Source organism: Citrus sinensis, chromosome 3 (assembly GCF_022201045.2).
Source record: "Citrus sinensis cultivar Valencia sweet orange chromosome 3, DVS_A1.0, whole genome shotgun sequence".
Classification (NCBI taxonomy): Eukaryota; Viridiplantae; Streptophyta; class Magnoliopsida; order Sapindales; family Rutaceae; genus Citrus; species Citrus sinensis.
The window spans coordinates 20,117,942-20,190,030 of record NC_068558.1 but is presented as its reverse complement, the minus strand read 5'-3'; the positions used below and the strand labels follow the sequence as shown (position 1 = coordinate 20,190,030).

Here is a 72,089-nt window from a genome sequence, read left to right as displayed (position 1 = left end):
GTCAATTTGCTTCCTTACTCGACAACTCAATGTTGGTGAATTCAAAACAACCCCTACCACTCATTTACTTGCCGATAAGTTGATTAAGATACCAAAAAGAATAATTGAAGATGTACTAGCCTGAGTTGATAAATTCACATATCCAATTGTTTTTATTGTTTTGGAAACAAAACTAATTGCTGGTGAATGCAAGTAAATTCTTGTTATTTAGGTCGACCATTTATAGCTATTGCTAATGCTTTGATTAATTGTAGAAATAGAGTAATGAATTGATCTTTTAGTAACATAGCGTTGAAATTTAATGTGTTCAACATATGCAAAAGAGCTCACATAAAGAAGATGATGATAGTGAGAATGAGGAGATTGAGCTCATTAAACCAATCATTGGACATATTTAGAATGCGATATTGCTAACATATGCTCTATGCTTGATTCTATATAGGTATCCAAAGGTAACAATGACCAATTAAACTTTGAAGATTTAATACAACTTGAAGAGCCAAAGGATGAGGAAGCACCACAACTTGAATTAAACCTTTTATCGGAAGAATTAAAGTATGCCTGTCCAAGAGAGTAGCAAACCTATCCAGTAGTAATTTCTTCCTAACTCACAAGTGACCAAGAAAGTAAGTTAATGGCTATGCTAAAAAGGTATAAAACTATATTTGGTTAGACCTTGAAAGACATAAAAGGCATTAATCCTTTAATTTGCATTCATTGAATACACTTAGAGAAAAATGCCTAAACAACCCATCAACCACAAAAAAGACTAAACCCTCATATGAACGAATTGAGAAAGAATTGGTAAAAAATGAGGTCCTTAAACTACTAGATGTAGGAATTATCTATCCTATCTTTGGTAGTAAATGGGTAAGTCCAACACAAATAGTAACAAAGAAATCTAGAATAATTGTTGTGAAAAATGAAAAGGATTAACTATTCCCAACATAAATCCCATCTAGTTGGCACATGTGCATTGATTATAGAAAATTAATTAATGCCACTAGAAAAGACCATTTTCCCCTTCCATTTTTAAATCACATTCTCGAAAGAGAAACATGACATCCCTTCTACTGCTTTGTTAATGGTTACTCGGGCTATTATCAAATTCCTATAACCTTAAAAAACCAAGAAAAAACTACATTCACATGCCCATTTGGAACATTTGCATTTAAGAGAATGCCTTTTAGACTTTTGTAATGCTCTTGTAACATTTCAAAGATGCATGTAAAGTATTTTTGGCGACTTGGTTGAAAATTGTTTAGAGATTTTTATGGATGATTTAACTATATTTACAAATTTTTTTGATACATGTCTTGATAATCTAGAAAGAGTTTTGAAAAGGTGCAAATAAAAAAGACTAGTTTTAAATTGAAAAAATGTCATTTCATTACCACTTCGAGAATTGTCTTGGGTCATGTCTTTTCTTCAAAAGAAATTAAAGTTGACAAATTCAATGTTGAAGTCATCTTAAAATTACCCTTATCAAAGATAGTTAGAGAAATTCGTTTCTTTTTAGGACATGTAGGGTTTTATAGGAGGTTCATAAAAGACTTTAGTGTCATATCTAGACCACTCTATGACCTCCTGATAAAAGACACACTATTCTAAAGGAATAAAGATTATTAGCTCAAAACTTTTTGTCATCTATTATGCAAATAGAACTTTCAATAGTACCCAAATGACTTACACCATAACTGAAAAATAACTACTTGTTGTAATATTTGTATTGGATTAATTGCATTCTTATTTAATTGGTTCATGTACTATTGTTTGTTATGATTATGTTGTTGTTAGATATTTAATGTCTAAACATGATGCCAAGCCAAGATTGGTGCGATGTCCCTCGCTACTTCAAGAATTCAGCTTAACAATCAAAGACAAAAAGAACATCGAAAATGTTCTTGCATATCATTTTTCAACACTTATAAATGACTCTTCAATTGATACAACTCCCATAAATGATTCTTTCACTCATGAATTTTTGTTTTCTATAAACAAAATACCATGGTATTCTTTTCTTAACAGAAGTAAAAGGTTTTTACTAGGTGAAGTGCCACATGACTAGAGCTCCCAGAACAAAAAGAAATTTTTAACAGAAGTAAAAGGTTTTTACTACGATGATCTATACTTGTTTAAGTATTGTTCTGATCAAATTTTTTGGACATGCATAGGGTCATTCAAATTTTGTCATTTAAAAGCATGTGGTGGCCATATTTTCTTCGAAGAATATAGCTGTAAAATATTGTTGTGTGAATTTTATTGGCCTACATTATTTGAAGATTCACATGCATTCTGCAAAGCGTTTAAGAATTGTCTAATGGTAGGGTCTATTTCAAAGCAAAAGATGATGACTTTAAACCTCATCCTTGTCATTGAAATATTTGATTATTGGGGAACTAATTTTATGGGCCCTTTTTCCATCATCATTTAGATTTGTACATATTTTGGTTGCGGTTGATTATATTTCAAAATGGATAGAAGCAATTCCTTGTCGGCACATGATCACAAGACTGTGATCTACTTTGTAAAAGAAAATCTTTTGAGCAAATTTGGAATCCTTCGATCCATAATTAGTGATGTAGGTAAGTATTTTTGAAAAAGGCCATTCGAGTTCTTAATAAAGAAATATGAATTGTACATAAAGTTGTTGCCCCTTATCACAATCAAACAAATGGTGAAGTTGAATAAGCAAATAAAGAGATAAAATAAATTTTGGAAAAGACATTTAACCTAAATAACAAAGATTGGTCTCTTCGACTATCTGATGCAATTTGGGCTTAACATACTACACTTAAACTATCTTTAGAAATGTCCCCTTATCAGCTAGTTTATGGTAAACCTTGCCACTTACCAGTTGACTTGAACATAAAACATTTTATGGTATTAAAGTTTTAATTTAAATCTTGAGGATGCGGGTAATGTACATAAATTATAATTGAATGAACTTGAGAAATTAAGAAATGATGCATATGAGAATTCTAGAATTATTAAGGCAAGAACCAAAGCTTTTCATGATAAAATAATTTTTCAGAAAACATTTAAGATTGGTCAAAAACTTTATAATTCTGGTTTTAAGTTGTTTCTAGGAAAGTTAAGAAATAGCAAGAAACAACAGAAGATATCAAAATGACAAAAAAGAAATGATGATATCTTATGATATATTAAGTAATATATGCATCATTCAAAACTTATATTACACTATTTCATCTAGTTCTCGCGATGTTATTGAAATTCTAGTTATGCAACCCAAGAGGGGGGTGAATTGAGATTTTAAAAATTAAGTTAAGCAAATCACACAACAATTTAATCTAATGCCTTAATGGAATAAAAAACAATAAATTCAATAAAGCATAATAATAAAGGAGTGAGGGAAGAGAGAGCAAATACAATGATTTTTACGTGGGTCGGCAATCCCCGCCTACGTCCACACCTCCAAGCTCACCAAGCTTGAGGATTTCACTAAGCAAGCCTCCAAGGCTTCAAATGCTTACAATTGACTTTCAAGGTGTCAATAGACCTTCACAATAAGAGATTATCCCCAATCTCTTAACCCAAGTGTATCACAACACTTACAATCTTTTAACTTGATTTTACAAAAAGGATTACAAATGAATTTCTCTCACACAATGTATTTGATCAGAAATGAAAGCTCAATGTGTGAATGAATGAGATGAATACAAGGATTTAAAGCTCAATAAAAGTTGTATTCTCTATATTTTGCTCAATGATGATCGTTGGAATTATTCATGTTTGGATTTGAATGAGCTTACTTATAGTTGGAGCTAAAAACTAGTCGTTATTAACTTTTTGCTCACTGTCGGATCGCCGTTAACTAGATGTCGGATCGCCGTTAACTAGATGTCGGATCGCCGTTTGACTGGTCAATATGATCGTTGGGCTGAATTTTCAAATTTTCGGATCATCATTTTATAGATGTCGGATCGCCGTTAGTGTCCAGAGGCTAATCTTTCAATTCTGTGCAATGTCGGCTAGCCGTTATCTAGATGTCGGATCGTCGTTAGTGTCCAGAGGCTAATCTTCAGTTCTGTTCGATGTCAGTGAGGCGTTATCAAGATGTCGGATCGCCGTTGTCTATAGTAACTGCTACAGTGAACTATTTTATAAAATAATAGTTTGACCCCAAAACTTTATATAACTGTACTATGGCCCAAAACGTTATAAATTTTACAAATAGGTCTAATTTTAGAATTTCTAAATAATGCTTACTATTCCCAAAACTTTTTGAAATTATGATATGACCCAAAATGCTATGAATACTTTTCAAATAAATACATCTCCAAAATTTCAAGCAATACTTGTTGATTTCAAAGTTTTCAAAACCCTTTCAATTAAACCATAAACTTGAAAAACAACTAATTTCATAAAATCATTTTTCCAGTAAATATAAAACCTTTAAAATGTGAAAATAATGATTTATTTAAAATGTATAAAAATAATTTGAGTTTTTAAAAACTTAATCATTCTTAATTTTGTTTGTTATCATCAAAATCAACATTATAAATACATAAAGGTTAACAGTTACACCAGCCATATATTAAGAAATGATAATATCTTACGATCTCTTAAGACGCATTCGAGCATATTTGTACAACCTAAGATTTATAATTTATTGAAACTATTGCAAAAAGAAAGTGCACAATTTAGTCTTGGGAATCTAACTCTAAAAGATCATATTTGCCATTTTATAAGAAAACTAGATAGGAATGTTATCCATGACCCAAAAAGGGCGTTCAAGCCATTACTAGATGTAAAATGAGAGTGGACCCAGAACTTTACAGTACCCTAGGCTAAATTAAAAAAATAATAACTTTATACTAAGTGAACATGAAATTTTATATATAAAAATGACAACACACACCTAATAATGGGAAGACATTAGCCTTACCTGCAAAATCCATATTGTAAATAAAAATAATTTTAAAAAAGTAGTATAAAATAAAAATACAATCCTAATACAAATTTAATATCGAAGTTGTACTTTTCGAGGCTTCGAATTATAAAAATCATCAATTACAAAATTCGAGTCAACAACATCACTAATTTCTCTTTCAATATAGATAACCATACAATCTACAAAAAAAAAAAAAAAACTCATTTTTCATCTTACTATGAAATGATGTCATGATAAGTGTCATGGCTAAAAATGCACACTCTATTGTGGTTGTGGCAATAGGAAGAGTTAAGACTAGACAAATTAATCCATAAAAAAAAATAGTGCTTTGACTTCTTTCTTTCAATAAATCTTTCAACATTGCTCATAAAGGAAGCAATATTTTGGAACCATGGATTAGAAAGCACATCAATTTTATATTGTTCTAATTCTCTTCTCAAGGCGAGCACCTCATTTGGAGTGAAATCATGAGGATAAACTTTCTTAGCAAGAGAACAAATATTGTCTATATCAAATGATTTGAACTCATCAATTAGATCCAATACCGAGCTCAAAGTAAAGAGTTACACAGTTTGCTCAGAGAATCTACTATTTAACTTCATCAATTGAAAATCTATTACAGCATTAAATATATCAAAGTGATAATGATGTTCAACTGTAACATAAACTTTTTGTTAACAAGAACCCTTGTACCTTTCATATAACAATCACTCATATCAAGCATAGTAATATCATATTTTTCACAAAAGGATACCATACTTCTAATAAAATCATCCCATCAACTATCTTGAAACTCTTGCAAAAGTCTTTTTGTATTTGAGACATAATTCAAATCATTCGAGATGTCCAATGATTTTGTCTGTAATGCTTGACAAAGACTATAAGAAATTCCAAGAAATTTATTCAATAAAAGCAAAATAAAAAAATAAAAAAACTTAAAGGATTTCACCTCCCTATATGCACTTTTAGCTTCTCCACGCATATGTCGACTAAATTCATCATTAATCATCTTTCTTAAAACGTCAAGAGTTGCACCAAAGAACTCAATAAACCTACTAACTGAAGTAAAATGTGAGCTCCAACGTGTATTTCCAGCCCTTGTAAAGTTCTAACTTGATTCATTGTTGTATTAGTCTCAAGTTCTTCAAAGTATTCAAATCTATAATTTCTTTTTCACTAGTAGATTTTAACTCAAAATAACATTTGGAAGAAGCACTAGGAAAGTTAATGATAGAATTCAACTCTTTAGAAAAAAAAAAAATAACCATACCTCTTGCACTTCTGTAGATACTGCAACTAATACGACTTTGTAATCGATGAGCAAAACAATGTACATAGTAAGCATACGAACAATCATTGAGAAATAAATATCGCAATTCATTCCATTTACCTATCATATTACTAGCACCATCATACCCTTGACCTCTTAAAACTTTTAATAAAAGATTGCATTGAGCAAGCACACTGCATATCTCATTTTTTAAACTCAATGCCTTTGTTTCATCTACATTCACAATTTCAAAGAAACATTCTCAAATAAAACCATCACAATCAACATATTTCAAAATAATAGCCATTTGTTCTTTGTGAGATTCATCTAGTGCCTCATCAACTATGATACAAAATTTAGTATCAACTTCATCTTGAATCTTGTGCTGTACTTTATTAGCAATAATGTTCAATAACTTCTTTTGAATCTTAGTTGCTATGTATTGGACATTTTTAGGAGCATTTTCTAACAAATTTTATTAATCTCCTCATTCATTTTTGCTAACAACTTAATTAATTCAATAAAATTTCCATGATTAAGAGAATTAACCAACTCATCATGACCTCTAAAAGCACATGCTTGTTTTGTTAACCACTTGGTAGCTACTATCAAGGTTTTAAGTCATAGTCTATTCTCCAAAACGTGTTGTGAAGATTGTACAATTGTTCTCTTATCAATATGTTTGGATGGATCCTTTAAATTGCTTTATTTTGACATGGCATCATTGTAAGAAGAACCATCACTTGCTTCATGTTTAGCAAAATGACATGTTTTTTCACAACCAACGTACTTCCAATTTTGAACCCCATCAATAATAAATGCATCATCCTTAGATGGCTTCTCATGAAAAATATAGCACGGAAGACAAAATGCTTTGTTTTTTTTAAAGGAACCAATAAAATTGGTTCTTCGGCTTAGTCGATGGACACTTTAGGAAAGAATGAATGGATAGTTTTCCTCAGTTTGAATTTGTTGTTTGACATTATAACCTATTATAACAACATGTAACTGTGTAAGAATCAAGAAATCATTAAATTGTTATAAGCTATATATTCTACTAATTTTAAATATATTTAAAGTCATAAAATCAAAAACTGAATGTTAAAAACTTATACAAGACAATATATAGTTAATATTGTTACTAATGACTATCAAATTTTTGAAATAAAAAATTGTAAAATCTTAGAATAGTGAGAAAAAAATTAATAGATAAGCAGTGAGATTTCAGTTAATTTAATCAAATGGGGAAGTTCAATAAACAAATTTGTTTGTTTATTAGCAACCACCTATTAGAATTATATAGTAACTAACAAATTAACAATCAACAAAAAATTATTACCCAAATACCGGTTGTTGATATTTGTTTAATTGTTTATACTTTATGCCTAATTATTGCAAGAAAGAGATGCTTGATTTCATCCATGCTTGTAAATGAGAGAGGGAACTATAATAAATTAAAATAGAATGTGATTCCTACCTAGTTAAAAGTAAAGTAGAGGACCCACCACAGCCACGGAAGCGGAAGATTTTATTGTTGTTGCTGGATGGACGTAAAAGTAAGAAACAGAGAAAGGTAAAGAGAAATAGGTAAAATTATTTCGATAATTTTTAATAACTTTTTTAATCTTTTTTGGCTTGACCAAGCTGTAGGTCCGCCGTTATGTAAAATCAGAGGAAGATTTGAGTTACAATCACAACCACTAGTAAATGTTCTTTTATTTTACTGTTCTTTTATCTTTTGCATTATTGTTTCTAATGATATGATCATTGTTTGCTTTTTCTTTTAACTGTTTGCTTTTTTTTTCCTTACTTTTGAATTATTGAGCTACAAGCTTTACATGTCATTTGACAAATACACCACCCCATTTACAGCTGTGTATCATTGTATCTGTCACTAAGATATTTAAATACAAGGTTTTTTTTAAATACTCACAAATTGTCTCTTGAAGATTATTCCAATGGCAGCTAGTTCGAGTAGATAATTCAAGAATGTTTGTAAGCTTTTTGGGTTTTACTTTAGGAAATACAAAGAGTTCATTCATGTAGCTATAGACCTTGGTCATGTCATACTTGAGAGAAAAATACACCTTATATATGAAAGAGTTGACTGAGGGTTATCAACGCTTGTTTGAGATACTGTTTTTATTAGAAAAAACCAAATGTTAAGCATTATCCCACAAGCCTTAAAACTTTGGGATGCCTACCTAGCCCACTAATTAGAGAGGAGTTAGTCGTCCTAGGTATGCAAGAAAAAATATCTGAAATGTCAAATCATGTTGAGGGTTTCATTTTTTTGCCACGAGATCTTGTAACTTTAAAAGTGCTAATTAATTTGCATTTTGAGCTCATTTGAACATTCATAAAAATCCCATCAGTTTGTTAAATGTTATCAAGTTTTATGATGGCTTGATAGCATTTCTTAACCGTGCAATTAATAATCATTTCATTCCAGCCTTAGCAAAAAAACTTTATTTGTGCTCCTACTGCTAATAAGTTGCTTGATCTTTTACAAGTCTATAAATCAGAGTCAAACCCCAAGATACTGACAGTGGATTAGTTAATTAATGATGATAACAGTAGCCCTAATAAGAAGTGCAAATTAACTTTAACTTTTCGTTTGTAGATATTTTCTTGCAGTGGTTAGGTAATGTCTTCTAAACTCTACTTCTTTCCTTTAAGACATTGAGGACAATGTTTCGTTTAGTTTGGGGGGAGAGAATAGTTGAGAGTTGTGGAATGTCTTAATTCTAAAGATGTTTTTACTAACTTTGGATAAATATGAGTCGAAGATGTTAGATATGGAATGTCTTAGTTCTAAAGATGTTTTTACTAACTTTGGATAAATATGAGTCGAAGATAGTTAGATATGGAATGTAGTGACTTTAGAAACACATCTTCTTAGTATTTATGATATTTTCTTTGTCAAGAAAATAAAAACTTACAAAAAAAAATTCCTTTGAATGTTTTCTTGTCATCTTCCTTTAAACATTTAGAAGTAGTTCATTTATGATCTCTTCAATTTTTTCTTTATTATGTTTTCTTCGCCCTTTTGCGTGTATAGCTTTCAAGTACTTAATGTTGAGGACAATGCTTAGAAAAGTTTTGGGGCCGAGGTTTTTTTTTTTAAAAAAAAACCTCCCAAGAAATTTTGTGCGATTTTTTGACATTTGATGATATGATGACTTCTAAATCTTAGTGTTTGTATTATCTTTAGCTTTAAGTTACACTATGTTTGCCACTTTACATGTTGATGTTGGTAACAAGTGTGAATTGAAAGATTTGATGAGTGAAATTGATTAAGCTAATTGAAGGAATGTACATGTAATAGTAAGTTGCAAGTAAGTTTTTGAGCCTATTATTCTTGGAGAGTAACATGTTTGCTTATTCAACTTACTAGTTTATTATATAAGATCTCTATTTTTTTAAGTCAACCAATCAAAAAAATAGAAAATAAAAAAGAGAGCAGTAGACCTCTAAAAGATAAATGGAAGGGTCATCTTTGATCCATTTGAGCTTTTTTCTAGCCATCCCCATTGTGAAGTATCCACAATTAACTATTTTGAGCTTATACCAAAAAAATATTTTTTTTTTCTTGTTAACCTATCATCCTCACTCAAATTTGGAGTTTTATCCTATATTTTATATTTTCCATCATCAATTCATGTTTGAGAAAGCTATGAATGATGATTTTATTTGGAAAATTGGTGCAAAAAAAAAAAGCGCGATTGAAAAAAAATTAAATGAAAAAAGAGAAGAAAAGTGAAGGAAAATATAAAGCACCTTGCTATTCCCAAAAGATCTCCATTTTTCTTAAATATATATTTTGTTTTTCCCATTATCCCTTTATTTTTAACCATGTCCCTAGCCTACATCACAACCTAGCAAAAGTACTTCTTGATTTTAGAGAACTATAGTCTAAAGTAAAAATTGATAATATGAACTAAAAGATGCAATGATAGTTAAAAATGAATACAAATAATATTATCGATTTGACTAGCAATTCATTTAACTTAAGATCACTTTTTTCTGAGCTATGGATATTATTCTTTCGTCTTGGTGAGAGTGTGTGATATTGTTTCTCTATTTTATTTTCTCAACCTATCACTCCTTGGATTGACTATTTTTATTGGGTGTATTTTCTTTTGAGAGTGTCATTCTTAGCCGTGAGATTTTGAAGCTTGACATGTCGTTATTGAAAAGTGGCTTAATTAATGTAGTTTTGATTATTGATCATTTTACATGAGTTTACTTGACTGATTTGTGTGAATGGCTGATGTGGGAGTGATTTTCTTTAAGACGGGATAATGCTTATACTTTTATTTGATTGTTGTCATTAATCTAATCAAAGATGTGAGCACAATTGCAAAAAAAAAAAGGAGATTTCAATTTGCGTTTGAAATTTGCTAGATTTTTATCGCTTAAATTACTAGAGTGTAGCAATAAGCTGGTTGAGGGATGTGATTGGCATGAAAAAATGTACATTTAATAAGGTAAAAATTACCAATTTTTCACTTACAGTTTTAATTAATACGCTCATAATTTATATATTATCTTAACAGTCCCCTAATAAATTTTTATGTTAAATTAATTTGTAGCATGTTAATTTTATGTTAATTTTTATATTGTAAATATTCCAAGAATAAAGAGGTTATTGGAATGAAAAGCAAGAAACAAAGAAGATAAATTGCTAGAGCTATTTGGAATGCATTATTAGGGAGATGTAATTAATAAAGAATAAACAAAAAATAAAAAAGAGAGCCATTTATTGTTGTGATAGCCAAGTGGTAGCTACCACTTTGCCATTTAACTATCACATATAAGTAATAAAATAAAAGAAGGTGGAGATGTTTGTTGCCTATAAAAGGCAAGGAGCGAAAGAATGTGGGATATAGAGAGGGGAGAGGAGATAAAGATTTAGGCTTAGAAAGATTTCTTGTTTTGTGTTGGTAATTTTCTTATAATATATATTAGAAGTTTGTTAAATATAAAGAGTGGCTAATTTTCTAAGATGAAGTGAAAGGCGAAGCTCAATGATTCAAATTATTAAATTAATTACTCTCTTATTGAGTTCTAAAGTTTATTTTATTTGTTTCTTTTATATCATTTACTGTTCATGATTATTGTTCATCCGCATAAAAAATATTAATTTTTCAAAAAAACATAAATTGCAGAAAATAAATAGCATGGAGATTTTTACGTGGTTCGGATTAATCAATCCTACATCCACAAGGCCACGCCCATATGAAAAGCAATTATTAAGTTAAGATGTTACAACATATGGATTTACCAAACTTAAGATTCTCACTTCCGGTTTTTCACCATACAATTTACTCAATCTTAGACTAAATTTGCTTCTCTTGAATAATTGCTACCCCTCTTGATCCACGATCCTCAACGCACTTTGCAAAGTGATCAATAGCAATTCTTCAATTCTTCAATGTCTAGTGATCCAAGATCCACATAGACTCTCCATAGAGATGAAAAGAAGATAAGAAAACAAATCAACACCACATTATGCGCCAAATTCGGATTCTCTAGGGAGGAGACTGAATTTTGCTTCTTTACTTTATACTCTATTTTGTGCGGCTTCAATTGTGAAATACCTCTCTTTATATAGCCACAAGGTTTCACAAAAATAGCAAGTCTTAAAAGACTTGGATTATTTCCAAATAAGAATTTCTTTCCTCTTATAATTCATATGAATCTGAATATGAATAAATCTGATCTTCTTGTCTTGCTTGTCTCTCAAGAAATATCTAGAGCATTTAATGAACTTCCTGTTTGAACCAACTTCTTGCTCTAAATAGATCTGATGCCCCAATTATAGAATCCCATCATTAATTGACTTGCTAAATTAGACATCTAATTAAATTAGGAAACAAATATTCCTAATAAATTAGAATCTCACTAAATTATGGAATTAATAAATTAATCTCCATTACAAGATATGCAATAAATAAAATCCCAATTTAACTAAACTTGTCATAAGATTCCAACTCTATAAATAATGGACTTAACAATTGTGAAGTTCAACAATCTTTTCTATAAAGCCCAATTTTCATCAATAAAATGTGCAGTCAAACTGATGTATCTATTAGTAGTGCAATCAATCTATTAATCCTAGTCTTTCTACATTATAAGCTTTTAGGATATCTGCTTTTGCTATATTTTTAGAAACATTTTATACTTCAGAATTCAGAATCTCAAAACAGGTAACCAATGCTTCACAATTACTGTAGACAATTCACGAAAGACGTCTAGATGAAATTCTGGATAAACTAACCCTATAGAACCTGAGTGGTCTAAAATCATCTAAGAGGGATCACGTGGCCTTTTGAACTTAGGACACTTTTTAATATGCTTAATCATGTTAGAAATCCCCTAAGTACATTCACTAATGTAAACTTCCCCACAAACACACATAGACCTTTCATTTCCATCATAATATACATTTAATGGCAATTTAGTGAAGACACCCTATGCTTTAGATGTTCTTCTCCTTTTGTATTATTTATGTGGAACTTTTAAAAAGGCTTTATTGTTAGTTGAATTACCATTATTTGGATATATTTTGTTGGGTCCATCTCATTTGGGTGGCTCGAGCCTAAAGTTTTAAAAGTTTGAGTAGTTAAGCAATAAAAGAAAACTTGAAGGGCGAATGAAATTTTCCATGAAATTTAGGTTTTGAATACGTGGTTATATAAACAAGAATAATTGGAGGTGGTAGCAACATTTGTGCGTGAAAACGATGAGAGAGAAAGAAAGATACAATGGCATGCTTTTAGAATTTGGGGGCTTGGGTTTCAATCTTTTATTGGACAATCGGAACGCAATTTCAACTCCATTTTCTCCTAAATTTGGAGGGTAAGTTCTTGGTATCGCCCTCTACAATTTTACCGATCCTTGATTTTTGTTTTATCCTCCCATTGGCTATTATTTGATATACCCACTTATTAGAGAAATAGATATTAGGCTTATATTGTAAGCAAAAAAATATTGAGATTCTTGATGTTGTTAGCCTCTACTATTATCCAGACAAGAATTTGTGCTATAATCTCATTAATATAATGGAAGATTATATCAGACAACGGTAATGGTCCCGTGCTTTTTCCTACTTTGGGTTTTCACGTAAGAATCTGTGTCTTTTGTGGTTGGTTTATTGCTTTGGATTGTGTTGGTTTATTTTCTACATATTTGTTTGTGATATACATTCTATTTTAATCACACAAAAAAAGAAAGAATTTTATTTCTACTTAATTTGTAGCTACTTGTGTGAGTCCTTTCCCAACAGAGTGGTATCAAAGCCTCAGATTTTGTATTTTTATTACTTATGTGGTTGAGATGGAGGAGTACTCGACAAATCACCTCAGCATAATGGTGTTGCAAAGATGATGAATAGAACAATTAAAGAGAGGGTCAAGTGTATGCTTTCTAATGTCAAGCTTCCTAAATCTTTTTGGGCAGAGACTATGCGTACTGCAGTTGACTTGATTAACTTTTCTTCTTCAGCTCCATTAGATGGCGATGTACCTGAGAAAGTTAAAACATGGAAAGATGTTTCTTATAAACTCTTAAGAGTGTTTGGTTGCGAAACACATATTCACATTCTTAAGAATGAAAGACCGAAACTTGATGATAAAGCTAATGAATGTATTTTCGTAGGCTATGGGCATGAAGAATTTGGGTACAAATTATGGGATCTAATGGCAAGAAAATTGATCAAAAATAGAGATTTTGTGTTTTTTAAAGATTAGATAGTTGGTGATGTAGAGAAGAGTGACAAGTCTCAGTCATCTCTAGATATTCTTACTATCCCAACTTAAATTTTTCCACCTGTAGTGCATGATGATTATAGGGGAGTTAGAAAGGATATAATGATGGTCCAGTAGAACTAGTTGAGCAAGTACCTCCAGAACCACTTACACCACCAGTTGAGCCAGAATTAAGAAGATCCACTATAGAACAACCTTCCACTAGACATCCTCCACATGAATATGTGATGCTCACAGATAGAAGGGAGCTAGAATGTTTTAAAGAATTCATGTCTCACTAGTATAAAAGTGAGTGGGTTAAAGCCATGTAAGAGAAGATGAAATCCTAAAATAAGAACCACACTTATGACTTAGTAAAGCTCTCTAAAGGAAAGATGGCACTAAAGAACAAATGGGATTACAGGTTGAAGACTAAAAATAACTCACAATAGCAATACAAGGTTTTGTACAAATTTTATTGAACTCGCAAGTGCACGAATCTATTGTAGAATAGATTAATGGTGACGAGTGTCGATCCCACGAGGAGGTGGTTTTTAATTATGTGTCAAATTAATTTTCTATGAGTGTGGTTGGATTAGTGGTGAAAATGATTTGGAATATTCTAAATTTTAAATTAGAATGGCGGAAATAAATTAAAGCAAAATCTATTGAAATGAAGCACTTGGGTATCTGGATCTGCATCAACATGCACCATGAACTAAGTATTCTTTATTAATACCAATTAAATCATGAAGGGGGTTACAACTCCTCATTAACCACACTCTAATCAATATGGTGTTAAGGGTTTATCGTGCTAAATAGTAATAACCTTGTACTAGGAAGCCGATTATACCAATGCGGTATCTAGACAAGATTATTACTATCTATCGATGAAAAGTCAAAACATCCACAAAAATTAAAGGGAAAAAGAAAGTAAATTTACCAAATAAAGCTCATGGCACATGTTGAGACTTCATGTTCAACGCAAGCTTGAAAGAAAATTAGCTACTCATAATTAAACTAGGGGTAAAATGAGAATTTATTAAAATATGTAGAAAATACAAGATGAAGAAGGAATTACATAAAATGGAGCTCAAAAATGAATTAAGGGATCTCAAATTAGGGGGAGGAGCCTCCTTTTTATAGATACATTAAGTAAATCATAGTCATCGGATTATAAACAATTTGGATGCTCAGGATTGCGCCACTCATCGGTCAAACAGTACGCGGTTTGAATAGTGACACGGTATGAACAGTGAGGCGGCTTGAATAATGACGCAGTTTAGTTGTAAATAATTCTGCGTATATGCATGTACCGTACGCACAATTTTTGGTCCACTAACATGCTGCCACCTCACCGATCAACAGTACATAAGAATTTTAGTCCAATAGGATCGTGACACCTCATCAGTCAATGCCACATTATCGGTCAATGTCATGTCGTTGTTCCGTATATGTGAACAGTATCGTGAACACTACCGTACATGTGAACTGTAACATTTTCCCTTTTATGCTCCTCCTAAGATTTTCAACTGACCTGAATTCAAAAGTAATGTCCGTTTTACTGTCTGATCTCTCGTTTATTGTGAAATGACCGTGATACCCCTAAAATACATAAAATACTTAATTAAAATAAAACACACATAATTAAATCACAAGAGATTTAAATATATAAAAGTAAGGGTATTAGTAAGATTTGAAATGTAAAATGACAATTTTCTCCTTTATAAATATATACTTTCTAACACTCAACACACCCCCCAACCAGTTTATTGCTAGTCCCTAGCAATTAAAGCGAAAATAAAATTTAAACCCAAAATGAATTTTTTTTTTAAACAATCATGTTTATTCAATCAAACTAATGATAACAATCAAATAAAAGTATAAGCATTATCTCCAGTCTAAAGAAATATCACTCCCACATTAATTATTCACGTGAATCAACCTAGTAGACTTTGTCACAAGTACTTTCAAGAATAACATGTCAAATCTCAAAATCTCACTAGAAGTAGTGACACTCTCACAAAGAAGTTAAACCCAACAAAAATAGTCACTCCAATGAATGGTAAACTGAGAGAAAATAATAAAGAAATATTATCACACACTCTCACCAACATGAAAGGAATATGCCCACAGTTTAGAAATAATACGATCTTAAGTTAAACAAAAGTTAGTCAACCCAATTTATTTATTTTTTCTTTTTTTCTTTATTTATTTATTTTTTTAATGTATCACTACATCTTTTTAGCCCATATAACTAGCTTCTACTTCATACTATAACTCCCTAAAATCAAGGACTTTTATTAGGATGTAATGTATGCTAGGGATATGGCTAACAAATGGAGGAAAATAGGAAAAACAAATATATGTTTGAGAAAAAGTAGAGTTATTTGGAAATCACAAGGTGAGTTTTATTTATATCTTTTTTTTTTCTTTTTTTTGATTTTTTTGTTTGTTTTTTCTCTCTTTTTTTTGAGTTTTTTTTTGTATTGCACAACTTTATTGAATAAAATATTTATTTAACTTTTTCTCAAATATGAATAGGTAATGGAACTTGTAACATATCGGGTAATATTTCAAATCAGAGTAGGTCAAGATGATAAGTTGACAAAGAAAATATTTTTTTTTAAAAGCTCAAAAGGGTTAACTATGGAAATTTCACAAAATGGATGGTTAGAAAGGCTCAAACGGGTCAAAGATGGTATTTTCATCGTCTTTTAGGACTCTAAATAATTTTCTATATCTACTAGTTAGCTGGACCTTCAGATGTAGCAACATACTTCTTCTTTTTTTCTTTTATTATTATTTTTTTATTCTAATTTTTTTTAAAATGGGTTGACTCAAAGGAAATCTAGAGATCGTGTATACAATAATAAATTGTTAAGTTGTATGAAGAATGGACAAAAAGGGTTACTCTCCAAGAAAAATGATAAGCTCAAAAAACTCACTTGGTACTTATTATGACATGTGCATTCCTTCAAGCAACTCATATTTGTCTCTGACATCAACATGTATAGTAGTAAACATGGCGTAACATCACTTAAGACCAAAGATAATACAAACACTAAAATTTAAAAGTCATCATGTCATCCAATGTTAAAATAAATAAAAAATCACACACTTTTTTTTTTAGGTTCAAACGACATTCTACCCCCTACCTATTCTAAACATGAAAAGAAAATATGTATGCAGAAAGGTGAAAATGATGCAGAAAAACTAATTAAAAAAGTTACACTTAAAATAACAGAAAATGATTTTTTATTTTTAACTAACAAGATGCGTTTCTAGAGTCACTGCACTCCATATTCAGCTATCTTCGACTCAAAAATTTGAAAGTGTATATTTATAAAGGAGAAATTAGAAAGAAGAAGTAAAAAAATGATTGTTAAACCTTAATAAAGAAAAAGAAAATGTCTGGAATTTTTTTTTTTTTTTAAACGAAGAAGATGCGTTTCTAAAGTCACTACACTCCATATTCAGCTATCTTCAACACCAAAAGTTAGCCATGGTTAGTCTCTACAACCAAAAATTAGTAAAAACTTAACAAAGATTCCACAATTGTCAATTATTCTCTCCCCCCAACCAGAACGAAACATTGTCCTCAATGCTTTAAAGGAAAGAAGTATAGTTTAGAAGACATCACCTGGGTGGTGCAGCACAGAAGAAAATATTTACAAGCGGAGAGTTAAATTTAATTTGCACTTCTTACTGCGGCTATTGCTACAATCATTATTTGGACACTCCAACACAAAGGTCCTGGGGTCTGGCTCTGGTCTATAAGCTTGTAACAGATCAAGCAGTGCATTAGCAGTGTGAGTATAAAGAAAAAGTTTTTTTTTTCTATGGAAGGAATGAAATAGTTTTTTATTGCATGGTTAAGAAATGCGATGAAGTCATCATAAAAGTTATTGACATTTAACAAACCGATGAGTTTCTAGTGAATGTTAAGATGGGCCCAAGATGCTAATGTGATAAGTGCCTCTAGAGTTGGAAGATCTCCTGGTAGGAAAATAAAAGCATCAGCATGATTTAGGATTTTAGTTATTCTCTTTTGCATACCTGAGATGACTAACTTTTCTTCAGTCGGTGAGTTAAACAAATTGCCCAAAGGTTTTAGGGCTCTTAGGATGATGCCTAACACTTGGCTTCCTCTGACAAAATAAAATTATTAAAGAAAATAATGCAAATGATAAAACAACAGTGAAATAAAACAACAATGAAGTAAAAGGATATATACAGGTAGTTGTGACTGTGGCTCACATTTTCCTCCGGTTTCACATCTAGAAACAACTTGAATGCCCTCTATAGGTCGAGGATGGGCTTCCCATCCCGTTTTCTTATAAACTGGCAAACATGATCATTTATAATCAAATTCCCGAGATTGTATCGTGCATGCTCTTTCTAGAATAATGGCCATAACTAGAGAATTGCTCCTTGTACAGATCCACTAAGATGTGTTTCAAGAGACAAAATGATATCATCCAATGACTCTTTATTCAAGCCATCCCTAATGAATTGAATCTTATATTCCCTGTTATCAGACACCATTCATAAAGAACATAGTTTTTTATCGCATCTCATTCTAGCACACTTATGACAAGCAACAAAAATTCTTCGAGCTCTTCGTTTTCTTGCATAATTTTGTTTACCACAACCAAGCATGTATGCAATAAATTTTGGAGGTAACTCACCTGCCGATCGTACTATGGGCTCGATTAACTAGCGGATGTAAGCAGGTATGATATTCCTCATAAGAAATTGCATGCGTTCGAACCGAGCTTTATAGATTGTAAGGAGGATATTTTGAGGAAGTTAAGGAAATCGATTGTGAAGCTTTGCTAGAATCTCATTTCTGTCCATACCTTCATCTTAGAATATCAGTTATTATGAGAAACTGAAGTAACCGACTTGATTGTCACGGAGTACCGTTATCCGCCACTTCACCATGGTAACAAACTAAAGCACATAAACAAAGTAACAAACTAAAACACACAAAGAAAATTACAATCGTCCTCTTATTGAATTTACCCCAAGCTCCAATTAGATGTCAAAGATACCTCCCTCAATGTCTCTGAGTTGTCTTTCTAAATCCTCAATATGGGATACTAACTCTGGTGGTTGTAGAGCCCAAATATGATGTGTTTTACAAAATCGAATCTGGCCTCTGAGATGAGATTTTACATGTTGAAGTCGTCTAAGAATGTACATAAGGATCTGTTTAGTTGAGACACTCATGATTAGCAATGATAAGAGAAAACTAAATGGTTAAACAAACACACTTATGTAAAAATAATTTCAATTAGCAAAAGAATAGTAAAGATAAAAAAAATCAAATCACCGAAAAGAAAAAAATAAATCTCAATTCAAATTTGGTGGGTCACTCAAATTTATTTCGGTGTCCTCTCCATATGGTTGGTACTCTAGATATAGCTTTAATCTTTGACCATTAACTTTAAAAATGACACCGTTCTTTGGGCCTTAATTTCAATTGCCCCATGTAGAAAACCGTTGTGAACAATAAAAGGGCCAGACCATCGAGAGCGTAACTTACCTGGGAACAGGTGCAAGAGAGAATTGAATAAAAGTACTTTCTGACTTAGAGTGAAAGATTTTCTCATAATTTGCTTGTCACGAAAGACTTTCATTCGTTGCTTATAAATCTTGGCATTTTCATATGCATCATTGGGAATTTCTTCAAGTTCTGCCAGCTGTAATCTTCTTTCTGAGCTAGCTTGCTGCATGTCAAAGTTGAATTTCTTGATGGCCCAGTACGCATGATGCTCGAGTTCCACAGGTAAGTGGCAAGCTTTTCCATACACTAGCCTATAGGGTGACATCCCAATTGGGGTCTTGAAAGTCGTTCTATATGCCCATAATGCATCATCGAGTCTTAATGACCAATTTTTAATATCCGGCCTCACCGTCTTTTCTAATATGTGCTTTATTTCTCGATTGGAGATCTCAACTTGGCCACTGGTTTGCGGATGATATGGGGTCGCCACTTTGTAAGTGATGGAATACTTTGTCAAAAGAGCTTTGAATGATTTGTTGTAAAAGTGGGTGCCACCATCATTGATTATTGTTCGAGGGAATCCAAAGCGTAAAACAATGTTGCTTTTCAAAATTCTATCACCACCTTGTGATCATTGATTTTACATGGAATTACTTCTACCTATTTTGATACGTAGTCAACAATAACCAATATGTATTGATGGCCAAAAGAAAGGGAAAAGGGTCCCATGAAGTCGATACCCCATACATAAAAAATCTCGACCACTAAAATTAGGTTTAGTAGCATGATATTCCTTCGTGTAATGCTCCCCATTTGTTGACACCTATCACATAAAGAACAAAAAGTGTAAGTATCTCGAAATATAGTTGGCCAATAGAAACCACATTGTAAAACTTTAGTAGCTGTTTTCTTAGCGCTGAAATGGCCTCCACAAGCTTGTTCATGGCAGAATGAAAGGATATTTTGAAATTTATTTTTTGGGACACATTGTCTAACAATTTGATCTGCACAATACTTGAACAGATAAGGATCATCCCAAAATAAATTCTTTATTTCTGCAAAAAAATTTGGTTTTGTCTTGCTTGGTCCAATGCTCTAGAAGTTGACCTGTAACAAAATAATTAACGATATCAGCATACCATGGTAATACTTCCACACTCATCAATTGTTCATCTAGAAAAGACTCATTAAATGTTAATAGTTCTGTAATTGTGTCAAAATTGAGACGAGAGAGATGGTCAGTCATAGTATTTTCTGTGTCTTTCTTATATTCAAATTCCAAGTCAAATTCTTGTAAAAGTAACACCCAACGAATTAGTCTAGCTTTTGTATCTTTCTTTGTGAGAAGATATTTAAGAGCAGCATGATCTGAGAGTACAATTATTTTACAACCAATGAGATAAGATCGAAATTTCTCTAATGCAAACACTACTGCTAGCATTTCTTTTTCAATGGTTGAATAGTTCAATTGTGCATCATTCAATGTCATACTAGCATAGTAAATAACATGCGGAACTCAATCAACTTTTTGTCCTAATACTGTTTCTACTACATAAACAGATGCATCTCACATGAGTTCGAATGGTAAACTCTAGTTTGGGGGCTAAATAATGGGTGATAATGTCAACAACTGCTTTAGTTTTTCAAATGCCACAAGACATGAATTATCAAAGATAAAAGATACATCCTTAGCAAGTAGATTGAATAAGGGTCTAAAAACTTTACTAAAATCTTTAATGAAACGTCAATAAAAACCAGCATGCCCAAAGAAAGATCTTACTTCTCTGACTGTTTTAGGTGGTGGAAGATTGGAAATGACATCCACCTTGGCTTTGTCAACCTCAAGACCTTTACTCGAAATGATGTGATCGAGAACAATACCTTATTTTACCATAAAATGACATTTTTCCCAATTTAAGACCAAGTTTTTCTCTATACATCTCTGCAGAACTAGTATTAGATGATGTAAACATTGATCAAATGAGTCACCAAAAACAGAAAAGTCATCCATGAAGACTTCAAGGAATCGTTTAACCATATCAGAAAAAATACTTAACATGCATCGTTGAAATGTAGCAGGTGCATTACATAATCTAAATGGCATCCTCCTATATGCAAAAGTGCCAAAAGGGCAAGTGAAAGTGGTATTCTCTTGATCTTTTGGTACTATGAGAATATGATTATATCCTAAGTAGCCATCTAGAAAGCAATAAAATTCATGGCCTGCTAATCTATCAAGTATTTGATCGATAAATGGTAAAGGAAAATGGTCTTTACATGTGACAGAATTCAACTTTCTATAATCAATGCATATACGTCATACTATGGTCACTCTAGTGGGTATCAATTCATTATCAGCATTTGTAACTATTGTGACTCCTGACCTTTTGGGGACAACTTGCATAAGATTGACCCATGAACTATTAGAAATGGGGTAAATGATATTCGCGTGTAATAGTTTAAGGACTTCAGCTCTAACAACTTCTTTCATATTAGGATTTAACCAACGTTGCATTTCCTTAAGTAGGTTTAGTATTTTCATCAAAGAGAATGTAATGCATGCAGTCTACTAGGTTTATATCTTTTATGTCGGCTATGGTCCATCCTAATACTCCTTTGTGCTCTATTAAAACTTCCAACAACTTACTTTTTTTTTCATCATTTAGGGTTGATGAGATGATTATTGGCAGACTTCTCCCAAAAACGCTTATTCCAAAGTATTATGTAATGCTTTGAGCTCGAGTTTCGGTGTTGATTCTGATGATGGGTTGAGTTTCATCTCTGATGGTGCTAGTTGTTCAACTCTTGACATCCATTTATTAGTGTCCATAGATGGTGTTGAATCAAGTAGGGCGTTGACCTCATCGACTGATATGTCAATATCAAAATCAAAACCAAAGTAAGTTAAATATGTTTGTAAAGGATCATTACTAAGGTTTGAAAGAAAAGTATTATCAACTATTTCTTCTATTAAATCCACATCAACAATTTCATCATCTGCATTGTGAGGTTGTTTGGCAATGTTGAAGATGTTTAGCTCTATAGTCATGTTGCCAAAGGACAACTGCATATTTCCGGTCCTGCATTGAATGTGAGCATCGGTAGTTGCTAAGAAAGGTCGGCCTAGGATAATGGGGATGTGCTTCCTTGAATCCTGAATTGGTTGAGTGTTAATTACAATGAAATCAACAAGAAAATAAAACTTGTCTACCTGGATAAGCACGTCCTCCATAATACCACGAGGTATTTTGGTGGACCGATCTATAAGTTGTAACACCACTAGAGTTGGGTGTAATTCTCTCAGTCCAAGTTTCAAAAATACTAAGTAGGGTAACAGATTTACACTAGCTCATAAATCTAACAAAGCATTCTCAATTGTGTGGTTCTTTATACTACATGAGATAGTGGGGGAGCCTGGGTCTTTGTATTTTAGAGGAATTTTGTATTGGAGTACAGAACTTACATTTTCAGTTAAAAAGACCTTCTTTTGAACGAGAATGTTTCTCTTTTTAGTACAAAGGTCTTTAAGAAACTTGGCATAAGATGGCACTTGTTTTATAGCATCAAGCAAAGAGATGTTAACACTTACCTGTTTGAAATGGAGCTTTAGGAACGTATTCTCGCGGATTGGTTTCTTCTTTCTTCCCTGATAATGAGTCTTCAGCATTTACAAATACAATTTGATTTATTTTTGTCACTGGCATCTCCACTTTGTTGTCGACTTCTTTCCCTTTTCGTATGGTTATAACGACTTTGACCTCTCCATACTGTTGTGGTGAACTGGTACATACTTCATGCACTCTTTTAGGATTAGGCACTAGTTGACTTGGAAATTTGCCTTTCTCAACAGTCATCGCCAAGGTTTGAACTGAAAAAGTAAGTTGTCCTACCATCTTCTCGAAATTTGAAACTGATTGGGCTTGTGAGTTAAAGCCTGCTCTCATCTCATTTCGTAGTTTATCAATTGTGCGATTCTGTTGCTCAATCGTAGAGTGAGTAAGATTCTTGAAGTTTTGAAATACATCTTCCCAAGCTGAGTGTAATTCTGGTTTTGATTGCACGGTCTAACTGGTGGCTGAGAGGCTTGAGGAACTTGAGGAATTAGTTGCATTGGTTGAGTTGGAGCTGTTGGTCCATTCTATTGGAATCCTTGAGACCATGAAAAATTAGGGTGGTCTCTCTATCCAGGGTTATATGTGTTGGAGTATGGGTTGTAATTTGATAGCTTTCTCATTACACCTATGGTATTGGCTTGATCTGAGTATGAGTCATGGTCATATGGTTCTGTTGATTTAGCAGTCGTTAACGATGCTATTTGTCAGGAAAGACCTTCAACCATCTCTTTGACTTCTTTAATTCCTGAACTTGACTCGCCAATGTGAACCTCATTCAGTCCTTTAATTCTTTTAGTACTCCTGAACGATCGACTCCGTTGTTAAAAATTATCTGCTTGTCGTTGGAAGAAATCCCAAATTTCTGATGCACTTTTTGACATTAGCTATCCTTAACTTGTTGCCATTAGTCATTCTTCCACATGTGGCAATAGTCCCTTCAAAAAGTATTAGCATTGGTGTCATTTCTCGTACTCATGATGTGGACACTTTAAGAGTAGTCCATTGAATCGCTCCCATGTTTCAAAAAACTGCTCGTCTTCTCTCTGGGTAAACTCTGAGATTTCCTTGCAAATAGCATTAGTTTTATACATTAGGAAATATTTATTTAAAAATTTTGTTACTATTTGTTCGCATAATGTAATGCTATTAGCAGGCAATGTATTAAGCCATGACGAGCTCTATCTTTTAAAGAAAATGGGAATAGTCTAAGTTTAACATCATCACCTGAAAAATTCTCATATTTAAAAGTTTGACAAACAGCATGAAAATCATCCAAATGATTATATGGGTTCTCATTTTCTAGGCCATAGAATGTTGGGAGACAATTTAGCACACTAGATTTTAGTTCAGAACTCTTAACTGCTACATTTGGGTATATTATGCATGATGTGCTCAAATTAGCTGAGGGATTGAAGTACTCCTTAAATGGCCTCTCCAGTGGTGCTTTTGTTCTTGTTGCAAATCCATTTCAATTTTATTTTTAATTGCAACGTGTTTGTGTGTGCGAAGTATTTTTTTCGAGTTTAAAGTCCATGGACCCAAGATTAGGTAACAATGACCTTCGACCAAGCATGCAAATAACACAAAAAAGTGAGAAAAAAATAAATAAAAATAAAGAAGAAGGAAAAATTATGATACTAACCTTATCACGCTATTACAACCTTACTATGAAAAAGCACTAAAAAAATACGTGAAATAAATTAACAAAATAAATAAAAAATTACAAAGAACAATAACTTGAAAATTAAATTACAGAACTTTAAAGAAGAGAAAGAAAAAAATTCTTAGCTCAAAATGTAAATTCATTTTTTTCTTTTTTTAAATAAGGAAAAAATTAAAAGAAAACAATTAAAAGAAATTATTTACAAAAATTAATTCTACAAATTTAAATTACTTATCTCCCCGGCAACGGCGTCAAAAACTTGTTGTGCAAATTTTATTGAACTCGCAAGTGCACGAATCTATTGTAGAATAGATTAATGGTGACGAATGTCGATCCCACGAGAAGGTGGTTTTTAATTATGTGTAGAATTAATTTTCTATAACGGTGGTTGGATTTGTGGTGAAAATGATTTAGAATATTCCAAAATTTAAATTAGAATGGTAAGAATAAATTAAAGTGAAATTTATTGAAATGAAGCACTTTGGTATCTAGATGTGCATCAACATGCACCATAGGCTAAATATTCTTTATTAATGCCAATTAAATCATGAGGAGGGTTTCCACTCCTTATGAACCACACTCTAATCAATATGGTGCTAAGGGCTTATCGTGCCAAATAGTAATAACCTTGTACTAGGAAGCCGGTTAAATTAGTGCGGTATCTAGACAAGATTATTACTATCTGTCGACGAAAATTCAAAACATCCACAAAAATCAGACGGGAAAAGAAAGTAAATTTACTAAATAAAACATATGGCACATGTTGAAACTTCACCTTCAACCCAAGCTTGAAAGAAAATTAGCTACTCATAATTAAACTAGGGGTAAAATGGAAATTATTAAAATACGTAGAAAATATAATATGGACAAGGAATTACATACAATGGAGCACAAAAATGAATTCAAGAATGTCAAATTAGGGGGAAACCCCTTTTTTTATAGATACATTAAGTAAATCATGGTCATCGAATTATAAACAATTTGGACGCTCAAGATTGCGCCACGTCATCGGTCAACAGTACATGAGTTGACCACGCGGTTTGAATAATGATGCGGTATGAATAGTGAGGCGGCTTGAATAGTGATGCGGTTTAGTTATAAATAATTCCGTGTATATTCATGTACCGTACGCATAATTATTTATCACTGACATGTTGTCATGTCACCGATCAATAGTACACAAGAATTTAGTCCAATAGGATCATGACACCTCATTAGTCAATGCCACATTATCAGTCAATGCCATGTCATCGTTCTGTATATGTGAACGGTATCGTGAATAGTAACTTAGACAATATCATACATGTGAATAGTGTCATTTTCCCTTTTATACTCCTCCTAAGGTTTTTGATTGTCCTGAGTTCAAAAGTGATGTCCGTTTTACTGTCTGATCTCTCATTTATTGTGAAATGACCATAATGTCCCTAAAATACATAAAATACTTAATTAAAATAAAACACACATAATTAAATTACAAGAGACTTAAATACATAAAATTAAGAGTTTTAGTAAGACTTGAAATGTAAAATAATGATTTTCACCTTTATAAATATACACTTTCTAACACTCAACACAAGGCTAGATTGGGTGTGAAGGGTTTCGATTAGAAAAAAAGGTGTTGATTTTAAAGCAATATTTTCTCTTGTGGTAAAGATGTCTTCTATCCGAGTTGTTTTAGGATTAACAATTAGCTTGAATTTAGGGATTAAAAATCTTGATGTAAAGACATCTTTCTTGCACGGTGACTTAGAAGAGGAAATAGACGTGAAGTAACCTAAACGGTTTAATGTCAAAGGTAAAGAAGAACTTACGCACAAATTGAAGAAAAATTTGTATGGGCTGAAACAGGCACCAACACAGTGGTACAAGAAGTTGATGTTTTTGTGGATAATGATGGTTATAACAAGATAATATGAATGATATATTGATTGTCGGCCATTTAAGACAGAGCTTAGCAATTCTTTTATAATGAAGGATTTGGGACTAACAAAACAAATTCTTAGCATGAAGATTTCCCACGATAGAAAATCTGGGAAGTTATTGTTATCTCAAGAAGCATATGTCATAGGGTTCTTAAAAGATTTAACATGAGCAAGGCAAAACCTGTTTGTTCTCCACTTGTGGGACATTTCAAGCTGAGTTCTGAGCATTGTCTTACAAGTGAGAAAGAAAAGCAAGAGATGAGAGAAGTTCCTAATGCTTAGCAATTGGCAATTTGATGTACGTCATAGTTTGTACGAGGCCAGATATTGGTCATGCAGTTGGTGTAGTCGGTCGGTTTCTCTCTAATACAATTAAAGAACACTAGATAGCAGTAAAGTGGATTCTTAGGTATCTCAGAGGCACTTTCAAGGCATGTTTATATTTTGGTGGTGACAAACTTGTGTTACAAATTTACACATATGCAGATATGGCAGGAGATGTTGATTTAAGAAAATTCCTATCAGGATATTCGCTGACCTTTGTATGGGGAATAGCCCCATGGCAGTCTAAACTTCACCAATGTGTTGCTTTGTCTACCATAGAAGCAAAGTATATTGCAATTACTGAAGATTGCAAAGAAGCCTTGTGGATGAATATAAGAGTTGGGCGTAAACCAAGAAAGCTATATTGTGTACTGCGATAGTTAGAGTGCCATTCACCTGGCAAAGAAATTAACATATCATTTGAAATCTAAGCATATTAATGTGAGGTATCATTGGATACGAGACGTGCTAGAGAAGAAACAGTTGCAGCTTGAGAAGATTCACACATTAAAGAATGGATTAGATATGATGACAAAGTCATTGCCTAAGGAGAAGCTGAAAAGTTATATGCAAAAAGCGAGCATGGGTTTGTCGCCCATATGATATGGAGGGGGAGATTTTTTTTGTCAATCTCATTTTGGTGGCCCAAGCCCAAAATTTTATAAGTTTGGGTAGTTAAGCGATTAAAGAAAACTTGAAGGGGCTAATGATATTTTCCATGAAATTTAGGTTTTGAAAACATGGCTGTATAAACAAGAATAATTGGAGGTTGAAGCAACTTTTGCACGTGAAAAGAACGAGGAGAAGGAAAGACGTAGTAGCGTGCTTTTCGAATTTGGGGACTTGGGTTTCAATCTTTAATTGGACGATCAAAAGGCAATTTTTACTCAGTTTTCTCCCAAATCTAGAGGGTAAATTCATAACATCGCCCTCTGCAGTCCTACTGGCCTTGATTTTTGTTTTATCATCTCATTGGCTGTTATTTGATATACTCACTTGTTAAAGAGATAAATATTATGCTATTACTATAAGTCACAAATATTAAGATTCTTGATATTGCTAGCCTCTAGTATTATCTAAAGAAGAATTTGTACTGTAATCGCATTAATATAGTGGAAGATGTTGTCAGACTACGGTCCCGTGGTTTTTTCCACTTTGGTTTTCACGTAAAAATCTGTCTTTTGTGGTTAGTTTATTACTTTGGATTTTGTTGGTTTATTTTTTGCTTATTTATTTGTGGTACATATCATATTTTAATCATAAAGAGAGGGAAAGAGTTTGTTTTCGCTTAATTTGCAGCTGCTTATATGAGTCCCTTTCCCAACATGTTTTCGTGTTATTACTATTCCCAAAAAAATTAATATCAATAATGTTTGTAACATTAAGTTACTAACAGAGGAATGCAATAACCAATAAATAACAAAAATTTAAAAAAATTATAAAGAATTGCTGTCAAAGAAAAAGCTATAAGCACACAATAAAGAAGGCAAAAGAAATAAAACCATTAAAGACCATATACAATATTCAAATAATTGAGAAATTGCTTTCTAAACTAACCTAATCATGAATGTTTGAGCTCAAGAATAGTCGATCAGAGTCTTGCAACTTGCAAAAATTAAAATTAGAGGTTTAATTGAGTGTTTGCTAATGAAAAAGAAATTGGGTGTGGCCTGTAGATAAGAAAAATGAAGTGGGTATGTGGATTGTGGCAATTTGTTTTTAATGACAGCAATTTAGGGTTTTTATTTTAATTTTTTAATTCGTAGCAATTTAGCTTTTTTAGGATGTAATTTTTTTTAATTAGCGACAATTAAGAAAATTTTATCTATTGGCCCTAGGGGTTGGCAAATAATCTAATTGATGCAATCCAATCTGAAAAGATTCAAGCTCAGATCATATCAGATTATGTGCCAGTCAGATTGAATGGCATTTTTATCCAACACAAATGGTTTATGATCGGATGGTGTTTAAATCAGGTTGATTTGGATTAAAAAAAATTAAATATAAAAAACAAAGCTTATCTAAACATCTAAATTTAATCGGCTAATCTACAATCGAACCTCTATAAATTAATAGGATTCAAACCATATAAAATTTATTAATTAAAAAAGATATTAAAAAATAGATAAATTAATAATTTATCTATTTACAGAGTTATTTACGATTCAATTAACATTTAATAATTAAACATTCATTGAATTGTTTCCAATATTGAATATGAATTAAACTATACATTCAATTAAACAAAATAATAAATATATTGTACATGTTTACTTAGCTAAATAATATTCATGTTACATTAAAAATTAAGGAAAAAAAAGTAACAATGGTCATATTTTATGTAATTAAAATATCACAATCAACTTCATTTGTAATTTCAGCAAATTATTAATTTATGATTCGAATGAGACCACAAAGTTATATAAGGTTTTCTTAGAAAAGTGTTATCTTATTACTTTATCGAAATTATTAATTTAGTCCATTGGTCCAAGTCGGGATAGTGAAAATATATTGTATAATAGAGATTATTAATTGATCAAGTATTAATATATTGAGGTTCTACTATATTTCCGTTATGACTCACTCTCTCACACCACTCAATTCTGAACTCACACCATGTACATGCAGCGTAGCAATCACCAAACACAGATCGAAGACACCAGACGTAGATGGTGGCAAGGCAACGCAGACAGCACAATAGCCAACAGTCACCGACGTAACCGTGCAAAACCAAGTCATTGCGAGTTCGTAACATGCCAGCATGACCTTCTGTAGCTCGACCACTGAAGCACTTCCTCCACCAACCACTGCAACCATTGTGCAGGTTGCTCCATCTCAATCGATAGCCACCATTACCACCCCTCATTTCTTACTATGCCTTCTTTTAGATCTTAGATTCTTCTACTTTCCATCTGGGGTTGCCCTCATTTGTAATTTTTCTCTTCAATCTCTTTGGTTTTTCATGTTTCTTCATCAAAGACTTAATCTTTTTCTTTTTTTTTTATAAATTCATTTGATACAAATTTTATTAATTTTTTTTTTTTTTTGCTTTTAGGAATCTTGGGTTCTACATTGATTGATATTTAATTAGTGAACGGATCATGTTATTAGACTGAATCTAAGATTCCCCCTTCATTCTTCTATATCGATAATAACATCCAAGCATTGCCTTTTTCTTTTTTTTTTAAATGTTTAAAAGGTACTCTCCTTGTTTTATCTGCAATATGAGTTTTTAAATTGGATTATCACTGTATTGAATTCTATGTTGTTTGAAATGCAATGCAAGTCAATATTGAATTATATTTGTTAGTAATATTGAATTATATTTATTCAGTGCAAAGCTTAATTTCTCGATAATAAGACTTTGATTTGTCTTTTTGTACGATAAGACGATCATGTGGATGTTTGTTTATGCCATTTTGATTGGTGGGGTGTTTGTATTTGTTTATCTGATTTCACATCTAATCCTATCCCGATGCAATCTTAATTCAACCCTATTTTTTTAATTCGACCAAATCCAAACTTAACCCTCTTATTTATCCAATTAGATTTCAGATCAAATCCAAAAGTTGGGTTAAGTTCGGACGACTTTTTTCCTAAGTCAATTGACCCAAAATTCGATCAAGTTGATCGAAATCCAATCGAAACCTGATATTGCCCACCACTACTTAGCGTGGTAGGTTAAGTGGAGGTTTTATTTTATTTCTCTTAACTAAGAATGTATTCTATAATTATTTTTTTTTAAAGTCAAAAATATCATATTTTAGTTGGTTGTGTTCGAAGGCTCAAGTTGACACGACACAATTACTCATTTAATAATTGTGTCGTTGAACACATTAATGGGTCAAATGTTTGAACCCTAACTCGACAGAGAACAAAATTGTATTGACCTAGACTTAACCTATATAATAATCATGTCAAATTCAACGACCTAAACTCATTTATTCAAGTTGTGTCGTGTCAGGTATTCTGATCCTGTCAAATTTTGCCAACTCTAGCTTGTATCACTACTAGAAAAATGAGTTTTACTGACACTTCGTTACTGACACTTTGTAAAAAGTGTCAGTACTTATGTACATATGCACCATTTTCCGCTTTTGACAAATAGGAATCAGGGATTAATGATACTAGGGTGTCAGTAAACTAAACATCAAAAATCACTAACACTAAAGTATCAATGATAAAAAAATTCATAAAAATTTTGTTTTAGCTCCAACTCGAACCTGGGAGCTCTAAGATTTAAAGCTTTAATGTTTGGAGCACAGACCATCAAATCTCGATGAGTCAAAGTCATAATAATATTTAAATTATTAAAAAATGAAAATATAAATAACAATAACATAAAACACACTTGTTCTCCCCATCTAGACTATATCGATTGTCTCTATCTTGCTTTCATCGTTCACTTTCGCTTTCGTTTTTCTCTTCTCGATCTCTTCTGTTTTGCACTATCCATTTACAAATTAAATTCAATTAATTTAGATAGATAATGAAAACCTAAAACTCTGATTCGTTTTTCCATTTTCCCCAAATTGAAACACAAACCAAAACCCTAATCGCTTGTTATCGAAGGGGTTTTTCTCCAACTTAACCATCCTGTGGCTATACTAGGCAAGCAAGTAAAAGCCATCGACAAGGGGTGAAGTGGCACCATCGGTTCGGTATTCAGGTAATCTCATTCTCCCTGACAAGTTAAGTCCAGAGAAAGAACTGTAGAGGAGGTTATCAGCTGGTAATGGCGGAATGTTTTATTTTTTTGTGCAATTTAATTATTGGGTTTGTTTTAATTTGGCTTATGAATAATATTTTTGAATTTTTATTTTTGGGTTGTTTCAGATATTCAGAAATTGAACAGTCGTGCAACCCTGGTGGGTTTTGTTTTCCAAATATTTTTATTTATTTATTTATTCGTAACTTGAAATTTTTGTTCTTATTTTTCTATATCTTCACTCACATGCAGTCCAAAAATACAGGCATTTTAAGTGGTGCATTACTTAAACTCAAAACACTTGCTGCTGCGACTCAGTTTTTTCTGCCACATTTGAGGTCAGTTTCGAACTTTTGTGCATGTGATTTACTGTCATTGTTATTTAAAACTAAGAATGTGCATTTTTTTTAGTTTCTGAAATAAACTGTTAGCTCTGTTTCTTAACTTTGAGCAATAAGTTAGTTGATTTTGAATGTACTAAAATATGAAATTTGATTTTAGCTTTTGCCTTTGTGATTAGGAGATGATTGTTTGGGTGTTATATTAGCTGAATGACTGTGTATTTAGTGGTTACAAACTATTTACATCTCTGTTTCATGTAAAGAGAGGCAAATTTTGTTATATAATCCTACTTGTTTATTTATTCTGTTTTGGTTGGACGATTTGTAATAGAGACAATGACTATGATATGAATTAATTAAGTTCGTGGTTGTGAGTATTTTGAGATTGTATAAAGTTGATGATTTGTGTTTGATTCAATAAAGAAATGCTTGTTTTAAAGTTGTTCTGCATGTTACTTGACTTATGAATTAGTTCGACTACTTAAAAAGCCATTAGCACCCATCTTACCTATTAATCTCCTATTTAAGTTTCAAAACTTATTTTGTTTCAATTTCAGGATTTTGTCTAAATTATTATTATAATTAATGATTTATAGGGCTATTAATGATTTTCCAGAATTATAAGTTTATTATTACAACTATAATCATAATAACATTGAACTTTAAATTAATCATGCAATTTAATTAAACTTAAACTAACATTACATATGTGAACAGGTAAAATATTTGAAATGGACAGAAGTTGGATAACTTGTGATAGATTGTCTGTAGAGTATCGTTCTGGAGTTGCTGATTTCTTAGATTTTGCCATTTTGAATGCTGAAAATCGAATGTCAATTAGATGTCCTTGCACCTTTTGTTGTAATATGGAGTTTCATACTCCTCAACAAGTGAAGGATCATTTATTTGAAAAAGGTTTTCTCCCAAGATATATTGTTTGGACTTGGCATGGTGAGACTGACTCTAAATCTACATTTACAAACTGTGAAGACCATTCACATGGTCAAAGATTTAGATGTCATGATTACAGTAATATAATTGACATGGTCGAAGATGCTTACGAGCATTGTGATAGAGATCCTAGTTCTTTTAAGGATATGCTTGAAGATGCTGAAAAGCCTTTGTACCTGGGTGCAAAACATTCAAAGTTATCTAGTTTAATGAGACTTTACAATGTGAAAGGGAACTATGGGTGGTCCGATAAAGGGTTTTCTGCTTTGTTAGAAGTCCTTGCTGATATTTTGCCAAATAATAATACTCTACCTATGTCAATGTACGAGGTTAAGAAAACAATGAAAGTGCTAGGCTTAGAGTATGAAAAAATACATGCATGTCCAAATGACTGCATTTTGTATAGGAATGAATTTGCTGATCTTGCTAAATGCCCAAATTGTGGAGCATCTAGGTATCAAAAAAAAAAAGATAGCTCAACAAAATTTAGGAAAGGGGTTCCTAAAAAGGTATTATGGTATTTTCCACCTATTCCTAGGTTGAAAAGATTGTTTCAATCACCACAAACAGCTCAAAATTTAACATGGCATGCTAATAAAAGAATTAGAGATGGCAAACTTCGCCACCCAGCAGACTCACCAGCCTGGCAACTAATTGACAATAAGTGGCCAAAATTTGCACAAGAACCTAGAAATCTCTGTTTAGCTCTCTCAACTGATGGGGTTAACCCACATAGTACACTTAGCACTACTTATAGTTGTTGGCCTGTTATATTAATAACATATAATCTTCCTCCATGGTTGTGTATGAAGAGAAAGTTTTTGATGTTGTCACTTTTGATATCTGGCCCTAAACAACCTGGAAATGATCTAGATGTATACCTAGCACCTTTGATTGAGGACTTAAAAACTCTATGGGATGTAGGTATTGATGTTTATGATTCTTATAGAAAAGAAACCTTTAATTTACGGGCTGTCTTGATGTGGACAATTAGTGACTTTCCAGCATACGGAAACCTCTCTGGTTGTACTGTTAAGGGCTATTATGCTTGCCCAATTTGTGGGATAGACACTTGTGCATGTTGGCTGCCACATAGTAGGAAAATGTCATATATGGGCCATCGCCGCTTTCTACCACTCGGTCACCTATTTCGGAAACTGAAAAAGATTTTTAATGGGAAGCAAGAGTGGAATGAGCCTCCTAAAACTTTGTCTGGTGAGGAAATCTTTAATATGGTGGAAGATATAGATATTAAGTTCGGGAAAAAGAAGGCCAAAAAGCGGAAACATGATGGCGGTGGTGGTGGTGGTGGTGATGAGAACATAACTGAAAAATTGTACAAAAAAAAGTCAATCTTTTTTTAATTAGATTATTGGAAGCATTTATTAGTTCGCCATCAATTAGATGTGATGCACATTGAAAAAAATGTGTGCGAAAACATATATGGCACATTACTTCATCAACCAGGCAAAACAAAAGATGGGATTAATGCTAGAAAAGATCTTGAGTCTTTGAAGATCAGGGGAAAACTAGTTCCTGATGAAACAAACAAAAAAAACAAAGTCCTACCTCCAGCTCCTTATACTTTGAGTAAAAAAGAAAAAAAACAGTTTTGTGAAACCTTGCTGAGTGTGAAAGTCCCTGATGGGTATTCGTCCAATGTCCAAAACCTTGTTTCAATGGATGATTGTCGGCTTCAAGGCCTTAAGTCCCATGACTGTCATACTTTGATGCAACAATTTCTACCACTAGCCATTCGAAACTGTTTGCCTATAAATGTGAGAACGGCCATAATCAGGATGTGCTTCTTTTTTAATACATTGTGCTGTAAAGTGGTAGATCCTAATACTCTTGACCAATTGCAAGAGGAACTTGTAATCACTTTATGCTTACTGCAGCAGTACTTCCCACCTAGCTTTTTTGACATAATGATCCATTTAACAGTCCACTTAGTTGAACAAGTTAGGTTATGTGGGCCTGTTTATCTTCGATGGATGTATCCTTTTGAGAGACAAATGAAAACTCTCAAGGATTATGTTCGTAATCGCTACCGCCCTGAGGGTTGTATTGTAGAAAGTTATATTGCAGAAGAAGCACTTGCATTTTGTGCTGAGTACCTCTCAAATTGTGATGTTATTGGGCTGCCTACTGGTTGTCCAACTGATTTATCTATCGAAAAGCCTTTGGGAGGTGCAAACATAAAGGTGGTTGATGATCCTTTGTTGGCACAAGCACACCGGTGTGTTCTAATGAACACCCCTGAAATCCAAATATATATCGAGTAAGTTGTTAATTTTTCAAAAAAATATTACTATTGTATTATTAGATTAATATACTAGTTTTTAAATCTTAATATGTTTCACTGTAGGGAGCATATGCATTATTTGGCATCAAGAAACCCCTATAAGGCAAAAACAAATCTGTGGTTGCAAAATGAACACATACGAACATTTTCTGGTTGGTTACAAGCAAAGGTTAGAATTACTTAACTAAATACAATATAGGATATAAACTTAACAAGATTTTTCTACATGTTACTAATTACTGTACTTGTTAAATTAATTTATAGGTGGCACATGATAAAGCAAATAATGTGCCGATTGACGAAATAGTGTGCTGGTTAGCAAACAAACCACGCTCAAGCGTGGTGACCTTCTCTAGCTACGAGATAAATGGCTTCAATTTTACAACGAGGGACTGGGACTGTAATCGTGTGACCCAAAATAGTGGTGTTAGGGTTGTTGCTAACACTCTACAGATTTCAAGCTCAAAAGATAAAAGTCCTCATTTTGGAGACATGACGTTTTATGGAGTCATTGATGAGATTTGGCAGCTTGATTATCTAATGGTTAAAAAAACACTTTTCAAGTGTGATTGGGTAGATGATAGAGGGGTTTGCACTGACAATTTACGTTTCACTGTAGTTGATTTAAATCGGATTGGCTATAAATCTGATTGCTTTATTCTGGCTTGTCATGCAAAGCAAGTATTTTATGTAAAGGACCAGCTAGAGAATAATAAATCAATAGTTTGTTCAGTGACCGACAAAGCTTATAAGTTAAATGGGGAAAGATGTGAAGACGTGGATGTATTTTCTCCATTATCTAACAAACTTCCAGTATGTGAGTTGGATGAGAAAGATGATGAAGGAATTTATGACAGAAAAGATTGTGATGCTATTCCAATAGATATTGATTTAGAAAATCAGTGAATGTATTATTGTAGTTAGTTTCCAGCACCAATTTTCAAAGTTTTCCAGTAAGTGATTTATTTATTTCATTTTATGCTATTGCTCTTGTATTAACTTATTAATCTAAATGATATACTTATTTATTTTAATCATTTTCAGGATTGTAGGAGATGGCTGACGATGTTGAGTTCACTCTTCCGGAGCTCGACGGAAGACCAAGGAGAAGAAAACAAACAAAAAAAAAAGGTTTGCAAAAACAAGAAGTTAGTCATGAAGCTGCAATTGAGTACAATTCTTATGGTGTTCCGGTTGGTAAGGGAAGAAATGATCTTAGGAGTTACATTGGAGTCATTGTACGTGAAACAATTTCAATTTTACTTGATGATTGGAGGCGTGTGCCACTGGAGATGAAGGAAACTTTGTGGGTTCATTTTCAGGTTTTGTTTTCTTGTTTCATAGTATGTTTAAAGATTTTATATAACTTCCAAATTTTTTTAAAGTTGTTGCTAATCCATGTTATTGGTTGACATAAAAAATTCAAATTGAGCTTGAAATGCAAAAGCCAAGTATTAAAGTGGATGGGGGTTGCATCAAGAAACTTTCGTTGTGAACTGGCAACTGAATTCGTTCTACCTAACAAGGACGATCGAAAGTCACTAAGGTTGCCTCCTATTGAATATCCAAGCATTAAAAAAGAAGATTGGAAACTTTTTGTTGACAAAGTTTTGTCTGAACAATTTCAGGTGTGTTGTTTGTTAATATTACCTGATTTAATTGTTGGTAGTTACTAATAATCAGTGGTAACTTTTTGTTCTTCATATAAACTGTTTGTGCAGGAAAAAAGTAAGAAGGCAAAAGACAAAAGAGCAAAGAATGTCTACAACCATCGCTTGGGTAGCACAGGATATGGTGGCATGTTGTATAGAAAAGTAAGTGTGGTAATATGGAGTAATTACAGTAACATAAGTAATCTAATGCGTATAATATAATAGAATCAATTATTTATGTTTTATGTCACCTTGTAACAGAAAAAGGAGAGTGGAGTTTCTGAGCGGGAGATTGATCGCAGTGAAGCTTGGTTAATGGCACGAGCAGACCGAGATGGCAAATATGCTTCTGATGTGATGCCAATTGCTGAGAAAATAGTAAGTCACTTGTATACTTAATTCTTATGAATTTTCTTTATAATATGTGTGTGTGGGGGTAGATATTAACGTACATATATACTGCTTTTTGTAATAATTGTATGGCAACATTTACAATTGACAGAAACTCAGTAAGATTTCATCAGAACTGATTTCTTCGCATATTAAAAGGTTAAAACTTGTTTGAGGTGTTGTCTTGTAATATTTTCTGTAGTTTCAATTTGAACTGTATATGGATTTGCTTTTTGTTAAAGATTCAAGAAGGATATTAGTTTAGTTTAGCTGATGTCTTGTACTCGTAATTGCGGATTTACAATATTTTTTTTTTGTAGAATGAGCTGAAGAGTCATGTTGAACAAGGAACATTCCAATCACAAGGGTCACATGACATTCTAGGTGAAGCTCTTCAGAAGCAGCCAAATGGAAGTAGGGTGCAAGGAGTGGGGCAATTCGTCACCCCATCTATGTACTTTCATGTCCCTGATGCCACTGAGTTAGTAAGAGAAAGAAAGATGTATCAAGAGAGTTTCCAATTCATGTCTGCTCAATTAGAACGCATGAATGCAAGGTTAAACGCGTACAGCAATACTGAAGTTGGAAGTTCTAACTTTCCTAAGCCCAAAACTTCCACTGGTGTTCAGATTGACAATGATCAACAATCCCCTGAAACTCTTGGAAAAAGAAAGGTATATGGCCTGTTACATGTCATTATTTTATTTCCATTTGTATATGCATGTATTACTAGTAATGGTATGTATTTTGATTATTGCAAAGGCTGATTTCCCATCGGGTAAGTCGACTCCAAAATCTGTGAAGAGTAAAATCAAGGACAGTCCCACCACAATTTCCCAAGCAACTCCTCAACAAACCCCCGAAAAAGTAGACTGTGAAATTACTTCAAAGCCCACACCGAGAAGATCTCCTCGACTAACTCCTAAAGTACTAGATAGGCAGTTCTCCTGTCATGACAAAGTACCCAACAAAGAACCACCAGTCATCAGACCAGCAGAAGTACCCAACAAAGAACCACCAGTCATCAGACCAGCAGAAGTAGCCAAAAAAGAACCCAGAGTCATCATACCAGCAGAAGTAGCCAAAAAAGAACCCAGAGTCATCAGACCAGCAGAAATAGCCAAAAAAGAACCCCGAGTCATCAGACCAGCAGCAAAAGACCTCAATGTACGTGTGAAGAATACACGGGCAGCAGCACGATCAAGAAAGAATGACAGGAGTGAATATATGAACATGTTTACCATGTTCATCGAGAATTCTTTACCTCGGTTGATCAGGATTCGGCATGACACAGCAACCTTTGGTGAAATTTGGGAAACACACTTGGACAAAATGATTTGTGCTGAAATCATCGAGTTTAAAGAGGTCTCCAACTGCATCATTAACATATGGATCAAGTACGGTAAATCATAACTTATGTTTTAGTAAACTTGGCCCTATTATTTTGTTTCCTATATTCAAACTTACTTCGTTATATATATTTGTTTCCTCTTAGACACCTGTATGAGGAGATGGAGAGCAATGGAAGTACTAAACCAGTTCAGTTTGGGCTTTTTGAGAAGCTATATCCAAGGGTCAGTTTCAAAGACAGGACTCAATACATTTCAAAACTGTTAGGCTTGGCAGAATTGGGACAAGTCATCGTATTCCCGTATAATCCTGGGTATAACCTTTTTCATTTGCTAGTAATATTCTTTAATTTGTAGATTAATCACTTTTACTTGTAATTCATGTGTGAGAACAATTTTTATTTTGTTTAGTGCCCACTGGGTGTTATTGGCAATTGATTTGGTGAGACGTACAACCTATTACCTTGATCCTTTTGAAGGTAGTCCTGATGAAGAGCTAATGCAGATTGTCAATCAGTTAAGTTTGTTATTTGTATCTTTGATCATGCTATTTTATTTTTATGTCTTATGCTAATTATTTGCTAACGTTAGCTATGTCTCTTAATTGTAGGGGGATTCGAATACATCAGAGTTTAAATTCTGATACAAAGGCCAATGTTCAATGGATACCTGTCAAGGTAAAAATCAGACAAACCTAACTAATTATTGTTAACGTACACTAAAAAATTAATGTAATTTTGATCTTGTAGTGTCCGAGGCAGCCGAGCAGCTTTGAATGTGGTTACTATGTGATGAAATACATGCAATATATCATCACAAATGTGAACGTTCTGAAAAATAATGTAAGTATTGAAAATGATTTTTACAATACTGTATCATATTGTTTTAATTTATTGTGAAATGAATCAGCTCAAACACCTGTGTGCTTCTTTACAGTTATCTTTTTATTGCGTATTGTATGCATTTTATAAACTGTGAGGGTACTTATAATGGTGACTATGTTGCATACTGTTGAATAGATTATATGAATATCCATATAGACATGAATTAGGATTTGGGATATACACAATGTACTGCATATCCCAACACAAAACAATTGTTTGGGTTGCAAAGTAGTTGTTAGTGGGGATGTGCTATGGTGTCGTTGCTTGTACTTTACTTTGATGAGGATAAGTTGTCATCCTAATTAAGGTTTTGTATCTACATCCATATTTGTATTAAATCGCGTACTGTTGGGGTTCACAAGTTGCTTCGGCTATCAAATATTGTTGTTGTTGGGGTTCACAAGTTGTTTTTTTTTTTGAATTACCATGATCAAGATGTTCAGTATTTACCTATATAATTTTGGATAAAACAGTAACATTGTTGGAGTTTATTTGTTGGCTTTAATTGTTAACACACAAATGTATTTAAATTAATGATAATTAAGTAGTTTAGTCAAGGATTTTCGGTGAATAACTTGTTTTAAAATTAAAGTTCAAGGGAGTTGAGGAATACACTGTCAAGGACCTCTCGCGACTTCGTGATCAGTGGGCTACATACGTTGCCAAGTTAATTACAGCCTACAATCGCGAGGTAACATACAAGTAATTTATGATTATTTTTCCTTAAAACAAATCTGTGATTTATTTTTTGTGCTGTGCTAATTGATTTTATATACTTGTAGGTGGAAAAAAAATGAAGGCATATGCGGACTCCAAAATCAGTGACTCCAAAATCAGTGACATTGTTATCTGTTTTTTCTTCTTGGCTAAATTTTCCGAAATTAATTTAGTACTTTATCGTGAATACTACTTGTTCAAAGCTTAATTTTGTACTTGAACTTGTTTTTTACCCCCAAACAATGATGTATTTGAACTATTTTAATTTAACTGATGTATTTGAAATGTGTATTATGTGAATTGCATTACAAGATTTGGTATGTTTAATATATTTTGTGTTTATTTTAATTGTAAAATAAACATGAATAATGTCATTAAAAAAAATAAAACACAACCGGTATAGCACCGTTAATACTGACACTAATTATTTAAATGACGATAAGAATTTTTGATGTTATTGAGTCAGTGGATTCCTGATACTGTAGTCACATAAATCAGTGACATGTAAATAGTATCATTAAATGCTAACGCGATTGAGTCACTATCCTTGTGACTCTCTAGTGACACAAAATACTGACATAAAAATAGTATCAACTGATACTAACATCATAGTATCACTATGGTGGTGATACTATAGTGACACAAAATACTGACGCAAAAATCACTGACACCAAAGATTAGTGTCAGTGTGTTCTGGCTTGAGCATTACTGACACAATTAACAAGTGTCAGCAAAAGTAATTACTGACACTAAATTGGTGTCAGTAAAGCCCATTTTTCTAGTAGTGTATATATATGTTCTTAAAATTGATGAATATAACCTTTTTTTAATTTATTTAAAAGAAACGTTACTTAAATAAAAAATTCAAATAAATCCCTAAACAAATTTCATAATTTTTGAAGAAGTCTAGCTATGATAAAAATAATTTCATAATCAATGTTCTTCACTGAAATCAGAAATTTCTAGGTTTTCATACTTGAATTCAAAAAATCGTAATTAATTGAAATCTTATCCGATTAGCTTGGAAGAACTTTCAAAACATTCTAAAAGATGTCTAGTTAACATGTCCAAAACCAATAATCAAAATCAGTTTGTACAAATTACTATCATTTTTGAAATATCACATTGTCAGCAAATTTTCTAAAGAAAAAAATTTAGATTTCTATTTCTATTGCAAATATATAATCATGCTTCTCCATAACAAACTAATGACAACCAAGAATTAAAACTTATCTCCAATCTTCTCTCAGCAATATCCAGTTCAAATGATGCAACTTGATCTCATGTGTTGCTCACAGCAAAACTAAGAAGAAGATTTTCTTCTTCTTTTTCTCTTTTTTTCTTTTCTTTCTCTTTTCTCTCCATCTCTCTTTTTTTTACTTCGCTGTTGTTTTTTTTCATCATAGCCGATCTATCTTTCTCTCTCTCTCTCTCTCTCTCTCTCTCTCATAATGGGAAAGACATCTTATTCTTTTTATACTAGGGTAAAAAGATCACTAAAAAATTAAAAAGACTTAAATACCTTTAGAAAAAAATGGGGTATTACACTCTTAACCCCTTAAAATTATTTCGTCCTCGAAATTTGCTTTTAGTTATGTCTAACAAAATCCATACCTCAAACATTTATGACCAATAAATCCTTATAAAGACTTAAGCAGACACATCACGCTCTCGTTACGTTACTCTGATACTTAAATCATACACTTCTTGAAAACAAAATCACATAGCCTAAAGGTTTGGCATAGACCTAATTATATTCACCCTTACAAAATCCTTCCCAAGCGATGCTGGATGTCACAAACATCTACACATTTTTTGTTAAGAACCTGGCTCTGATACCATTTGTAACACCCTAGCCCGAACTTCGAGGGCAAATCTAACCGCAACTCACGTATGAATTTAAATGACTCTTTACAACCAATAAGAATTCAAGCCTCAAGTATATTAAACAGCATAATAGTTTAAGAATTTGGCCAAACCATCTACCATCCTTAATTCAAGTCCTTCTTCTCACACATCTAACCTCTGAAAATTAAATCACAATAAACTATAATGAGTACAAAACTCAATAAGCAAACTAGTTTTTCTAATACCAATATACATACATACACATAATGCAAATGGATGATATGTTATGATCTTTTCAAAATATAGTGAAATGAATTCATCAAAACCTTTTTGAGCTATGATCATAAACTCCAATATCCTCAAGTATCCCATTTTAAACAACCCCTAAACTCAACCTCAAATGCACTCAATATTTGTTCCCCAAAACTCAACCATCCATCTTTTCTGATTTTTAATAAATTATTACCTTATTGGAAAAATCTCAAATTTTACGGAGCATATGCTGACAGATTTTTCCAACTTAATAAGCAAACTAGTTTTTCTAATACCAATATACATACATATACATAATGCAAATAGATGATATGCCATGATCTTTTCAAAATATAGTGAAATGAATTCATTAAAACCTTTTTTTTTTTTGTTGCTTTCAAACTTTAACATTTTCTTTCAACAAAATACATATTCTGCAATGCGGCACTTTGTGCTGTGCATGGCACTTGCACTATGTGTTGAACTTCGTGACATGCCGGCCCTCGAGAGGTGGCCCCTGCATAGTTTTAAGAGGTAGCCCCCAACGCAAAATCTCATAAAGCAGAAATTGCATTTGTTAAAATCCACTTTCTCTTTCATAGAAAACTTAATGCATTTTTGTGCTTATGCTAATGAAATTCCACACATACATATACACATGTACATAATCACACTCAACACATCACATAAACACATGGGATAAACACATGGGATAAACACATGGGCAGAGACATATAAATCAATATTCGTACATATCAAAACTAGGCTTTTCACACAAATCAAACGTATATGCTCTTCATTGTGATTCATTTAAAAGTCTAGTTTACTTACCTCTTGGCATTCACACTTAACCAACGCGTATTAACATCATCAACCTAAAAATCATTAATAAAATTCTCATAAGATATAATTGAGCTATGATCATAAACTCCAATATCCTCAAGTATCCCATTTTAAACAACCCCTAAACTCAACCTCAAATGCGCTCAATATTTGTTCCCCAAAACTCAACCATCCATATTTTCTGATTTTTAATAAATTATTACCTTATTGGAAAAATCTCAAATTTTACGGAGCATATGCTGACATATTAGGAATTCATTAGTAAAAGTTTCATAGCTTAATTCCTTCAAAAACTATTGAAAATAATTTACATTTCAGGCATCATCAATTATGTTAAATAGTTTGTTGTTCTGGACATGCTTGCTTTATAAATACAATACAATTTTTTTTTTACCAAAAAATCATGAAAATTTCCAAAATTACACTAGACATATATAAAATCCCTGATCCAAATTTCATAATTTTTGAAGAAGTCTAACTGTGGTAAAAATAATTTTGTAATCAATGTTCTTCACTGAAATCCGAAATTCCAGGTTTTCATACTTGACTTCAAAAACTTTCAAAACATTATGGAAGATGTCTAGTTTAACATGCCCAAAATCAAAAATCAAAATCAATTTATACAAATTACAATGATTTTCGAAATAACACACTGTCAGCATATTTTCTGCAAAATCTCCATTAAAAATTAATAAAAACCAAGAATTAATATTTACCTCAAATCTTTTCTCAACAATATCCTATTCAAACAACGCAACTTGATCTCATGTGTTGCTCACAGCAAAACCAAGAAGAAGACTTTCTACTTCTCCTTCTCTTTTTTTTCTTTTCTTTTCTCTCTTTTCTCTCCATCTATTTTTTTTCCTCTCTATCATTTGTTTTCATCTTAGTCGATCTCTCTCTCTCTCATAATGGGAAAGACTTCTTATTCTTTTTATACTAGGGTAAAAAGATCACTAAAAAATTAAAAAGACTTAAATACCTTAGGAGAATTGGGGCATTATATTATATATAATGATTTATGTAATAATTGTCAGGTAACATTTACAGGTAACACAAGCTCAGTAATACTTTAATAGAACTGACTTCTTTCCATATAAAAAGTTCTAAACTTGTGTGTGTACATGTTTGTGTGTGTAATCAAAGATGTCAAGGAGATCAGGCACTTGTGTGAGGTGTTGTCTTGTAATATTTGTTGTAGTTTTAGTTTTAACTATATGCGGACACTGCCTTGTTTTGAAGATTTAATAAGGATATTAGTTTAGATGATAAAAAATCTTCTTGTCCTCTTTGTAATTGTCATTAACAGGTTCTTTCTCTTCTTAAGATTGTGCCGATCAAAATATACAGTGATCAACGTGAATCCATAATCAAAATATACAGGCATACCATTAGTAGTAATACATGCATTTGCAAATAGAAATAAAATAATGACATGTAATAGTCCCTTTACCAACCTTTCTTTTTCTAAGAGTTTCAGGGGATTGCTGATCATTATCTATTTGAATACTAGTGGAAGGTTTGGGCTTAGGAAAGTTATAACTACCAACTTCAGTATTGCTATAGGTATTCAACTTCACATTCATATGTTCTAGTTGAGTAGACATAATTTTGATTATCACCAGCACATGTACTGAAACCAAAGGCAGACAAAATGGATTCACGTTCTGAGGTTTGTATGTTTGTGGGGTATCCCAAAGGAACAAGGGGAGGTTTATTTTATAGTCCTCAAGATAGGAAAGTGATCGTGAGCACACATTTCACTTCCCTCGAGGAAGACTATATGAATAACTTCAAACCTAAGAGTAAGGTAATACTTGAAGAACTGTCAGGTGATCAGGTTGATGCTCAGCTTTCAATGCCTGTTACAGAACAGGAAGAACAACAACAACCAGATGATCAACACAGGATTATCCCTGAACAACCATCACTTTTAGAACCTCGTCGTAGTGAGAGGGTAACTAAGTTACCTGCGAGATACATGCTTTTGGGAGAAACCTATACGGCTATCTCAGATGAACATGTACAAGATCCCACTAGTTACAACGAAGCTCTAATAGATAGAGATGTTGAATTTTGGAAAAATGCCATGAATCAAGAAAAAAGGAATCTATGTATTCCAATAAAGTCTGGTAACTTGTAGAGGCACCAAATAGGGTAAAACCTATAGAGTGCAAGTGGATCTACAAGAGAAAAAGAGGAGTAGACGGAAGGGTGGAAACATTTAAAGTAAGATTAGTAACCAAAGGGTTTACTTAGAAAGAGGGAATCGATTATGAGGAAACATTTTCGCCGATTGATATGCTTAAATCCATCAGGATTCTGCTCTCCATTGCTGCAGTGCTAGATTATGAAATTTGGCAAATGGATGTCAAGACTGACTTTCTTAATGGGCATCTTGAAGAAAACATCTACATACAGCAACCAGATGGATTTATACAAAAAGGCCAAGAACACATGGTATGTAAGTTGCAGAGATCCATTTATGGATTGAAGCATGCATCTCGGTCATGGAACATCAGATTTGATCAAGCGATTAAATCGTTTGGATTCATTCAGAAAATTGATGAACCATGTGTGTACAAGAAAATTCAAGAAAATTTCGTAGCCTTCCTAATTCTTTATGTAGACGATATTCTCTTAATTGGAAACGATATAGGAGTATTGACTACTATAAAGAGTTGGTTAGCAAAACAATTTGATATAAAAGACCTGGGAGAGGCAAGTTATATTCTTGGTATCAAATTACTATGAGACCGGAAGAATAAAACTTTAGCCTTGTCTCAAGCGGTCTATATCGATAAGATATTGGCTAGATTTAGCATGGAAAATTTCAAGACTGGTTTATTACCATTCAGACATGGAATTGCATTCTCCAAGGATCAATCACCTAAAACATCTGAAAAGATAGAGAGAATGAGACGAGTTCCCTATGTAGAAGCTGTGGGAAGTCTCATGTATGCCATGCTTTGCACTAGGCCAGACATCTGTGTTTGCGGTAGGGATGGTTAGTAGATATCAATTTATTCCTGGACCTGAACACTGGACTGCGGCCAACCATATAATGAAGTATATGAAAAGAACTAAAAATTATATGCTTGTGTATTCTGGTGATGAACTCATTCTAGTGGGTTATCCTGATTCTGACTTTATGTCAGATAAGGATTCCAGAAAATCAACTTCCAGGTATGTGTTTACATTGGGAAGTGGAGCTATTAGTTGGAGGAGTGTGAAACAATCTTGTATCACAGACTCCACAACTAAAGCTGAATACGTGGCTGCATCCGAAGCTGTAAAAGAAGCTGTATGGCTCCGCAAGTTCCTATAAGATCTTGAGGTGGTACCTGCTGTAACTGCACCCCTTACACTATTTTGCGATAATAGTAGTGCGGTAGCTCAATCTAAGGAACCAAGGAATCACAAGAAACAAAAACATATTGAGAGGAAATATCATCTTATAAGGGATATAGTGCAGAGAGGTGATGTGGAGGTTACTCAGATTGCATCACAGCAAAACTTGGCAGATCCTTTTACTAAGGGCATACCTGGGAAACCTTTTAACTTGCACTTAGAATCCATGGGCATGCGTGAGATGCCAAATATGCTTTGAGAGCTAGTGGGAGATTGTTGGAAAAATATGCTCTTTAAAAGCATATGTGTTTATTTAATTGTAATAAACATTTTTTCTGATTAATAAAATTAATGAGGTATTTTATTCAAATATCTTAATTGCATTAATATTTTGATCAAAGTCCATTTAATCATATTATATGTATTTATGTGATCACCATGTGGATTCACAGAAGACATAAATATAAGTTATCTTATGATTAAATAAATTTAGTTCGCAGTTGATAAATAAAGTTGTGCACTTTATTTAGATATAGACTGTAATGAATTCATTAAATGATTTGTCTTAATCATGTATGAATTTATTAATGTAGTACGACTACATTGAACAGAATCACATATGAGATTTAATTAACATTGAAATGACTGTCAGACTTGTTAAATCTCATAGGCATTGATTTTACTGTAATCTTAATCTTGAGTCAATTATGATTTCATGATTGTAATTGTTATTCCATTTGAGTTACCAATGGGCACAACACATTCTTGTGGTCAAGATTACCCGGTATCTTGGTGGGAGTAATTATGAGTATTGGAGTTATGGATTAACAATATAGAATTTGTACAACACATCTCTTGATGGGTTTTCGGCGCTTGATCATAGAATTCTCTGGCCAGAGTGTGTCAACATATTTAGTATGTTGAAAATGATCATTAGAGAAAACCAGTAAGTATCAAGGAACAATATGTTATTAAATTGATTGGATAGTTGAGATATCAATTTAATTAACGATGTAGTACAAAGGATTGTGCAGTAAAGAAATCAATGTGGCTTGGGACGAATTATTATTCGAGCATACAATTATGGAAGTCAGTTCCAATCTTTTAGTGGAGTAGATTTGGAATTAAATAATTGGGCTAGTTTAATTACAGGCCTAATTATTGTAGCCACTATTGTATGTTCCCAAATGATCCCCGGGTTAGCTCATTTAATTGACTGCACCACTACTGGATTAATAAGCAAGATAACTAGCTATTTAGGTCAAAAGCCTAAATATATCATTTAGTGGGAGGCTCCATTTAATTAGCTTATGTGTAAGGGGTCTTATGTTATTTTACAAGGTGGGTCCCTTATAGAAAAAGCAAGTAACGTGAGTTTTGATTTTGGATTTTTGGAGCCTAGGGTTTTCACTAAAAGGAGATATAAAAGGCTTATTTTCTCTAAAGAAAGGAGTATAAGCCACTTTTACAGATCAGAGAAAAAGATTTTTCTCTCTATTATTGAGAGAAAAATTTTCTCGTGCTAGTTGCTTTAGTAGTGATAAAGGCGCCCACACGTTAAGTGCAGATCGAACCTGAGTCATAACTTGGAAGATCATTGGTGACAGTTCGTGATCTAACAAGCGTAGTGGTGGCGGATCGTGATCTAGGAGCCTAAATCACTTCAACAGAAAAAGCCAAATCGGATTTTCAAGGTATGATTTCTAAATTACAAATTCTTATATATTATATGAGAGCGATCTTAAAAAGATTTTATAAAAAATTTATAAACCTGATTTTTCCCCAACAGCAGCCTCTTATCCAATGGCATATCCTCTGAGATCTTAAAGTTCCGACAACATTTAGAATCTTTCTTTGGCAGGCTTTATCTGATGTTATTCCTTCTGTGATTAATTTTTTAAAAAAAGAAGTTGTAAGTGCGTGTAGAGTGTAGATTATGGTTTTTTTCCCCTTTTTTTGGCCAGATTCTAGTATGCTTGCTCATGCCCAAGGGGTCTTAGACTCTTTTTCTTCTGTGACAGCGCCTTCTAATTTTCATATATAATTGAAGGATCCCTCACCAACTATCTTGTTATCTTTGAAATTTTTGTTCAGAAATAAATGAGAAATTTATTTGTTAAAAAAAAAATAACGAAAGTCAATTAAGAAATACCCCCAAGCCCAAGTACATTTTTTGCAAATTTAGGAGGCTATCAAAATACATGGAGTGGTCACTGAAAAGGAAAGTTTAACTGTATTATGTGTTACAATCTCATTGAAATCTAAAAATATAAAAGAAAAGAATATTCTTGTGGTGCACCCGCATTAAATAGAAATTGAAATATATGCCTGTGCTGTGTGCTATCACGACTTGGGCTGTCAAATATTCAAAATGAAGCCATTGTCAATTGTACATTATTGGCAGCCAATGTTTTACAATTTTCGGTAATTATAATATTGATGATTAATGGACAAATAAAGCTAAAAAAGTAATGGTAAAAAATAGAGGTGGGTAATGGTGAACAAAGCAAAGCATTTGACTTGTTCATAACAAAGTCAGAGTGCAGCAAGACCGCTAAGGACTTCTTTTTTAAGACAGTTACGTTTGGCCTTTACTTGTATAGATATACGCATGCACTTACCTATGAAAGCCAAAGTACTAAAACATGAAAGCGTGGGTGCGTCCATTGCATGTGTATATATATATATATACACACACATACATTTTTCATATATGAGTTAATTATTTCATGACTAACGATTAACCTTTGATTCTATTCCAGAAAGGCGAGCTTAATTTTTTTAAGCTCGCCTTCAACAGAAACCCAAAAAGAAACCAAGGCAAAAAAAAAGAAAAAAACCAATATGATGATGTTCTTGGCATTTTCAAGATCATCATTGTCTCTCTTCTTTTTCGTTATATCAATATTTAGCCTCAGCTTCTGGTCTTTCTCAACCGTCGTCGAATCACATACAGCAATCGACGTTTGTGATTCAAAACATAGACCTGTTTCTTGCCCCGTCAAATGCTTTACGACGGATCCCGTTTGCGGGATGGACGGTGTTACATATTGGTGTGGCTGTGACGAGGCTCGCTGTGCAGGAGCCACAGTTGCCAAAAAGGGTTTTTGTCAAGTTGGGGATAATGGTGGCACTGCTTCTTTATCAGCCCAGGCCTTGCTTTTGGTTCATATTGTTTGGCTCATCATCATTGGCATTTCTGTCTTGTTTGGTCTCTTCTAATTCTCTTATTTAGGCCTCTCTTTATTTAGTGGGCATCGTTGTCCTTCGATTTCGTTTGTGTAAGAGACCAATTTTACAATTTTTTATTTCTTTATTTAATTTTTTATTTCTTATTGAATGTAATTATAGAACGACTAAGATCAGGAGGTTCAATTTCCATTACTGCTAAGATAGTAGGTCATTTGAGAAATCTGAATTGTCTCTTTAAAGTTCATGCTGCATTTTTTAAATCAACATGGGTGTTATTATCAATCATTTTAATTAGTAATGAACATAACATGTACATGTTAAATGATAAAACAATAGCCGTCAATTTCATGAGCAGTAGATTGGAATGGACCTACATTCTAACCATGGATGGCAATCAAAAATGGATATCTAGATTGGATAGTATCCATTCAAAATATTTTTATCATGAGTATAATTATTTTAAAAATTATTCAAATGGATATTATATGGACATAGATATTATTTGTTTATCTTGTATCCATCCATTTACTCGGAATTAAGTTTCAAAATTTCTATTTGACGAAATTAAATTGAAGAAAATTCAAAACTATTGTATTTTTTAAAAACACCCTTACCAAAGGAAAAAACCATAATACATAATTTTAAAAGTTGAATAAAAATAAATAAATTTAATAATGCTATGTGAAATCATCAGCAACACTGTTCCGGCAGCAACGCCCTCGCCGGTGGCCGCAGCAAAGCCGGTCATACGGTGATGAATTTAGAGCCATTGGAATCATCATTTCGTGATCTATGCAATGGTGGCACAAACGCCATCCAAAAGGGCGATGGAAACTTAACACCAGCATCAAATGGAGTGCTAATATGCAACGCCATGATGATCAAACTCGTTGGACGCCTATAATATTTATTCAGCTAGCGGTGCACTTCGCCGCACCACCATTCACTAGGTGACTCAAGTTTTCGCCACCTTTCTGGTGACATTTGCACCAACATCATTTAGTTTTTGACAAGAATTTAGCACATTATAGATCGTGAAATTTTGACTCTGATGGTATTGAATTTGCCATCATTTGGACACTTTCTCCATCACTGGTAATATTTTTATTGTTATGTTTTTTTTTGCAAAATAACTTTAATCAGCTTTTAAAATTAATGATTTTAGGAAACACAAATAAAAATGAATAAGAATTACTAATTGTAATACATTATTAATTAGCTTTTGCTATATTAATATGTCATATTATTTTATAATTTAGAAATACAATTTTAATGTGCATGAACATCTATCAATATCCATATCCTTGTGCATAAATTTCATGTCCATATACAATTTTAGAAAGTGGATATGGAGACATATTCATAATGGATAATTATAAATTTGCACATAAATGAATTATTAACACTAAAAAGTGTATATTTAATAAAGGATAAAATTATTATTTTTCACTTATAATGTTGATAACACTATTAATTTCACCACAATTATTAATCCCTAAACCATTTTATGAATTGTCTATTTTTGTTTGTTTTTAAATATGATTTTTGTGTTTTGTAAGTAAATCCTTAAAATTCATGATGCTTAGATCGAAAAAAAAAATGGAAGTGGAATTTGAATTCCGGAGACTCAAAAGTCATCGGACCTTTGATCTAACATTAATTCTAAATGGCTAAGATCATACCACGTGTCTGAGCTTACGTGTATCTCATCGCACTAGATTTAACACTCATTAATATAGTAGTTCAACCACCTTGACAAAAGATGCAGTGGAGGGTCCTAATTTGACTATATTTGTAGTCATTAATTATATTGAATCCAACGTTCCATATAGCTGCAATTTTAGACCCTTGGATTGTATTAGCAAAGCTCATCAAAAAGTTGTAGTTGCAAGCTTACCAAAAATATCATGTAAATACCCACACTTGATCAGCTCAAAATTTGCCTATATAAAGGTAAGAGATCTCACAAATTTAGAGTAGAATTTTGTGGTGGAATTTAAAGGTGAGATTTATGGAGAAATTTGGTGTTAGCTAGAATGAAATTTTCAATCTGATGGTATGGAATTTGCCATCATTTGGCCACTTTCTCCATCGCTGGTGATATTTTTATTGTTATGCTTTTTTTGCAAAATAACTTTAATCAGCTTTTAAAATTAATGATTTTAGGAAACACAAATAAAAATGAACAAGAATTACTAATTGTAATACATTATTAATTAGCTTTTGCTATATTAATATGTCATATTATTTTATAATTTAGAAATACAATTTTAACGTACATGAACATCTATCAATATCCATATCCTTGTGCATAAATTTCATGTCCATATACAATTTTAGAAAGTGGATATGGAGACATATTCATAATGGATAATTATAGATTTGCACATAAGTGAATGATTAACACTAAAAAGTGTATATATATTTTTTTGAATGGAAAGTAAAACCTTTCATTGAATTACAACACATCAATTACAGAATGGATTTCTACTGGTATTGAGTCTAACCAGACAGCACTAGTTTTTCCTTGTAAGCCTATGGGCATGAGCATTACAGGTTCTGGGAACATGCTGGATTGTACATTTCTAGAGCTCTTTGCTCTGCTTTTGAATCTCAGCAATCACCCAAAAAAATTTTGTTCTGCTACCCTTTGTGTTGTTTATCAATTCTACCACCTCCAAGCAGTCGAACTCTACAATCAGACATGATACACTTGCTTCTCCTGCTACCTGGAAGCCCCATTGAATAGCCTCAGCTTCTGCATAACTAACCCCCCTTTTAAAGAAGAGATCTAAACCCCAGCTGCAACCACCTTGGCCTCTGAATTTCTTATCATAGCTCCCAATCCTACCATTTGGTCGTTGCTATTAATGGCTGCATCCACATTTATCTTAAAACAGTTCACAGGAGGAGGGGACCAATGCTGCAGCTTCTCCTTTCTGGAAGTATCAATAAGGGATTTGTCTGATGCCCTTACTCTCTAATAGGCAGCCACAATTGATTCAGCTTTTGCTGCTGCAACTTTTGGCTCCACCCTCTTATATTCAAAGATGAATTTGTTTCTTGAGAACCACACTACCCAGCAATAAGCTACCCACAGTTCAAGCTCAGCTCTCGTTAGATTTTTAGCCAACTCTTGGAATATATTGAGCATGTCCTGAGATTGAGCATCAACATTTTGGTGAGGGGACAGGCCTTAGGACCAAACTCTTTTAGCTGCCTTACAGTCCAAAAGAGCATGAGTAATGGTTTCAGCACTCCTCTTGCACCTTTGGCAGATTGGTTCCTATAGAATTTTCCTTTTCCAGAGCTTTCCTGCAGTGGGCAAGAGTGTATATTTAATAAAGGTTAAAATTATTGTTTTTCACTTATAATGTTGATAACACTATTAATTTCACCACAATTATTAATCCCTAAACCATTTTATGAATTGTCTATTTTTGTTCGTTTTTAAATATGATTTTTGTGTTTTGTAATTAAATCCTTAAATTCACGATGCTTAGATCGAAAAAATGGAAGTGGAATTTGAATTTCGGAGACTCGAAAGTCATCGGACCTTTGATCTAACATTAATTCTAAATGGCTGAGATCATTCCACGTATCTGAGCTCGCGTGTATCTCATCACACTAGATTTAACACACTTTAATCTAGTAGTTCAACCACCTTGACAAAAGATGCAATGGAGGGTCCTGATTTGACTTTATTTGTAGTCATTAATTATAATCAATCCAATGTTCCATATAGTTGCAATTTTAGACCCTTAGATTGTATTAGTAAAGCTCGGCTAAAAGTTGTGGTTGCAAGGTTACCAAAAATATCATGTAAATACCCTCACTTGATCCGCTCAAAATTTACCTATATAAAGGCAAGAGATCTCACAAATTGGGAGTAGAATTTTGGGGTGGATTTTAAAGGTGAGAAATATAGAGAAATTTGGTGTAAAGCTAGAATGAATTTTAGGAAAAAGTGTAGTTAGTTATAAGAGATTTTTTTTTTCCCTTCTCTTTTGTTTTCAGTTTTCTTGTATTATACTTTCACAAATTTATTAAATAAAATGAGTGTTTTACTTGCCAATATAAGTGATTAATTTTCTAAGTTAAGCTAAAGGATAAAGTTTAAGGATTCAAATTTTGAAATTAATTGCTTTCTTAAGTGAGTTTTAAGTTTATTGTTTTAATTACATGTTTAGAAGTTGTATTTTCTACCGATTATTTTTATTTTATCTTAATTTATAGATCTAGATTGCCTTGGATCTATGTAGATATTTAGATCTAATGTTGACATACCAATACGATAGTGGGAAAACTCCAATATGCCTATGTACATTATGTGCTTAACCCCTACCTTTAATAGATGGTTAATTAAGAACTATGTTACATAAATTTCAAACTAGTAAAAAGTGCAAAATATAAATATGAGAGAGTATTATGACCATAATTTGAATTCTAAGACCAGATCCCATAACCTTAGCACTCGTTATATTTAGAATAATCCTTCTTAACTTGTTTTTCTACAATATTTTCATTTAATAATTAATAACCAAAGTTTTATGTAATTTGAGCTTGGACCCACCGGGTCATTTTACAAATAAGCACTCTTATACTTAGAAGTAATCAACCACTTTTGAGTTCTGTCAATGGAATATCTAGTTGAACATTTGCTTTCTAACATTGTTCGATGAATAATGATTTTCAAACTTGTGTCTAAGTTTTACTTTTGTTGATTTATGTGTACAAAACTTTGATTTGTCTTAATAATTTTTTTTGAAGTAATAACCATAATTTTGGAAGGTAATTTTTTGGCTAGCCCACTAAGTGTGTATTACTTGTAAGTAAGGATTCAATGCTAAACTGATCTTTTACTAAGCATTGAATTGTAATATAAATGAAATATGATAAATATGAAAACATAAATCTTAATCGTTAATTAAGTACTCAACAAGAACTTAGCTTATCATTAAATCATAATCCATTACTTGTAGCCTTATTTAATGATGTCTTGGTAGACGTGTATTTGGTTGATATTATGAGAAGAAAAATTATCTTTGCATCACCTTTCTTTTATCATATATACTTTTAACCACTATAAAATTTTGATATGTACTTTGCACTACTTTAGTTTTTAAACTTGTATCAATTAACAATTTTGACACTAAAAATAATCATTTTATCCCTAAATGAATTAAAAGACTATTTTATCCTATAAAATTTTGAAAAATAAAAAAATAAGTATAAGGATACCCCAAAATTCAATAAAACAAATAAATCTCAAAATCTAAGATGATAATTTTTAAATGAAATTATAATTATAAAAAATAACATCTTGTAATTATAATTTTATTTGATTTTTGTAATTAATTTAAGTATAAGGAAGTTTGCAAAAATTAACATAAAGAGAAAAGTTTCGAATAATTATTGTAAACTTCCCTATAATTAATATTAGCAAACTTCCCCATACAAATTAAATGAAATTATGATTTTAAAAAATGAATATGATAATTTTAAATGAAATTATAATTATAAAAAATTAACTTGTTGGATTTAAGATTTATTTCTTTTATTAAACTCAGGGATATTCTTATAATTATAGTTTTTTAATTTTTTTTAATTTGGTAGAATAAAATGGTCTTTTAATTCATTTAGGGATAAAATTGTTATTTTTTAGTGTTAAAGTGGTTGATTGATAAAAACTATAAAACAAATATAGTGCAAAGTTCATGTCAAAATTTTGTATTGATTAGATATACATATGACAAAGAAAGGTGATATAAGGATAACTTCCCTTATGAAAAACATAAAATGATTGATTGATAATTAATTCAAATAAATGAATATCTACACCAAAATAGTTGTATGCTACTATAATAACAAAATTTTCATTATCAATCCCAAATTTTTCTATACACTTTTTAATTTTAGGTTCCATGTGTTGGAATTATATGGGTATTTTAAAATAATTATGTCTCACATTAGAGGAAAGTGAGAACAATTATTTTTATACTTGATTTGAAATTAGTCATTTAGAGTTGAATAAGTTAAATATACACATTATTTGGATTATTCAAGTTAAATTAAATTATGAGACACGTAAATGACCAAATTAAAATAAGGAATGCAACTAATTCAAATTAGATTAGGAAAAGACCTATAGGGTTTTTCCATATAAAATTGAATAAGAATTTGATTTATAATTTTATTTTGAGTAAGCCATCCAAAATGGATAAATTACGAAACTACTTTACCATAAATAGACCTCTTTAAAAACTATAAAATTTTTGCAATGTCTAGTTTATTTTTAGAAATGTTTATGATTTTTCGACCAAAAAAAATATTGTTTTGACTTTATGAAGTCAGTAAGGTTAAAGCAAACAATTGTTTAATATGTTTTATGATGTCTAACACGAAAATTGTTTTTAATAGTTTTAGATGGAACTAAGTTACGAAAATTTATTATTAAAACCTTACAAGTTAGCATACTCTTTGTAAGAATAGAGATTTTTCTGACGAAAGAATAATTTATTAAAACCAGAGACTAAAGATTGTTCTGTTGTAAAATTGATGTTATTATTTTTAAGTCTTGAAAATATAATATGATTGTTAGAATTGAGAAAATATATCAATAATGAGAATAGAAGAGTCAAGGAATTAAATGACAAGACAAATTTATTTGAGAATTATTCTCCTCGTAGCAAGAAGAAGAATAATAGTCTCAATAATTATTTCATTCCCATTATTAAAAGGAAAGAAAATTAATTGTGTTTTATTTAGAAAACTTGGGCATTATGTTAGCTGCTATGTAAGGCAACATAAAAATTAAGGTTAGAGGAATGGGGATAACAAAATACTCCTAAGGCCAACTTAGCTGAAGGAAGTGATTTATTTATTGTGATTGTCTTCAAGATGAACATGGTTGATTTAGTAAGGGAAGTAGAAGAACATGTCCTTGGTAATTGATGGTCCATATCAGTCTTAGGCAAGGGAAAAATCCTTCTCAGTTGCAAGTTCTTTATTTCCGGGTACAACATCAAGGTCCGATAACTATGTTACTATTCTAGAGCCGTTATCATCTTCATTGAGTTTGTTGATTAATATCGCTGTTTCAACTCATTTTCGACTGTAATAATTAAAAAAAAAAAAGGGACACATTTCCATCACCATGTCTAAAATTAAGTTATGAGCTCTTATATGTAAAGAGCTACTTGTTTGTAGTAAGATCATTTTTCTGATAAGTAAAAAGCAATAAACAAACGATAAGTCCAAAATAACCATCATCATTCTGTGCTTTTCACAAAATGTGGAGTACAGTACGCATACCTCCGCAATACTAGTGGGAGTGAATTATATCTAAATTCCCAGTGAACTTCAAATTATAATAATATATCTATGAATTGTAAGAATTCTAAAATAAATAAATAAATAAAAACCAACATGACATTCTGGACAAACTGATCTTATACAATTATAGAAGAAGACAAGACACTAGTTTTAAATCATTATCAGTGAACTGAAATTTTCAAATCTCTTGCTCTCAATTGGCTTTTCTATTACCAAAAACAGATCCACAGAACTCCCAGTTAAAATGAAACTATGAAAGCTACAGTTGTTTAAACTTTAAGCTTTCATCTGTTAAGAATTTTCGAACTTATAGCTAGAGTTCAATAAGCCAGTAACATAATCCAATTCGCTTAAATGTAAGAGTTAATACTATTCTCTTTTTCTGGGGTTCTGAAGTGAAAACCCAGGTTTGCCAATACTACCCACATCAATTGTTTCGGCAGATGGGGAGTTATCATCCCCAGGTTCTCCAGTGGGAGCATCACCCTTTCCCTCTAAAATACCTGGTGAAGAGCTTTCAAGAGAACCCTCACGAGATGCATTACTGACTAGGCTTTTGTACATTGTGAGGGCTTGAGCTATCATGTTAGCAGGACTGGAAGCAGAACTCGGAAGCAACAATGTATTACCCTGATAGAACAATGAAAAAGAAAGGAATGTTGAAGAACAAATTATCATAGAATTCCAGTAAACCAGTTGCATACTAATACTGGCAAGAGATAATGGATAGTTTAGTTCTTTTACCTCCTTAGCAATATTACCAAAAGCTTGGATATATTGTTCAGCAACTCTCAAACTTGCTGCCTGTGAATCACACAGTAATATTGAGTTCAATGCAAAATTATATATACTCATAGTACATTGGTACAATAATTATGCAAAAACAAAACAGAATATAATCAATCTCCAATAAACTAATATTTCAAAATTTCACTTGAAAGAACATTGATTTTCAAAAAAAAAAAAAAATATTCAAAGCAGGGAGTCATCCCGATGCGAACTTCAGTTACCAAGACAAGAGTAAATCAGACCAAAATCATGCTAGTGCCAAACAGATCTAAAAGAACCAATCAGTTTACAAGACTAACAACTAGCTAGAAGAGCAGATTTCACATTTATGACAAATAATTGTTACATGTGCATTTTAACAGCAGAATTATTAGAATTGTGGCGTTTACACCCATCAACTCCAAATTAGCCCAAAAAGGAAACGACTACTGCAATCTAAGTGGAGTTTGGAGTCAAACGTTACAAAACAGTTTCTTATTATCAGAACTCACACCACAAAATAAAACCTCTGATACCTCAAAATTTCACATATGCAACCAAAGTTTCTATTTCTATTCTACTCATTAAGCAGTCAAACATGAAAACAACATTACCAAAAATGAAATCAAGAGACTGAAAACCTTACCTCTAATCCCCCATTTTCCTTTAGAGCTTGTGATACCATGGCTAGACCTTTGGCAGTTGCCTGAGCTTTAGCAATTATAGCTTCAGCTTCACCTGATAATGATGCATAGGAGAATTTAAGATGTCATGAAGAGAAGTGATAAAACCACTTCACCTGATAATGATGCACAGGAGAATTTAAGATGTCATGAAGAGAAGTGATAAAACCACAACAGTATAAGAGGATCAAAGTTCGCACACTATTTCCCAAATCAATTTGTGTTACTACATTAGAATACTTTATGGTCAACAGACCATAAACAGTTATTATAAATGAAGTGCTCCAAGAGTAGATGGCAGTAAGACATTAAACTTTACAAGAGAATATGAACAAGTTACATCAATTAAAATTAATTTCATCCTATGAGCAATTTCCCACATTCAGGTACATTTAGCAACTTGCAACATCTATTATTATGTAAAATCCTTCGCCCACTGACAGCAGGTTTTCAGTGCAGTAAATCAGATCCATCTTGAATTAGCAATAGCATAATCCCATGTTAGGTGTCGTTAACATATGACAAGCTAAGTTTAGAACATAACAGAACCAACCTTGTGCCCTGTTCACCTGATCCATCTTTGCAGCTTCTGATTCTAAGATGACTGAGGTTTTCTTACCATCAGCAATATTAATGTGGGCCTGTCTTTCTCCTGTTAGATAGCAAGAGTAATCATAAGCAAGTATACAAAAAGGTTGCAAGATTGACTCTGTAGATTAATAAAACCATAAACAAACTAGATTACCTTCAGATTCAAGAATTTGAGCTCTCTTTTTTCGCTCAGCTTCAGCCTGCATCTCCATAGCTGCCCTTACTCCGCGAGGTGGAGATATATCCCCTGGAGAAAGAAAAGGCCAGTCAATTGTATTATTAGAGTTGAAAATTGTAAGGGTAAAACCAGGACATGTATCATCCATTCTCTAGCTAATGTGGGATAACTCGTCTACTCAACAATCCCCTCATTTGAAACCCCCACCAGTGGAGACAAAAGTCACAAAACCCCCACCGGTGGAGAGGCAACAACAATACTTTGGACGTTGAGTCTGCCACATACCGTTCCTGATACCACTTGTCAGGGGGTGAACTTAGGATATCCACATATCCAAACAAAAAGACTACTACCCATGCTACATTTAAGCTGTACCATCCATTTTCTAGCCAAACACTCGAGCTACTCAACAAAATAAACAGAGTAACTCATACTCACTCACTTATTTCATAACGGAGGCACTGGAGACCCCAATCTCTAGCAGCAACATTGATGGCCTCCACAATCTTCTCATTGAGAGTGTCTCTTTCCTCAAAAGTCTTGTCAAGGGTAATCTTACCAAGCTCACTACGCATGGTAGTCTGAGCAAGTTGAATAACAGCATAAATAGGATTCTCAACGCCATAAGAAGCGAGCTTCGGGTCAACGATTTTGACATATAGCACTCCATCAATCAAAATGCTAACATTGTCCTTCGTAATAGCCGACTGGTCAGGTATCGGAATGGCCTCTTCCTTGAGTGAATGCACGTACGCAATTCGATCCACAAATGGAATCAAGAAATGAATTCCCGATGGGAGAGTCTTCACGTACTTACCGAATCGCTCGATGACGAAAGCCTTTTTCTCGGGCACAATTCGGATACCCCAATTAACCGGTGGGATAATATCGTAGTTGGTGCTGGAATCTCCGCGGCCTGAGCGGAGGTAACGAACGGATGTGGTGAAGACAGGTAGCGGAGGGTGATTGGACTGAGGCCTGGGAATCAAAGAAGAGATGTCACTGCAGCCGAGAACCTTAATTTTATTAGATGATTGCTGCACATATCGGAGCGATTTCAACGCCGAATTAGCTTTCCACATGTTCTCGTTTGATGAGCAAATACAAATGAACTGAGGACTTAGCAAAGCCCTAGATAAACCTCCGGTCCTCTCCCACAAAACTGTTGATCCTTTTCATCCTTGCATGGGCCGGACCTCCGATGTCCATCGGGCCATTTTCATTTTATTTTCTCGAGCCGAGCTCTTGACACTCACCCTATTCAAGTATTCATAAAAGGGCTGTGATATTTGACATCTCATTATATCTCGCTAACCTCCAATAATTATTTTTATGTTAATAGTTATTTTTTCTCATATGAAATAACTTAAAAGAGTAAATACTTTTTAAATGCACTCACGTGATATTTTTTATTTATATCTAATTTATCTAATCTAATTTCTTAAACTCTAATTTCATTTTAACTTTTTAGATTATTTTATCTTCTCAAATATTGTATACTCTACTTTTGTAATTATGAAAGAAATTAATTTACACTACTTAATAGAGAATGATGAAGATGTAACAAATTTTTTTTATGGTTATGGGAATGATGGACAAAACCTTTAAAAAGAAATAGAGAGATTATAGTAATTTTGAGATTTTTTTAAATAGATTCATAAATTTTATATGATGAGTGATTAGAAAAAGATAAAAATTATAATAAAAGTATATTTGGGATTAAGTAGGGTATGTTAAGAGATAAAAATTAATTTAAATTTTTTAATATAGTCAACTGAAAAATAGGGTCTAGTGACCAGTGAGATATAATAAATGATCAATTATCACCACCCTTCCTAAGAATAACCTATTTAAATAATTTAGAGTTCATTTTAAGTTTAACACCACCACAATTATTTCAAAACTACCTTATAATTTCTCAATACTGGGGAGTCAACCCCAGCAAATCACGCGCTCCTTTGGTGGTGTTGGCCAGTTAATGTTTGACACGTGGTGGACACTTTACATTTTATTTTATTTTTTTCTTTCTAAGGTAAAATTTTATTTCCCTCTCTTTATCGCACCCTCTAGTTTATTAACGTCTGAGATTAGCAATCGTGACAGGATGGGTCAGGATTTACCGATCCTAATCCTACCCTAATTGATAATTGACATAAAAAATATCCCAAGTTCCATCCAAAAAATAAATTAAGATAAAAATATCTTTTTCCAAATAATAAATCAGGATAAATTTGAATCTTAAATTCTCACCAGCAAAATAAATCACGACAAAATTTTGTACCCAATTCTATCGCCAATGGACTGGAATCCCGATTTCAGATCAAGACTCCGGAAATTCTGCCAACCCTATTAACGTCCTTCAATGACTTGTGACGAACAGCTTTGATAGCTTGCCGCTGCCGGGTTCGGTCAAATAGGTGCGGATTCTTCGGAGCCTGAAAGGTGGTTTTAGGCTTGAAAGATACAGTTAATAGAGAGGCAAAATAGTAAATTAGAATGAAAAATAACACCACCCTTTTTATTTTTTGGTCCACCTGAGTCAAAGATGAAAAATTAGTATGAGAAAGCAGTGGAGTTGCAGAGAACGAGAATGATGGTGTGGAGGAGGTGGGAAACCAGTGTGTAATGTGTTCCTGAAGGGATGAAAAAGGAATAACAAGTTGATGCTCCAGTAAAATAATTGCCACGTGGCCGCCAGATGGAACAAATAATTGGCCAAGACCACTGTCAACCAGTGACCTGTTAGTGTTGTTGTAACAAACATGTTCCTGTGTTTTATTGAAAGGGAATTGAAATTTTAATCTAGTTTAAAATCATAAACATTGTGAAGGGGTTTTACAAGGACTTCAGAAGTGTCAAAAGCCTGACTCTATTTTCTATTTTTGGTCAAATGACATTATAATATAGGTGAAAAATTAAGTCTTTGAAAGTTGAGTCAATTCACTTATAAAAATTAGTCCTGACAGATCTTTGATAGCGATTTTATTTTATTTTTCAATTAAGTTACTAATAAATCAACATTGAATTTACTTTGTTTTCACTAGCTTTTTGTCTATTTTTTTTTTTTCCTAATATCATACTCATTCACATAAGATATGAAGATATGAATATATATATATTTATAGTAGTTTTTTTGTCAGGAATTTTAAAGTACGGAAAAGTCTGAAAAAATTTTAAAACCGCACGATTTTAAAGACTTACAGTTTTAAGTCTTTAAAACTATGCGGTTTTAAAACTTTCTCGTACTTTAAAATTCTAGATTGGAACATTTATATATATATATATTCACGCACACACATGTATTATATTGCATTTTTTTTCTACCAAATTTGAAAGGAACATTATATTTATACATATGAAGATCATCCCAATATAATATGTGATCTCATTCACTTTAGCAGCTCAGGGAGGTCTCTTTTCAGATCTAGAAACTCTACAAGTTCATCCATACAAGGCCTACCTTTTGTCTCATTTAGTGTACAAAGCAATCCAATTTCCAGGACTCTAGTGGCTTGTTCCAAGTTAATCTTTGTCATTGCACTCATGCATTCTCCATGCAAAATCTAACAAATCCTTCCCTTCTTCAGTACTTACCTGTCCGTCTTCTAATCTTTTCCTCCCTGAAACCACTTCCAACACGAATACACCAAATTCAAACACATCAGCTTTTGGACTCATTGCTCCCTCGAACCGTCTTGACTCATAGGAAGAAAGCACAAATCCGTAATCACCCAAAAGAGATCGGAAGCTAACATCAAGAAAAACACTAGTTGTTTTCATGTTCTTGTGAGGTAGTCCTTTAGAATGAAGAAAACTCAGCGCTTTTGCAACATCTTTAACAATCTTTAACCGCCGACTCCAAGGAAGAACCCCAACTCCAAAGAGCCATTTATCACGACTTCCATTTGGGTAAAACTCATAAACAACCATAGTTTGGTGGTTCTCACAACACCATCCTCTGATAGGTACCAAATTCGGGTGACGAACACGGCTTATGGAACTATTTCCTTGAGCAACCGTCGCTTGTCTAACACTTGTTGTGAGCTCAGAAACTGAGCAGAAAATCGCTTGACAGCAACTGGCTGGCAGCCATTTGGAAGCTTGCCCCTATAATAAACACCTCTGTAATCACTACCAAGACATTCTAACTCGCTGAATGCTCTAGTTGCTGCTGAAATTGTTGGGAAAATATGCTCTTTAAAAGCATATGTGTTTATTTAATTGTAATAAATAATTTTTCTGATTAATAAAATAAATGAGGTATTTTATTCAAATATCTTAATTGCATTAATATTTGTATTAAAGTCCATTTAATCATATTATATGTATTTATGTGATCACCATGTGGATTCACAGAAGACATAAATACAAGTTATCTTATGATTAAATAAATTTAGTTCGCAGTTGATAAATAAAGTTGGGCACTTTATTTAGGTATAGACTGTAATAAATTCATTGAATGATTTATCTTAATCATGTATGAATTTATTGATGTAGTACGACTACATTGAACAGGATCACATATGAGATTTAATTAACTTTGTAATAACTGTCAGACTTATTAAATCTCATAGGCGTTGATTTTACTGTAATCTTAATCTTGAGTTAATTATGATTTCATGATTGCGATTGTTATTTCATTTGAGTTACCAATGGGCACGACACATCCTTGTGGTCAAGATTACCCGGTATCTTGGTGGGAGCAATTATGAGTATTGGAGTTATGGATTAACAATATAGAATTTGTACAACACATCTCTTGATAGGTTTTCGGTACTTGATCATAGAATTCTCTGGCCAGAGTGTGTCAACATATTTAGTATGTTGAAAATGATCATTAGAGAAAACCAGTAAGGATCAAGGAATAAGATGTTATTAAATTGATTGGACAGTTGAGATATCAATTTAATTAACGATGTGGTACAAAGGATTGTGCAGTAAAGAAATCAATGTGGCTTGGGACGAATTATTATTCGAGCATACAATTATGGAAGTCAGTTCCAATCTTTTAGTGGAGTAGATTTGGAATTAAATAATTGGGCTAGTTTAATTACATGCCTAATTATTGTAGCCACTATTGTATGTTTCCAAATGATCCCCGGGTTAGCTCATTTAATTGACTGCACCACTACTGGACTAATAAGCAAGATAACTAGCTATTTGGGTCAAAAGCCTAAATATATCATTTAGTGGGAGGCTCCATTTAATAAGCTTATGTATAAGGGGCCTTATGTTATTTTACATGGTGGGTCCCCTATTAAATGAAAAGTAACGTGAGTTTTATTTTGGGCATTATTTGGAGCCTAGGGTTTTCACTAAAGGGAGATATATAAGGCTTATTTTTCTCAACAGAAAAAAAACAAGAAGCCACTTTATACAGATCAGAGAAAAAGATTTTTCTCTCCATTGTTGAGAGAAAAATTTTCTCGTGCTAGTTGCTTTGGTAGTGATAAAGGCGCCCACACGTCAAGTGCAGATCGAACCTGAGTCATAACCTGGAAGATCATTGGAGACAGTTCGTGATCTAACAAGCGTGGTGGTGACGGATCGTGATCTAACAGGAGTGGTGGTGGCGGATCGTGATCTAGGAGCCTAAATCACTTCAACGGAAAAAATCCAAATTGGATTTCTAAGGTATGATTTCTAGAATACGTATTCTTATATATTATATGAGAGCGGTCCTTAAAAAGGTTTTATAAAATTTAAAAACCGGATTTTTCCCCAACAATTGGTATCAGAGCCATCTCATATTAATATATAAGAATTTCGTATGAAATCATTCTTGAAATTTATGTATTAGAGTGGCACAATTTATTCAGATATATATTAATTGTTTAATATATGAATAAAGCATGTTTTGTTTTGTCTTAATTCATGGTTAGATTTTCCGTTGTATTTTTTCTTTGGATCTGTAACAAGAGGGGTGATTTTTTATTATCATGTTTCTCTCTTGATTTATTTTACTGTTATAGAATTTTTGTAAGCCAAAAATTGGCCTAAGAAATTTGTAAATTAATTACTGGAAAATTGCGGAAACTTGCTGGAAACTGCGGCAACGAACCAGAGTAGCAGCACGCGGCCAGCAGCACGCGCTGTGCGCGCGGCCCAGAAGCACTCGCTACCAGCAGCGCGCGCTGCGAGCGCAGCCCAGCAGCACACGCTGCCAGGCGCTGCACACACAGCAGCTGCAGCGCGCGAGCAGCAGCTGCAGCGCCCAAGCAGCAGCGCGAACGTGGGCTTGAGGCGCGCGAGTGAAGGCAGCTGGCGTAGCGTTTTGGTTGGCGTCTTTCCGGCGTTGATGAGGGCTGTCCGGCGTGGAAACAGTGAACAGCGGCTAGGTTTTTGGAGATGGCGGCTGGGAAAGAGAGAAAGAAAAATATGGATTTAGGGTTTCATGGTTTCTATCATGGAGGTCCCTATGGTTCCATAAGTTTTCATTTGGGCAGAAATTTTTAATTTTTTGCGTTTAAATCCAAAAATAGTTTTGGGTTTAATGAATCCTAGTTTTAGGCCCAATTTCAATTGGGCTTAATGGATTAAAATGCATAGATAAAATTAAATACATTAAATTTATTTTTGGTCCAAAAGTTTTATTTTTTAATAAAATTTTTTTTTATTTTCTTTCAAAATTAAAATTGGACCAATTATAAATTTAAAAGCCCAATTTCCCCTAGTCCATTAACAAAGACAATATTATGGAAGATGGACATTGACAAGAAGCCCAATGAAGATTAGGCTTAGGTTAATGTATTTTTCATTATTAGGAAAGCCATGAATTAAGATTAGTTAATTGTTTTTCTATATGTTATGTTTTGGATGATAACATGCCATGATAACATGTCATATAGAACAGGTAGTGCCACTCTATGCATAATGATACATGTCATTCATTAATTATGAATTTCATTATATTGTTTGAAATTTGCACATGCTTAATAATATTTGATATCATCTAGATAATATTATAGGAAGCATGCAATTAACAATATGTATGTTTTAAAAAGGAAAAACCAATTTTAAAATATTGAGTGGGAGAGGGAAAATTCAAGATAATTTTCCCACGGGCTCCATTGTTAGTTCAATAATAAAATTATATATATACCTCGACTTCATGATACGGTGATGCTCCCTTCGGAGGGTATATATATTAGATATTTTATTTGATGAACTTCTTCAAAGATAAAATTGAAATATTTTTCAATCGATTGTTCACCCCAACGGTGACTATTGATATGAAAAATACGTAGATTGAAACAATGGTTATACACTCAACTAAAGTTTGTTATTAACCTTCCCAACGAAGCTCTGTTAACAAATTTAGGCCCAAATGGATAACGATAATTATTTATCATGTCTCTACATGAAAGTAAATAATCTAATGGATAATTGGGTCTAGTAAGTGTAGACATGACTTCCCCAACGGATAGCTTGTCAAAGCGGTACTAGATTATCGTTACAATAAATTAAAATGCATTTATGGTTTTTTTGCATTTTTGTCATTTATTGTGAATATTATTTCAAATTATTTATGCATGGATGTTTTATTTTTCAGAAAATGTCTTCCCTGAGCCCACTTACTATTATTCTGAGTCAAAACAAACTCACTGGAGAGAACTATATAGATTGGAAAAGAAATCTATTCATTGTCCTGACTGCTGAAAATTATAAATATGTCTTAACCCAGCCATGCCCCCCAGTTCCAGCAGATGATGCTCATAGAAATCAGAGGAGGCTTTATGAGAAATGGCAAAAGGCCAATGAAATGGCAAAATGCTACATTTTAGCCTTGATTTCTAATATTCTGCAGACCAAACATCAGAACTTGGAGACTGCCACTGAAATAATGGATAGTCTCCAACAGATGTTCGGGCAGAGTACTCGCTCTGCGAGACAAGCAGCGCTGAAAGGAATTATGAACAGTAAAATGGGGAAGGGCACAAGAGTTCATGATCATGTCCTCAAAATGATGGACTATTTGAATGAGGCTGAGATTCAGGGAGCACAAATCGATGATAACTCAAAGATTGACATGGTGCTAGAATCTCTGCCAGAAACATTCAAGGAGTTTAAGGTCAATTATAACATGAACAAAAGAAATATGACCTTAACTGAATTGATGAACGAACTCCATTCTGCTGAAGAGATCTATCGTGCTGAGAAATCTCTGGGAAGCATAAATATTACTGAAAAAAGTTCATCTTCTGGGCCTAAACCGAAAGGCAAAGGTAAGAAGAAAGCTGGGAAAAAGAGACCGTCTACCAAGCAAGATGGCAAGCCGAAAGGCAAATGCTTCAAGTGTGGACAGAAAGGTCACTGGAAAAAGGATTGCCCTAAGATTGTGAAATCAGGTATGGGAAATCTTTTTGTAATTGAGGCCTGTTTAGTTCAGAATCCTATTGACACTTGGGTGTTGGATTCAGGAGCAACTAATCATATTTGTAATTCACTTTATTGGTTTCAGGAAACCAGGAAAATAAGTGAAGGAAGCGTCAAGCTGCAGTTAGGGACAGGACAGTTCGTGTCAGCAGTAAAGACTGGATCTGTTTTATTATCTTTTAATAATGAGACTTTAGTTTTGAATAATTGTCTTTATGTTCCAGACATTAAGAGGAATTTAATTTCAGTAGCTTGTTTGTCAAAGCAAGGGTACACTGTAAATTTTGGATCCTCTGTTTCTATTTTTCATAATAAGAGACTTATTTGTTCTGGTACATTGGAAGATAATTTATATCATTTAAGTCCAATGATCCATTCTATGCATGACACAGTGATAAATAATGATGAGCATATACATTTATCTAAGAAAAGAAATATTTCTTCCAACCAATGTTACCTCTGGCATTTACGCTTGGGTCATATAAACCAAAATAGGATACAGAGAATGATCAAAGATGGGCTCTTGGGTCCATTAGAAAATGAATCATTGCCACTCTGTGAATCCTGTTTAGAAGGAAAAATGACAAAAAGGCCATTCTCGGCCAAAGGAGTACGTGCAACAGTACCACTTGAATTGGTACATACAGATGTATGTGGACCAATCAATGTACAAGCTCGAGGAGGTTATGAGTATTTCATCACTTTTACTGATGATTACTCAAGATACGATTATGTTTATCTGATGCGTCATAAGTCTGAAGCTCTTGAGAAATTCAAAGAGTATAGGGCTGAGACAGAAAAGCAATTAGATAAGAACATAAAGAAACTTCGATCTGATCGAGGTGGTGAATTTCTCTCAGGAGATTTCAAAGAGTATCTGGTTGAAAATGGGATTATATCTCAATTGACTGCCCCGGGAACACCAAAACAAAATGGGGTAGCTGAAAGAAGAAATAGAACTCTTTTGGATATGGTGAGATCTATGCTTAGTTATTCGTCATTACCAATCTCTTTTTGGGGACTAGCACTGGAAACTGCAGTTTACCTTTTGAACTTAGTTCCATCTAAGTCAGTGCCTAAAACCCCAATAGAATTATGGTCAGGTCGCAAACCAAGTTTACGACATGTCCGTATTTGGGGATCACCAGCACATGTACTGAAACCAAAGGCAGACAAAATGGATTCACGTTCTGAGGTTTGTATGTTTGTGGGGTATCCCAAAGGAACAAGGGGAGGTTTATTTTATAGTCCTCAAGATAGGAAAGTGATCGTGAGCACACATTTCACTTCCCTTGAGGAAGACTATATGAATAACTTCAAACCTAAGAGTAAGGTAATACTTGAAGAGCTGTCAGATAATCAGGTTGATGCTCAGCTTTCAATGCCTGTTACAGAACAGGAAGAACAGCAACAACCAGATGATCAACACAGGATTAACCCTGAAAAACCATCACTTTTAGAACCTCGTCGTAGTGGGAGGGTAACTAGGTTACCTGCGAGATACATGCTTTTGGGAGAAACCTATACGGCTATCTCAGATGAACATGTACAAGATCCCACTAGTTACAACGAAGCTCTAATAGATAGAGATGTTGAATTTTGGAAAAAGGCCATGAATCAAGAAATGGATTCTATGTATTCCAATAAAGTCTGGGAACTTGTAGAGGCACCAAATGGGGTAAAACCTATAGGGTGCAAGTGGATCTACAAGAGAAAAAGAGGAGTAGACGGAAGGGTGGAAACATTTAAAGCAAGATTAGTAGCCAAAGGGTTTACTCAGAAAGAGGGAATCGATTATGAGGAAACTTTTTCTCCGGTTGCTATGCTTAAATCCATCAGGATTCTGCTCTCCATTGCTGCAATGCTAGATTATGAAATTTGGCAAATGGATGTCAAGACTGCCTTTCTTAACGGGCATCTTGAAGAAAACATCTACATGCAGCAACCAGATGGATTTATACAAAAAGGCCAAGAACACATGGTATGTAAGTTGCAGAAATCCATTTATGGATTGAAACAAGCATCCCGGTCATGGAACATCAGATTTGATCAAGCGATTAAATCGTTTGGATTCATTCAGAACATTGATGAACCATGTGTGTACAAGAAAATTCAAGAAAAATCTGTAGCCTTCCTAATTCTTTATGTAGACGATATTCTCCTAATTGGAAACGATATAGGAGTATTGACTACAATAAAGAGTTGGTTAGCGAAACAATTTGATATGAAAGACCTGGGAGAGGCAAGTTATATTCTTGGTATCAAGTTACTACGAGACCGGAAGAATAAAACTTTAGCCTTGTCTCAAGCGGTCTATATCGATAAGATATTGGCTAGATTTAGCATGGAAAATTCCAAGACTGGTTTATTACCATTCAGACATGGAATTACATTCTCTAAGGATCAATCACTTAAAACATCTGAAGAGATAGAGAGAATGAGACGAGTTCCCTATGCAGAAGCTGTGGGAAGTCTCATGTATGCCATGCTTTGCACTAGGCCAGACATCTGTTTTGCGGTAGGGATGGTTAGTAGATATCAATCTAATCCTGGACCTGAACACTGGACTGCGGTCAAGCATATAATGAAGTATCTGAAAAGAACTAAAAATTATATGCTTGTGTATTCTGGCGATGAACTCATTCCAGTGGGTTATACTGATTCTGACTTTATGTCAGATAAGGATTCCAGAAAATCAATTTCCGGCTATGTGTTTACATTGGGAAGTGGAGCTATTAGTTGGAGGAGTGTGAAACAATCTTGTATCGCAGACTCCACAACTGAAGCTGAATATGTGGCTGCATCCGAAGCTGCAAAAGAAGCTGTATGGCTCCGCAAGTTCCTACAAGATCTTGAGGTGGTACCTGCTGTAACTGCACCCCTTAAACTATTTTGCGATAATAGTGGTGCGGTAGCTCAATCTAAGGAACCAAGGAACCACAAGAAACAAAAACATATTGAGAGGAAGTATCATCTTATAAGGGATATAGTGCAGAGAGGTGATGTGGAGGTTACTCAGATTGCGTCACAGCAAAACTTGGCAGATCTTTTTACTAAGGCCATACCTGGGAAACCTTTTAACTTGCACTTAGAATCCATGGGCATGCGTGAGATGCCAGATATGCTTTGAGAGCTAGTGGGAGATTGTTGGGAAAATATGCTCTTTAAAAGCATATGTGTTTATTTAATTGTAATAAATAATTTTTCTGATTAATAAAATAAATGAGGTATTTTATTCAAATATCTTAATTGCATTAATATTTGTATTAAAGTCCATTTAATCATATTATATGTATTTATGTGATCACCATGTGGATTCACAGAAGACATAAATACAAGTTATCTTATGATTAAATAAATTTAGTTCGCAGTTGATAAATAAAGTTGGGCACTTTATTTAGGTATAGACTGTAATAAATTCATTGAATGATTTGTCTTAATCATGTATGAATTTATTGATGTAGTACGACTACATTGAACAGGATCACATATGAGATTTAATTAACTTTGTAATAACTGTCAGACTTATTAAATCTCATAGGCGTTGATTTTACTGTAATCTTAATCTTGAGTTAATTATGATTTCATGATTGCGATTGTTATTTCATTTGAGTTACCAATGGGCACGACACATCCTTGTGGTCAAGATTACCCGGTATCTTGGTGGGAGCAATTATGAGTATTGGAGTTATGGATTAACAATATAGAATTTGTACAACACATCTCTTGATAGGTTTTCGGTACTTGATCATAGAATTCTCTGGCCAGAGTGTGTCAACATATTTAGTATGTTGAAAATGATCATTAGAGAAAACCAGTAAGGATCAAGGAATAAAATGTTATTAAATTGATTGGACAGTTGAGATATCAATTTAATTAACGATGTGGTACAAAGGATTGTGCAGTAAAGAAATCAATGTGGCTTGGGACGAATTATTATTCGAGCATACAATTATGGAAGTCAGTTCCAATCTTTTAGTGGAGTAGATTTGGAATTAAATAATTGGGCTAGTTTAATTACATGCCTAATTATTGTAGCCACTATTGTATGTTCCCAAATGATCCCCGGGTTAGCTCATTTAATTGACTGCACCACTACTGGACTAATAAGCAAGATAACTAGCTATTTGGGTCAAAAGCCTAAATATATCATTTAGTGGGAGGCTCCATTTAATAAGCTTATGTATAAGGGGCCTTATGTTATTTTACATGGTGGGTCCCCTATTAAATGAAAAGTAACGTGAGTTTTATTTTGGGCATTATTTGGAGCCTAGGGTTTTCACTAAAGGGAGATATATAAGGCTTATTTTTCTCAACAGAAAAAAAACAAGAAGCCACTTTATACAGATCAGAGAAAAAGATTTTTCTCTCCATTGTTGAGAGAAAAATTTTCTCGTGCTAGTT

General features: G+C 33.0%; 3 protein-coding genes and 1 non-coding gene across 4 annotated transcripts; 3 read left to right on the top strand and 1 right to left on the bottom strand.

The window, feature by feature from the left end:
* The first annotated feature begins 24,031 nt into the window (after window positions 1-24,031).
* Window positions 24,032-24,139, top strand: LOC127901586 (small nucleolar RNA R71). The gene has a single exon (XR_008053830.1). It is a non-coding gene; the product is annotated as a small nucleolar RNA R71 (small nucleolar RNA).
* Window positions 24,140-32,751: 8,612 nt separating this feature from the next.
* LOC127900638 (uncharacterized) lies at window positions 32,752-36,182 on the top strand. The gene is made up of 4 exons (XM_052435816.1): window positions 32,752-34,282; window positions 34,439-35,252; window positions 35,340-35,445; window positions 35,541-36,182. Exons 1-4 carry the CDS (start codon window positions 32,752-32,754, stop codon window positions 36,180-36,182), a joined length of 3,093 nt encoding a protein of 1,030 aa, XP_052291776.1.
* Window positions 36,183-36,723: 541 nt separating this feature from the next.
* On the top strand, window positions 36,724-37,222 carry LOC127900970 (uncharacterized). Its single transcript, XM_052436503.1, has 2 exons — window positions 36,724-36,904; window positions 36,998-37,222. The coding sequence occupies exons 1-2, from the start codon at window positions 36,740-36,742 to the stop codon at window positions 37,148-37,150; spliced, it is 318 nt and encodes a 105-aa protein (XP_052292463.1). The 5' UTR covers window positions 36,724-36,739; the 3' UTR covers window positions 37,151-37,222.
* A 19,937-nt stretch (window positions 37,223-57,159) lies between these two features.
* LOC102623742 (uncharacterized) lies at window positions 57,160-61,938 on the bottom strand. The gene is made up of 7 exons (XM_052438208.1): window positions 61,560-61,938; window positions 59,752-60,566; window positions 59,286-59,378; window positions 59,094-59,192; window positions 58,504-58,595; window positions 57,834-57,893; window positions 57,160-57,719 (listed from the first exon to the last, which is right to left on the bottom strand). Exons 2-7 carry the CDS (start codon window positions 60,389-60,391, stop codon window positions 57,459-57,461), a joined length of 1,245 nt encoding a protein of 414 aa, XP_052294168.1. The 5' UTR covers window positions 60,392-60,566; window positions 61,560-61,938; the 3' UTR covers window positions 57,160-57,458.
* Window positions 61,939-72,089: the final 10,151 nt, after the last annotated feature.

Coding starts and splice junctions, on each gene's coding strand:
- LOC127900638 (XM_052435816.1), top strand. CDS start 32,752: ATGGACAGAAGTTGGATAACTTGTGATAGATTGTCTGTAGAGTATCGT. Junction 35,253..35,339: donor GAAATCCAAATATATATCGA/GTAAGTTGTTAA, acceptor GTTTCACTGTAG/GGAGCATATGCATTATTTGG. Junction 35,446..35,540: donor CTGGTTGGTTACAAGCAAAG/GTTAGAATTACT, acceptor ATTAATTTATAG/GTGGCACATGATAAAGCAAA.
- LOC127900970 (XM_052436503.1), top strand. CDS start 36,740: ATGGGGGTTGCATCAAGAAACTTTCGTTGTGAACTGGCAACTGAATTC. Junction 36,905..36,997: donor TTTTGTCTGAACAATTTCAG/GTGTGTTGTTTG, acceptor CTGTTTGTGCAG/GAAAAAAGTAAGAAGGCAAA.
- LOC102623742 (XM_052438208.1), bottom strand. CDS start 60,391: ATGTGGAAAGCTAATTCGGCGTTGAAATCGCTCCGATATGTGCAGCAA. Junction 59,193..59,285: donor TCAAATTCTTGAATCTGAAG/GTAATCTAGTTT, acceptor GCTATCTAACAG/GAGAAAGACAGGCCCACATT. Junction 57,894..58,503: donor AGGAAAATGGGGGATTAGAG/GTAAGGTTTTCA, acceptor TGTGATTCACAG/GCAGCAAGTTTGAGAGTTGC.